The following is a 71,312-nucleotide window of genomic DNA, read 5'->3' on the forward strand; positions in this document are numbered from 1 at the left end:
AAAAAAAAATAAGTCAAAAAAGAAATGAAAATGAAAAAATAAGTCAAAAAAGAAATAAGTAAATAAATTAATCTTTAAAAAGGATCTAGATTAAAAAATAAAAACAAGTGAAATGTCAGCTGGGTGGCTCAGTGGATTGAGAGCCAGGCCTAGAGACTGGGTTCAAATCTGGCCTCAGACATTTTCTAGCTGTGTGACCCTGGCAAGTCACTTCACCCCCATTGCCTCAACAGTCTTCTGTCTAGGAACCGACACACAGTATTGATTCTAAGCCAGAAGGTAAGGGTTTAAAAAAAAAAAAGGACCTCGATTAATTGATCAGCACCCAGAGGCTGACAAGCATGTTTATTCCCCCCCCTTTACCCCAAAAAAAGACCTGGGGGAGGAGGAGGGTGGTTATTGGCAGGGCAGTCATGTGGAAGAAGGATTCAGTGTGATCTATTTGTCCTCAGAAAGCAGAACCAGGAGTAATGAGTGCAAGTTATAAGAGAGGAAACTGCAGGGTTGATTTCTGGGAAAACCTCTCAACCTGTCCAAAGAACTGTCTGAAAGGGGAATGGGCTCCCCTCAGGAAGGGGTGGGATTCCTCACCTCAACAATCTCCCAACAAACTCCTGGGATCACTTCCTGGGGACATTCTAGTCAGCATTTCTTTCAGTTATGGGCCCAACAAGGTGGTCCTTGAAGTCTTTTCCAGATCTAAGATTTGGTGATGCTGTGTGCGTTTCTGGTCTTGGTTTCTTTGGGGAATTGGTTCGGAGCTGGTGCCCTTTTCCTCTCCCATTGGGCCCTGTCCCTAAGCTCTTCCACATGCCCATGGTTCCCAGGGCTGTGGAAGCTTGGTGATAGGGGAGAAAGGAGAGGGTTACTCTAGACTGGGAAACGTGCTCTTACGCTCTCTTTTCTGCCTTACTCATCTCCCATTCCAGGGTAGCCAGTTCCTCCTACCCTCTCCATTGCCTAGCCAGCTCCCCAAACCGGTGAGACGGAGTCCCGTCCCAGCGTGGGCCCTCGGGGTGGCTCCTGGTCTGTCTCTCAATCTTGCCCAGCCCTGGACTCTCTCACCTTATTCATTCCTCCCTGCCCACACTTCCCTCCCTGTTCTTTGCCACATCTTTCTTTGGCCAACCCCCAGGATACTTCCACCCATCTTTCAGAGCTTCAATCTGTCCACCTGGAGCACGAGGGGAAAGCCAGAGAGATGATTCAAAAGCACCTGGAGACAGAAACCCCTCTGGGGCTCTGCTGGAACAAGAGGGAGCTCCCAAGGAGGAGGGAGTGGTGGAGGAGAGGGAGAGAAAACCAGGAGGTTTCAGGCATTCTTTCTTTTCAGTTTATGGCACCATCTGGGAATGTTGGGTTTTCTTCTGGGGAAGGAGCCGGGGCCAGAGAGAGGATACTAGGTGGAAGGACAGGATGTGGAGACAAAGTCCCCTTTGTAACCAGAGGCAAGGAATTTAGGAAGGAAGGAAGGAAGGAAGGAAGGAAAGAAGGGGAGTGGGGGCCTCAATCCCTGGCTGTTTCCTCAGCTCTCCTGCACAGGGACCCAAGGCCAGACAATACTTTGCCACAGGAGGGGAAATTTGTGGAACCTTAGAGTGAGGGATTAAAAAGTCATAGTGAGGGGACAGCTGGATAGCTCAGTGGATTGAGAGTCAGGCCTAGAGACGGGAGGTCCTAGGTTCAAATCTGACCTCAGCCACTTCCTAGCTGTGTGACCCTGGGCAAGTCACTTGACCCCCATTACCTAGCCCTTACCACTCTTCTGCCTTGGAGCCAATACACAGTATTGACTCCAAGACAGAAGGTAAGGGTTTAAAAAAAAAAAAAAGTCATAGTGAGAGGCAGCTAGTTGGCTCAGTGGATCCTGGAGATGGGAAGTCCTGACATGGCATAACTATGTGACCCTGGGAAAGTCACTTACTTAACCCTGATTGCCTAGCTCTTGCTGCTCTTTTGTCTTGGAACCAATACATAGTACTGATTCCAAAATGGAGATAAAAGTTAAAAAAAAAAAAAAGAAAAAAGAAAAAGAAGTCATAGGGATTCTGAATAGCAAAGGGAAACTTGTGTCTTCCAGGTCTAAAACTCTATGAATTATATGCCCAAAGTCCCTTGGTGGAACCCATTTTGGGGTATTCTGTTCATCTGCCTAGTCAGAATGATTCCTCTTGAAGTGACATAGAGGATAGAGTGCTGGACTAGGAGTTGGAAAAACTGAGTTCAAATCCTGCCTCATTTGCTTCCTAGATCTGTGACCCTGGACAAGTCACTTCACAATTTTGTTCAGTCGTTTAAGTAACATCCAACTTTTGACTCCGTTTGAGGTTTGTTTGTTTGTTTTTTGCAAAGATACTAGATACTAGATTCTAGAAATTGCCTCTTTGTCCAGCTCATTTCTCAGATGAGGAAACTGAGTCAAACAGAGTTAAGTGTCTGAGGCTAGATTTGAACTCTTCCTGACTCTAGGCCTGGTGCTATCTGCACTATGACACCTACCTGACCCACTTCATTGCTATTTACCTCAATTTCCTCCTTTGTAAGATGGAAAATAACATCTACCTCCAAGAGTTGTTGTGAAGAGCAAATGAAATAATATTTATAAAGTTCTTTGCAAAACTTAAAGTGCTATATAAATGTTAGATGTTATTATTGTTATTATCTCTAATAGATTTTGGAAGGGGGAATCAATATTTAGAGGTAGAAAAGGGCATTGAAGATAACCACATTCAGTCCTTTTTTGCACTCTAATTTCAGTCCTTCCCATTGCTAACAGGTTAGAAACTCTTCCCAGAGGGCATTGGGACATGTGCCCCAGGGGCAGGGCAAGGTAGAGTTGCATTGGTTGCCTCTTTCTAATGGCCAGTAGTCTGGCATCTTGGGAGTATAGGCTAGCTTTGGGGAAGATATCTTTGTTTCTGATAAAGGGGTAGAGCAGGAAACAACTTGACTTCCCTAATTGATGCTTCAAAAGGTGGAGGTAGAAGAGGAACCAATGGAGGGAAATTCGATTCTGGATTTGATTTTTACTAAAGAGGAGGAACTGATTGCTGGGGTGAAAATAATGGGAACCCTGGAGGAAAGTGACCATGGCCTTCTGGAGTTGGTGAGAGATGAGCAGAGGAAAGTCACACATTTTAGCTTTTTGGGAAAGCAGATTTCAAAGAGTTCAGGGGAAAGAAGGCTAGGATCCCAGCTATCCAAAATGCTACAGGAGGAATCCGTCCAAGAGGGATGAGAGATGCTCAGAAATGGAATTCCGAAGATACCAAAGGAAACAAATTCCAGGGTGGAGGAAAAATGAGATTTGTCTGAAGGGATTGATGTGGATGCATAGAGAACTCCACCAACCAAATAGATGTTTAAAAGAAATAGATGAAATATGGAAAAAAGATCAGTTAACAGGGGCGATGAAGTGGCTTAGTGGGTAGAGTGCCAGGCCTGGAAATGGGATGTCCCAGGTTCAAATCTAACCTCAGATATTTCCTAACTGTGCAACTGGGCAAGTTACTTATTCCCAACTTCCTAGCCCTTTCTGCCCTTCTGCCTTGGAACCAATAATTAGTATTGATTCTAGGATAGAAAGTAAGGGTTAAAAAAATTAATTAATGTGCAAAGTGAAAGGAGCAGAACCAGGAGAACATTATACGCAGAGACTGATACACTGTGGTACAATACAATGAAATGGACTTCTCTACTAGCAGCAATGCAAGAATCCAGGACAATTCTGAGGGACTTATGAGAAAGAACGCTATTCACATTCAGAGAAAGAACTGTGGGAGCAGAAACACAGAAGAAAAACAACTGTTTGATCACATGGGTTGAGGGGGATATGATTGGGGATATTGACTTTAAACGATCACCCTAGTGCAAATATCAATAATATGGAAATAGGTCTGGATCAGTGACTCATGTAAAACCCAGTGGAATTGCTTGTTGGCTATGGGAGGGGGTTGGAGGAGGGGAGGAGAAAAACAGGAATCTTGTAACCATGGAAAAATATTCTAAATTAATCAATTAAATAAAATTTTCAATAAATAAATATTTTCATTAATATCCCTTATGGAAAAAAAAATTAGTTGATGGAAGATAAATTTGAGTGTGTCCTGGTCCAGTAAAAATTGTGTCAGGAACCCTAAGCTCTGAATGAGTAGAGGTTGGTGAAGGAAGCTAAGGGCAACAAAAAGGGGGTTTTAAGCTACAGGAGAAAAAGGAGGGTCCTAGAGAGAAAAGGACCTTTGCTAGGGTGGATGGGTTACTTGCTGATAACCAACAGGCTTCTTCATTTTTATTTTGCTTCTCTTTCCTTCTCTAAAATGAATAGAAATGATGAGAGGACCGAGAGGGAACTGATACTCTGAATAACTAGAGATAATAAGGGAACCTCTAGCTGCCCTTGAGGATTTTGAGTCTCCCAGGACAGATTGAACAACTATCTTAAGATACCAAAAGGACTAGTTTTGTGACCCTGAGCAAGTCTTTTGAATTTTGTTTATGTCAGTTTCTTCATCTGTAAAATGGAGGTCAAAATAGTACCTACCTCCCAAGTGGAATTGCTTGTTGGCTATGGGAGGGTGTTGGGGAGGGGAGGAGAAAAACAGGAATCTTGTAACCATGGAAAAATATTCTAGGAAAAAATGAGATTGTATTTGTAAAATGTCTTCTCCTCCTCTTCTTCTTTCTTCTTTCCCAGGATGATTGCTGAGGGCCCTGGGCTAGAAGCATTGCCTTTCTCAAGGGTCTCAGGTTCAAGTCCTAACCTGTTTCCATCAGGGTCTGAGGGAGATGACCGTTACTGTGGGGGTGGTGACTTCTCTGTCCTAACTGATATCTCCTGTTTTTCTCCCAGGGAAATGGAGGTAGGGATGGATTAGGTATGACTAAGCAGCAAAGTTCTGAGAAAGAACTAGTGTGTTTAGTACAATGCAAGCTTAATTTGTGTTGTTCAATCTTTGTTTTTGAAGAAGACCAAAGACATCAGAATGTGGGGGACAGCTGTGGCTGACCAGTCCAATACGAGTTCAGGAGACTCTATCACAGGTTGGACACAAGTAATCTGTTACAACATATGGGATGGAGGTATCTGATTTATGCAGCTCATGTCTCCTACGTGCTACTATGCTGCTGCTTTGCTCATGGAGTAGACCCTCTTCTGTGCCAGTGCCTTCCATGTCTCACAGATGATGCTAAAATTCTTCAGAGAGACCTTGAGAGTGCCCTTGTGCCTCTTCTTCTGACTACCCTGTGAGTGCTTGCCTCCTTTGAGTTCTCCATAAAATAGTCTTTTAATCAAGCATGCAGTTGACATTTGGGCTACATTGCTGGTCCATTAGAGTGATACTTTCTGCCAAAGAGTTTGGATGCTTGGCATTTTAGCCAGAGAGGACATCAATGTTCAGAACTTTAACTTTCCAGGTAATCTTCAAAGCCTTCCCAAGATAAGGCAGCTGGATAGCTCAGTGGATTGAGAGCCAGGCCTAGAGACAAAAGGTCCGTCCTGGGTTCAAACCTGGCCTCAGACACCTCCTCATTGTGTGGCCTTGGGTAAGTCACTTTACCCCAGTTGCTTAACTTTTACCATTCTTCTGCCTTGGAAACAACATTTGGTATTAATTCTAAGATGAAAGGTAAGGGTTTAAGAAAAAAAAGCTTCCCAAGACAATTCAAGTAGAAACAGTTAGTAGTATGAAATACAAGCCAAATTCAATCTTGGGTTGCATTTAGAGGTATAATTTCCAGAAATAGGGAGGTGATAATCCTACTGTACTCTGCCCAGATCAGATTTTCTCTGAAGTATTGTGTTCAATTCTGAATGTCACACTATAATGGAAATAATATCAGCTAGCATTTATATAGTACTTTGTAAACATGGTCTCATTTTATCCTCACAACAGCCCTGAGAAGAATAAATGCTATTATTATCCCCATTTTACATATAAGGAAACTGAGGCAGACATCAGCTAAGTGGTTTGCTGGGTCACACAAAGAGTAAGTCTCTGAAGTTAAACTTGAACTCAGGTCTTCTTGACTGTAGGTCCAGCCCTCTAACCATTGTATTACTTAGTCTGGAGTGTCCAGAAGAAGATAACCTGGATGGCATAAAGGGTCTTGAGTCCATGTCTTCTGAAGATCGATTGAAGGAAATGGTCATCTGTAGCCTGAGAAGATAATGACTGCCCTGTAGCAGAGGGATTAAATTTGTTCTATTTGACCATACATGGCAGAACCTGGAGCTGTGAGTGGAAGTTGCAAAGAAGACAATTTAGAGTTGGTGCCTGACTTCCCAACAATTTGTGCTGTCTAAAAGTGAAAAAGGATGCCTTGAGAGGTTGTGGGTTCCCTCTCTTTAGAAGCCAGGTGACCACTTGTTGGGCATATTAAAGTAGAGACTCCTTTTCATGGGGGTTAGATTAGATTTGGTAGTAAGCTCAGTGGCTATCTATTAGCCACTGAGCTTACTACCAAATAATTCTAAATTCTATGATTTCTGTTCTAGCAGATCTAGAGTACAAGTTTATTGGGTCCCTTACCTTTTATGCAGCTCTTTGCTGTACTTCCCACTTCCTTCATAGTCATTTTTCTCTAGAGCCATATCTGGCTCTTTTGAGGGCCAGATATGGCTCTTTCTGCAGGAGCCATAAAGTCAATTTTTTTTCAGGCGCTGTTACAGGAGCTCGCACTGTGAGCACTGTACGGCTCTCACGAAATTACATTTTAAAAAATTTAGTGTTTATGGCTCTCACGGCCAAAAAGATTGCTGACCCCTGGCCTAGAGAAACATGGAACAGCACGATCTCATCAACATCCCTAGAAAACCCCTGAGGACCAAAGAAGAAGTGATTGGTCCCATTTTAGGAACATAGAAATGTGAAGACCAGAGAAGGGATGGGAATAGGCCCATTGAAACAGGTTCCCATCAGGCATCCATCCCAGACAGCTCCACCCTACCCAGTGATCAGGCTCCTTGATGGCACAGGGATTGGTATGTCTTGAGTGCCAGGGAAAAATCTGGGCATTGACCCCATCCCTAACATGAACCCCTGGCTCTGCTTGCTGGTTAAGTCATCCCATAATCACTGCCTTGACTGGATTACAGCTGGCGCCTCAGTACCCATATCTTATCTTCTCTGATCCACAAGTAGCCCCAAGGATTGAAGATGGCCTCTAATTCCCATTACTCAGGTATAGAAATTGAGGTAGGGGGCAAATACATTTTCTTAATCACTTCTTTCCCAGCTCTTTTTGTCCCCTAACACATACTTTCTTTTCTTTTTCTTCTTGGGCCTATGTCCAGAACAGAAATCATTATTTTTTCCATCCAAATTCTTTTCTTTTTTTCCTACTTCAGTTGAGGGCATCTTCATACTTTCAGTTACTCAGATTCACAACTTTAAAATCATCTTCCATTCTTCTCTTTCCATCACTACTCAGATCCAATCAATTGCCAAGTCTTCTTGATTCTACCACCACAATATATTTAAATCTGTTCCCTTCTCTCCATTCCTGTGTTCAGACTTTCATCACTTTTTGCCTGGACTTGCAACATTCTTCTAGTTGACCTCCTTGCCAGTCTCCACACAGCTGTGTGATCTCTCTAAAAGAGGAATCTGACCATGTTCCCCTCCTGCTCAAGAAAATCTTTTTCTTTCTTTAGAATAAAAATACAACTTTTTGCCTTTTAAAACTTCTTTCAAGCTGGCTCCAGCCTGCCTTTTCAGGGTTAGTGGACATTACTCTTCTTCATGTATTCTATGTTCTAGCCAAATTGGTCTGCTTGCTATTTCACCTCCCATCTTCATGTCTTTGCAAAGAAGTTCCCCATCCCTGGAATGTCTTCCCTTCTTACTTACCTCTGTCTTTTAGAATTCCTGGCTTCCTTCAAAGCTCAGTTCAAGTGCCACCTCCCCCAAGAAACCCATCTCAATCCCTTCAGTTGTGAGTGCCCTCTGCCCAGAATTTACTTTGGATATATTTTGTATGTAATTTTCTTTGTACATGTTGTTTTCCCTCCCAATAAAACGTCAGCTGCTTGAAGGGGAGGGACTCTGTGTGTGTGTGTGTGTGTGTGTGTTTATTGTTGTCTTTTCATCCCCAGCATCTAGCATGATGCCTTGCTCATAGAAGGTACATACTAATGAATCCATGTTAAATTAAGTTAGTTTAATCAGTATGTGTTTGCAGCACTCAGTTCATCCCTCACAGAGTTGGCTAGCTAAGAAGATGAAGTTATATGTAGGCATCTTTCTTTTACTCATTTAGTAAAAATATAAGGTGCTGTGTTGTGGGAGCAGGTAACAAGATTTTGGGGAACACATTTCCATTGATTCATGGAGGCCTTCCTAGAGGAGGTGATTGGGAAGGAACTAGTTAGGGAAAAGAAAAGAAGTGATGCTGGTCGTGGTATCCAGCCTATTCTCCAGTCTCTGGACTATTCCTGGTACCCCAGTCCTCCTCTACCAAACCCCCACCTTATTTCTCTCTCTAACATTCACACTAATCAAATCCCCTATTCCTTCCTGACCCTTCTCTATTTCCTCTCCCTTCACACACTCGAGTTACTAGTAGTCAGCAGGGATGATAAATTATCTATGAGTTGTAGGCTGTTCTTTTAACTGGAGGCTAATGTGCTGATGAAATATTCAGGGAGCTTAGTTCCTGATTCCCACTGCTCCCAGATGAAGGTTGGGGGGGAGGGAGGCATTGCTTTTCAAGGCTAAGAACAACCAAGTTCCCAAACTGGAGTCCTTGCCCTAGGGGATTATCTACAGGAAGATCATTTGTACCAAGAAGAAAAGAAGGCAGAGGTCCTGGGGATAAGGCTGAGGCTACAGGAGAATAAAGTGGGGAGGGGGGTGACTGGGGTCTTGTTGCTTCATTGCACCCTCCAGCCTGGGGTAGAGTCATCTGTGCTGATTGCAGAGAACATGGGATGGAAATGGTTATTGATTTATAGTAGAGTCTCTAGAGGAAGCCAAGACATGAAAAGTCTCCATTGCCTCTCCATTGCCCCCCTTCCCCGCACCCCCCCAATCTCTATTTTTTTTTCTAGGAGCAAGGTTCTCCAGATGTCTCAACTAAGTCACCTCACTGCAATGATAATAGCAGCTTAAATTGATTTTGTACTTTATAGTTTGCAAAGTAATCTTCTCACAACAATACAGCCTCTGTTTTACACACAAGGAAACTGAGGCTGTGTGTAACCTATAATCATGGAGTAGGGTTTTGGCTTCGGGTCTAAAAGTCTTTGCATTTTGCCACATGGACTTTTTTAGATCTCATTTCAGCACTGTAATCATCTCTCCTACCTTAACCTGAATCCTGTTGCTCTTCTAATATGGCATCTTGTCCAGACCACTGGGAGAGAAGGCCATCAGCCCTGAGTTCTAATCTTTGCTGTGTGGCTATAAAGAGATCTCATCTTCTCTCAAGACTGTGATTTTCCTGTCTTACATTTTTTTTTTTGTATCCCTAGCACTTAGCACAGTATATAGTAGGTGATTAATAAATGTTTAATGACTGTAAAAGGAAGAGAATTAGCTGAGGCTAGGAGTCTTTCTTTCCTGAGAGTCTTTGGAAACCCCTGGAAAATTGCTTTGGGATTGGGGGACAGGGATGGAATTCTGAATCTTCTCCCCTCTTAGAACACAATGTATACACAGAGGGGTGGGAGAGTGGTGGCGGGGAGGCAAACGAATGGATGTCAACTGGTGACATAGGTGCATGTCAGGACAGGCCTTTTCTCCAGCCTGGCCCAGCTTTGGGTTCTGGTGGGAAGGTGGGGCAGGTGGGATGGGTGGGGCAAGTGCTGTGTCAGCTAGAGGAGTCAGACTCAGAGAGGGAGGGAGAAAGAACCAATTCAGGTTGAAGGAGCTTGTGTTCTCCCTCCTCCCTACACTTCCCCTCTTCCCCATCCCCCCACTAGGAGAATCACCTAGGTGTGTCCAAGGATCTTCCGAAACTGGAGGGAAATCCTAGGATAAGAAGCCATTACCTATCCATCCAGCCTTGGGGGAGAGAACGTTGGTCCTGAGCTCCCGGGGGAGGTTTCCCCAACTAGAGACCGCTAGGGATTTTGTCTTAATGGTTAATGGTTAAAGGAGGACAGCTCGGGTACCTGGGATGTGTACGGAGCATAATCGTTCTCTGGGATTTTATAACCATATCTAGGAGGAACCTTCCTCTGCCGGCCCTTCCCCCTTCTACTCCCCCTTCCTTCTCTGTCTCTGTTTCTCAGTCTTTCTGTTTTCCCTCTGACATTCCATTTCCACCCACATTATTCACAGTGGAGTGTTTCTAGGAGCACATCTGTAATTAAGCACCCTCCCCACTATGGGTCAGGCACATCTCTCTCTCTCCCCTTCAGGGTTAGGCCACCGGGCAGTGAGTCCTAGAGCTTGGCCACAGGTCCTTTTTCTTCCACCCTTCCCCCTACCCCAACCCAACCCCTCAGGCTCCAGAGCCCAAACCTCTTCTTGTTCTAAATCTGCCAGTCCTCACTTCTGCATCTCACATATCCTCTTGCCCAGCCCATAATGGTGTCTCTGCAGAGGTTTAAACCATTAAAGAAGCTTTGGACCCTTGTTCTAGTGTCTTTCCCCACTGACCATTAGAGAAGTCTTGAGTTATCTAATTCCATTTCTTCTGATAGGCATTTACCATGTGCTTAATCAGGAAACAGCCTGATTCACCAACCTAAGGTTGGGCTTCACCAGACTGAACTCCCCCTAGGTACTTTTTAAATTTTAATCACTTGTTAAGCCTGAGCTGAGCTGGAGGGAAAAGTGTGTGTGTGTGTGTGTGTGTGTGTGTGTGTGTGTGTGTGTGTGTGTTTGCATGTCTGTAAATTTCTGTCCCTGAGTTTGGGGTATATGGAACTTTATATGTATGCAGTTGTGGGGTTGGCCATGTATCTCCCAAGGTGGGTCTTGGTTGGCAATTTCTGTGTGGATACCAGTGTGGGCATAACTGTGTATCCGTGTATGGGTCCCTGTTTCTGTGAGTGTGCAAGGTATGTGTATATTTAAGTGTATGTGGGTGGAGTGGAGAGGGGTTCAAATAGCAAGCAGAAGCTTTAGTACCTTATATGGCCAGAGGCCTCAGATGAAGAGGAGGGGAAGGAAAGGGGGAAGATAAGGATGAGAAGGGGAGCCCATTTCTTCTCTGATCTGTAGCCCTCTAGGTAGATAGGGTGAAAAGGAGATCATCTCTCATAGAAATTCACTATCTCTAAACAGTAACCCTACCTGTTCTCTTTCTCCCATGCCACCCCTTACTCTTTGGGCACCTCTATTTTACAGTTATTTTTGTTCCCTGGGAGGATGGTTGGCCCCTTTTTATGAGTCAGGGTGAGATGGGACACCCCTTCTCCCACACTCAGTGTTGTAGCCCTAGAAAGCTGAAGTAAAGGGAAGTGAATTAATCCTCTGAAGGCTAATGTCTTAGCAGCCACAGATGTCTGGACAGGAGGAAATGGATTCAAACCACAAGAAGGAAATTTAGGTACAAAACAAAACAAAAACTTTCCACATGTCAGTAGCACAATTACACTTTTCCCTAAGGGAATTGAGGGAATTTTTTTTCCCCAAAGGAGAATTCCCTGCCTGTCTTAGTTTAGAAACAGAAATGGATAACTTGGTGGCTGTCTCATCTTCCCCAGGGAAGATCTGTTTGTGGAAGAGAAAAAAATTTCACTCTTCAAAATCAGGTTAAATTTACCATATTGAAAGAAAGATGATGATCTCTAAGCCTCCAACAACAAAAATCTGATTTGGGGTTGTAGAAGAGAGGCAAGTTTTGAGAAACCGGGGAAGAAAGCCCTTTTTATTCCAACTTCTGGATCTTCTCTTTGCAATTATTACTTCTACTTCTACCCAAAGTAACACCCTATGCTTTTTAGTTAGGAACTGACAAGTTGAGACATGATGTGGGGTGAGACACCCTTGGGTTTATTGTTGGGGAAAAAGGTATACATACCAAGTTCTATTCACTATATTCAAAGGCTTTATGTTTTTATCTCTGGTTCCAGATACTTTCTACCTCCAACCCCCAGGCCAGTCCAATTCTTTCTTTATTGGGTGGGTCATGTGAATGAGAAATGGAAATAAAGCAAGACCTGAGCCAGAGTAAGGGTGTGGGTGAGAACCAGGACATAGAATGGGTGTTGGTCTTCAGGAAGGGAAACCCAAACAGCAATGGGGGAAAAGGCTCTTGTCCCTAGCCTGAAAAACTTAATAAGCTTGCTGAAACAGGGGGAGGCTGGGTGGGTGGAAGCAATGTAGAGATGAAAATATCCAGAGAGGAAGCCAGACAGGCTGAGGGGGAAGAGTCCTGGAGAGCAGGGCAAAGAGCATTTGGAATGCTGATCTTTTTGGCATTGCTGCAAAGCCTTTCCTGCCTCCACTCACCTATTATCTCCTCCAGGAAGACCTCCTAGATTGAGGTGGGATATATGGGTTATCAACTGTGGGCTGGATTGGAAGGGACCACTGTGTCTGTCATAGGATGTAGAACCCTTCTAAAAGCATCCAGTCAATAAATGCTCAGAAAAGGAAAGGGCATAGTTTTCTCTCGCCTGTGGTTCCTTTTTGTTTTCCCCCTTTTCCCCCCGCGGCCTGGTTGTCTTTAGCTGTGCAGGCTTGCTTCTTCTAAACCTTCTTTTCATTATCCATACATGACTTTTCTAGGGCCATCGACTTTATAGTGAAATCCTCTTCTCACTCAATCCCAGGTCTTTGCCACTTGATGCCTACTTTTTTTGGCCGAGGTGAATAATCCCCTTAAGGGAATTATTGCCTGATGCTGAGTCGGTTAGGCGTCTACATAGACACGCGGCTTTCCTCCCCTAGATCCCCCGCCTGACTCACCTGTAGGACAGGTATGGGGGGGGGTGGACGTGAGAGTGGGTTCTACCTGGTGGAGAGAGCCTGGGTGGGACAAGACACACCCCAACCACTCCATTGGTTCCTCCTCGAGGCTTACTGACAGAAATTCACCCATTCACGAGTCAGTATTCCTTCTGCATCCAATAGATGCAGAATTGGGATCGGACCTCGGGCTGGGGTCGGGCCCTAGAGCCGACTGGCAGGGCACGAGGCCAATAGAGAGGCGGTAAACACAAGCTGCTGGGAGGACGGACTTGTAGCTAGGCCCCGCCCCCCAACGAGACGGGCAGACCACAAGGCCAATGAGAGTTCGGCGGCGGGTGGGCGTCGCCCATGGGGCGTGGCTCCAAGGGGGAGCCCGAGGCGTGGCTTGGCTGTCAGGTCCCTTCGCCTTTTGTTCGTTTAGGGAGTTGCAGCCGCGGCCAGAGTCCGTAGCAGCCGCCGCCCGAACAGAGCCGTTCCTCCGATTCGAGCCCAACACAGCCCCAGCCCGGCCCGCTGCCCCGAGCCCCAGCCTCAGCCCGGATCCCAGCCACGAGCGCAGGTGAGGGACGCAGCGCTGGGGCGCGCGTGGCTGGGGTGGAGGGCGATCGTGAGTCCGCGTGTGCTCGGGTTTGTGGGGTAGGGGCGCTTGGAGGGGCGGGCAGGTCGAGGTGACATTTAGAGGAAAAGAGAAAGGGGGCGCCAATGGGTTTGGGGGTGGTGGTGGATGAGGCAGCTCTGTCCAGCGGGGCTGTGGGAGCCAGCGCCTACTTATAGGGAGGGACGCAGGCTTTTAGAGTGCTGAGGTTCGAGGTTTGGGGTGGGTGGGGGCTCAGAAAAACAGGGCATCTGGGTTTCGAGATTTTGCTTAGGGAGGGGGTACACTGGACAGTGCGAGTGGTCAGGCTGGCCACTCCCATGGGAAGTGGGTTAATAGAGGTCTGAACTGGGTGGGGCTGGAGATATGGAGCTAGAGGTTGAGAGGAGGCTGAGTTTGGGGGTGTGGGTCTCTGGTCCTTTTGAAGGTGAGGGGTTGGGCAGTGGTGGTTTGGAAAGGGCTTTGACTCTGTCCTGAGAAAGTCTGCGGTGGAGTGAGGTGGGAAATTGGAGGAGGGGTACGTCGGAGTGGAGGATCGAGTCTGGCTAGAGCTTTGCTCTCCCTGGCAGTGGCCTTAGTGGACTAGGGTTGAAGTGAAGACTTTGACCTCATTTCGCGTGGTGAGCACATAGAGCATTCTCTCTCTGTCCAGCTGGGAATTTACAGTTAAGGAAACTTGCTGCTGGGCCGAACTCAATGTCCCCTCTCATCAACCCCCCCCCCCCCAAGTCGTCATCCTTGTCCTCCTCTTCCTCCCCCACCTCCCCAGACCTGGGTGGGGCCCTATTGTCTGGGTCCTATTTTCAAGCCCAAGGGTCAGTGCTCTTGCTTTGACTTTGGGGACCTCAGTACCTGGTTTGCTGAGCAGGTGAATTTGTTGTTAGCCATAAATTTGGCATTGGGCATTTAGTGGATCCCAGGTCCCTTAGAGTTCTAACATCCAAGCCCTCGGTTTTTTTTCTCAGTGTTTGGATTTCCAAAGGTAGGGAGAAGTGGGTAGCTTGTTTTGTTTTAGGGCTGATGACTTATTGTTGAGACTTGGGGAGGGTTTCCGGGAGAAGGGGGTTTATGGAGGGTCAGGAAGCAGTAGGAGTAGTGGATAGAGGTAGGACACCAGAAAGTTAGCTGGCCTTGCTAGTGGTGTCTTCTTCCTGTGCTGTCTTTTGACATGTATTACTAAGAGATCATAAAACTTAAGAGTTATCAGGGTCCTTTAGGGAACACTTAGTCCAAATACCTCATTTCAAAGACCCTTTGTTAACTGACTATAAAAGGTTTATGTGGACATTTCTTTGCCTCAGTTTCTTCGACTGTAAAATGATAATAATACCACCTGCCTCAAAAGGTTGTTGTGAGAACTAAATGAGATAAAATTCACCAAGTGATTAGCCCAATGGCTGGCACATAGTAGATGCTATATACATGCCTTTCCCACCTCTGGTCCTTCCTTTTTTCCCCTCTGTCCTCCCCCCCCCCTTCCTAATACTCTTCCCACCTTTCATTTCTTATTGTGGAAAATTCGCCTGGCAATTAACCTTTTTTTGGGGGGGGGCATCAGGATCATAGATCTAGAACTGAAAGGACTTTAAGGGTGGGGTCCATCAAGTTCAGCTCCCTCTTTCTTTAAGACCTTAACTCTAGCTAGATCTCAGAATGATATCTCAAAGTTGATTCTTTCCGATTCTCTTCTTTCTCCTCTTCATCCTGTTTACTAATCCCTTGGTGACAGTGGAGCCCACTCATTGCTCACTTGCTTTCTATATCCACAGGCATCCCACATCATTTGCTTCCCTCTCTTCCCCCAATTCACCAAAAGTCTTTGAAAACTTTTCCGGCACCACTGTTCCCAGCCCAGAGCAGGGAAAAGAATCTGTGTAGTCCACAATTATCTTATATTCTTGCCTTGTCTTCTACCCTTTCCCATTCCTTGGTTTAATTAGCTACTTAATTGAGGAAGAAGCTAACTGCAAGCAATAGGGCTTGATTTCCACTTGATTACCAAAATTATGAAGTTTGCTGAAGCATGACTACTGCAGACCTGGTTGCTTTCAGCAAAGCAAGCTACCTTTTGTTGTTCAGTCTTGTCCAACTCTTTATGACCGAATTTGGGGTTTTCTTGGCAAAGATACTGGAATGGTTTGCTATTTCCTTCTTCAAATCATTTGACAGATGAGGAAACTGAGGCAAACAGGGTGAAGTGATTTGCCCAGAGTCACACAGCTAGTGTCTGTGGCCAGATTTGAACTCAGGAAGACAAGTCCTCCTGACTTCAGGTCAGTTCTACCTAGTTGTCTCCACTAACATTCCTACTCCCTGCTTTTTTGAGACACTCTTTGAACAAATTGCAAGGTCATAGGATTTACAGTTGGGAGGGTCTTCATAGACTTTAGCTGCTTCTTTTTTTTTTCTAATCCTTACCTTCTGTCTTAGAATCAATATTAAAGTATCAGTTTCAAGCTGGAAGAGGGATAAGGGCAAGGCGATTGGGGTTAAGTGACATGCCCAGGGTCACCCAGCTAAAAGTATGTAAGACAAGATTTGAACCCTGATCCTCCTGTCTTTAGGTCTGGCTCTCAATCCATTGAGCCACCTAGCTGCCCCTAGCCTAGGTTCTTGTTGAGACCTGGGTTGGGTTATTAGTCTCTGGTCCACACTGGGGAAGTGGAAGAAAGCTTCACGACTGTTTGGGTCTTGACCAAGAAATAATAACAGCTCACATTTATATAGTGTTTTAAGGTGTACAAAGCACTCTTCTCAAGATGACCCTGTGAGGCAGGTAATTAATGCCATTTGTTCCCATTTTAGAGATGAAAAAACCGAGAAAGATCAAAGTGACAGCTAGAAGGCAGTGTGGAGCAGGAGAAAGATCTTTGGATTTGGAATGGTGCACCTGAGTCTAAATCCCAGCTCTGGTGTCTACTACAAGCTGGGACACTCTTTGACAAACCACTTCACTTCCCCTAGACTCAGTTCTCTCATCTAGAAAAAAAGTGAGAGGGGGTTGGACTAGAAGACCTCTAGGATCCTTTCCAGCCCTAAATCTATACTCATGTGTGAGAGATGACATTTGAACTGAGGTCTCCTGATTCCACCCATTTCAGCACTCTGCCCATCATGTCGCCCCTGAAATCCATTTCCTCATTCCCCTTCCCTCTTTCTCCCTAGTGGGTTGAGTTTAGAACATATTTTTCTCCTATTAGTCAGGTCTTGCCAAGGCTTGCCTCATCAAGGGTTCCAGCTTAGTCCTGGGGTTGAAGAGACAGAGGGAGAGCTTGCAAGGGTAGTAAAAATCCCCTGAATCGAATTCTTCTTCTGCCTTTGCTGCTGTGAAGGTGGGGGGCAGGGGAGGAATGGTACTTATCGTATGGTTTGTACCAGAGCCTAGGAGGAAGGGAAAAGGCATGGTAATTGCATTAACTCAATGATTAGTTTAGCTAATCTGGTTTGTGGCTGAGTTGAAAAGATTGCAGTGAGGAAGAATTGCTATGTACTTGTCTGAGAAAACTAGTTTTTGCTGGAAGAGGAAGGTGAGTATATTAAAGAAAGAAGGAAAAAATTTGATCTGCTCATTCTGCCTGAGATCTGCTCCAGAATAGGGGAAAGGAAGTCCTTCTCTCTACCCTACTGAGTGCTCAGCCCCAAACTACCCCTCAAGCTCAATCTTTGGCATCCCTGCCTTAGATTCTGAGGAGGAAAGGGAGATCCAGGCCTGAAGAAGGCCAGTGTTAAGAGACCCATCTTTGCCTCAGGACTGGGAGATGGAAGGTTAGGGGCCAGATAGGACTTTGGCAGAGCTCTGAGAAGAGTTCTGGGAGGTCAATCTTCACTGTGGGGCTTTTTTTTTTTAACCTCCCCCCCCAAAACTTCCAGCCACCCTCCATCTGTATAGATGAGGAAAGGGAAAGTTAAAAGGGGGAGGGGGCTGGCAGGTGGGAGCTGGGCCTCTTTGAAGCCTGGAGTGACTCACTTTCACATTCTCTTCTCTCTGGAGAAAAGGAGCTGACCCTTGCGGCTTAGTATTCTGTTTGTGGGGGTGGGGCGGAATGGGTCTCTCCAGGACCTGGAGATTGTGGAATATAATGGGGAGAAGGTCAGGGCTCCTGATAGGGAGGCTGCTGGGAGGAGGGGGGCTGTGGGCAAAGCTACTACATACAAGGAATGCCTGGCTCCAGCTGCTTGGAGCTTCTGGATTGATCTAGTCTTACTTAAGGCTGGTACAGAAAAGTGAAATGCTTTGTCTAGTGATAAGACCAAACTGGAAGGAAGGAGGTACATGAAAACAACAGAAAAAAGAAGCTGCTAAAAGTTCCTCCTGTCTTAGACCTTTGGATCTTCAAAGAGGGTTGGGGGGAGTTCCTCATTGGAGGGAGACTTAAATTAGCTGTGTCCAGCACTTGATTGGCGTAACTAGGGGGCCCAGTGGATGCAGTGCTGGACTGTAATCAGAAAGACTCCTCTGCCCGAGTTCAAATCTGGTCTCAGACACTAGTTCTGTGACCGGGGACGAGTCGCTTCACCCTATTTGCTTCAATTTTCTCATCTGTAAAAATGAATTGGAAAAGGAAATGACAAACCCCTGGAGTATCTTTGCAAAGAAAACCCCAAATGGGGTCACGAAGTCAGCATGACTGAGCAACAATAAACTTTGGATTGGAGAAGTTTAGACGTTAAACCTATTCATTTCCCTGCCATTGGGAGGTCTAGCCCCTCTTCCAGATCAGTGGAAAAGATTTCCTTGGACCTTTTTGTCCAAGGTGGGAGAACTGAGTCAGCCAAGAGGAACAGGGATTCAAGAATTATAGTGGTGCTCTTGGAGATCAGAGTTACATTCTACTGGTGACACCAGAGGGGTACCCAGCTCTGAAACTGCTAGGTGTTAGACAATTCAGGGGTTCCTAGCCATGACAAGGCTAGACTTTCCACAAATCACTTAACCACCTCATCAGTTAATCTAACTAGGCTGGACTAGATGACCTCTGAGATGCCTTCTAGTCCCTAAACTGATTTAGAGGGTTTAGGAGTGGAGGAAGGAATGCAAAAGTCTGCTCTAGCTGATTTTCTATGGTTTGTAAGAAAGTAGGGAAAGGTCAGTTGGACTTCTGGTCACTAAGGAAGCTGGAGTCAAATGTGCCTTTTGTCTTCCTTCCTCTAATTCCTCAATAGCCCAGACCCTTATAAAAAATTGGACCCTTGGTGTTGGGATGGGAAATGCAACCTAGGGACCTTTGACCTTTGACTAAGTAGGTTTCTGTCTAACTTTGTTTAGTCTTTTGTGGTTTGGGAGAAACTACCAGGAGTCATCCTTTCCTTTAAACCTGACTTATCTTTTTTTATTTTTAAACCCTTACCTTCTGTCAGAATCAATACTGTGTACTGGTTCCAAGACAGAAGAGCAGTGAGGGCTAGACAATGGGGGTGAAGTGACTTGCCCAGGGTCACACAGCTGGGAAGTGTCTGAGGTCAGATTTGAACCTAGGACCTCCCATCTCTAGGCCTGGCTCTCCATCCACTGAGCCTCCCAGCTGCCCCGAATCCTTTTATTTTTGAAAGAGGCTATTATTTCTTCCTGACTCATTCCAGTGCTAAGATAAACTGGTGATGTTAGGGTGATCCTAATACCTAATTCTGGGGAAGAGAGACTTGACTAGATAGGAAGAAAATGGGATTGGAATTTAGATCTCCAAGCATATGAAGGATTATCATACAGAGGCTCTATATTTTATTTCTATTGAGCTGGGAAGGAGAGGGAAATAGGCTGGAACCCTTAAAAGAGGAATAACCTCTATCTAATACGTTAGATAGCAAGAAAGACTATTTAGTCTGGATCTTGGTAAGGCGAGATCCAGATCCCTTCCTCAGACGCTTATTGCCTTCCCCGGCTTCCATTAAGTCCCAACTAAAATCTCATTTTTTTTCTACAGGAAGTCTTTTGTAACCTCTCTTAATTCTTCTGCCTTCCCTCTCTTATTTCCTTTTTATTCCGAACATAGTTTGTATGTACATATTTGTTTGCTCTTTGTCTCCCCCATTAGAATGTGAATTTCTTGAGGGCAGGACTTCTCTTCAGCCTTTTTGTAACCCTAGAGTTTAGCACATAGTAGGAGCTTAATAAATGTCTATTGATTGACTCTGAGACCCTGGATTGGTATATGTATGTGTACTGAAGGACATCAGTGGCAGTAAATAAAGAAGTATAGGACTGACTCCTGAACAGAATATTGGGCACTCTGTGTCAGTGCAGGAAGGTTCCCCTTGTTTAGGGTTGGGGTGTGGGGGAAAAGACAACCAAGACTCCTTCCCTAGAGGTGGTGTTTGAGGTTTGAACCATAGTGACTCTTGAGATCCTTCTGGTAACTTCAATCAACAAATATTTATTAATTGCTTACTGTGTGTTGGACATTTAGATCCTGGGTCCTGGGCATACAAAGATTTGTCCTAAAGAGGGGAGGATGTGGTGGCAGGATAAGGATGAGTTTTAGAGAGGGTTTGAGATCGAGCCATAGAGAGTGAGTGGCATTACTGTTTAATTGATTATAGGCAGGTATGACCTTATTAAGTGCCTGGAAAGATTCATCTCTACTGTTAAGAGAACTTTCCTTGGTTTTAGCCATTTAGCTGATGGTACCATTCTCAGGCAGTTCTCCAGGCAGGGTCTGATGAGTGACCATTAAATATAATTTTGCCCATTTGGAAAATCCCCAACTTTTGCCTCCTCGGTTTGGGATGGGAGAGGAATGTGACCCTAGATTTGTCTGTAGCTTAAATTAAACATCCTCCTGCTTCATAAGTCCAACTCTTGAATCTTCATAGTTAGCAGGGTCTGGGTAATTGAAAACAAACATGGAAAATCTACCAATATAATTTTAATTGTGACTTTTCCACTAATCCTTTCTCAGCTCAATCTTCCTGTCTAGTTTCAAGAAGTAAGATTAGCTGATTTTGTCCTACTTTTTCTGTTTATTTCTTCATCCTTCTTCCAAGGAATGAGCTCAAAGGGGTCACTAGACTAAGAGTGAACCAAAAGTCCTGAATCAACCACATTTCATAAAGAAACAAAGATGACATTTTGTGCACTTTATAAAGAGATATGTAAAATGATTTGATTTCTTCATACCAAATATAAATGGTTTGGGATCACCCATGTGGATCATCTCCAGTTAGTATGGAAAATTGGCAATGAATACCATTTCATCAGTGGGGTGTCTTCAGTGGAGTCGACAGATTTCCCAGGGGGATAGAGTAGTTTAGCAATGGGCATTCTGTCTCCCTTGAATCCCCTTCATTTTTTTTCCTTTCTGATTTATTTGCTTTGGGAGAGAGCCAAGAGGGAAAAAAAGCAAATAGGCAGCTGTGTCCGGCTTGGAACTGTGACCATCCCATGGACCTCAGCTGGTCTCTAGGCGCCAGCTTGGGCCAGACTTCTTCCATTATTGAAACTGGACACGAAGAAGGTTTTTCCTTTGAGGAGTCAAGATGGACCTTCATCCTATCCAAAAACTGGGAGCTCTCATTGTGCAGGAGGATGGAGAAACCAAGGAAGGAGAAGACAGTGTCTCCACCCTTTAGGGAGCTCCCAGACTGAACAGGAAGATAGGATATACAAAGGAAGTAGATATGTTTTGGCCTCAAAACATATGTGTTTGGGGCCCTGGATAAATACAGGAAGGACTAGAGACTAGATGCTGACTTTTTTTTTTTTTTAAACCTTTACCTTCCCTCTTAGAATCAATTCTTTTGGTTCCAAGGCTGACGGGCTAGGCAATGGGGATTAAGTGACTTGACCAGAGGCACCCAGCTGGGTCACGCTTGAACCCCAGACCTCCTGTCTCTAGGCCTGGCTCTGAATCCACCAAGCAGCCTAGCAGTCCCCTATGGGCTCCCTTTTAAGAGGAGGGGTTAGTTGGTGACCCTGTTGAATATGATCTCCCTTCAAGTGATAGGGGAGCTCTATGAGGAATGTCCAGTCCTCTATCTGGCCCTGGAATGACCTGGTTCCAGGAGGTAACCCCATAGCAACATGCATATGGGGAGAAGAAAAGACTAGATCCCAGATGCCTGGTGATGGGGACTGCCCCAGGCAAAGCCTGGACACTGAACACTAACCTAACCTGACAGTGACAGCTGCCCCTCCTGGCACCAAGGCAGCTCTTCAAGATGTGATCGATATGGACAAAGAAGTGAACTGAGGGCAATGGATAGAAATGCTAGAGGCAGCTATCTCTAGAATATCTAGGACCAGCCTCCCTATAAGAATAAAAGACTTCCTGGCAATTCCATACCGTCCCAAAGGGGCACTGCCTCCTCTTCCCCATCCCTGGGAGTCTTCAGCTAGGGAAATAGAGAAGAGATGATAGGGATATATATAATAGTTTAGTTTGGGTTAAATGACCTCCAAGATTTTGTGAAAAGTGTAGATAAAATATTTCTTCCCAGCCCAGACAGGATGAGACCTATTTTCCTATATTATCAGAAATAAATGAAAAGTTCTCCGTTGAATTCTCTGCCCCTTGAGTGTCTGGGCACAAAGAGAGTTATCATGTTGTTGTTTAGTCATTTTTTCGGTTATGTCTGACTTTTGTTGGCCCCATTTGGAGTTTTCTTGGCAAAGATCCTGGCATGGTTTGCTTCTCCAAGCCTATTTTTATAGATGAGGAAACTGAGGCCAACAGGGTTAAGTGACTTGTCTAGGATGATAGAACTGTCTGAGGCTGGATTTGAAGTCAAGTCTTCCTGACTCCAGGCCTGTGCTCTATCCACTGCACCACATAGCTGTTTAGCCATCAGTAAGTCAGTTAGCTTCCCTCAGTCTCCTTTTTTTTTTTTTAAGCAGGACCTGTCTTAAAGGGTTGAACAAAGTATATGTGTAAAGAGTTTTTCAAATTTTAAAGTGCTACATTTTTCTTGTCCACTTGTTTTGTGGCTCCATTTAGGGTGATTTTCTTGGCAAAGACACTGGAGTGATTTTGCCATTTCCTCCAGCTCGTAGGAAATGTCTGAAGTCAAATTTGAACACCTGTCTTCCTGATTCTAGGCACAGCATTCTTTTTTAATTTTAATTAAAAATTGTTTTAACCCTTACCTTCCATCTTAGAATTAATACAGTGTATTGTATTGGTTCCAAGATAGAAGATTAGTAAGGGCTTTAAGTGACTTGCCCAGGGTCACACAGCTAGGAAGTGTTTGAGGTTAGATTTGAACCCAGCACCTCCTGCCTCTGGGCCTGGCTCTCCATCCATTGAGCTACTCAGCTGCCCTCTAGGCTCAGCATTCTATCTACTACATTACCTAGCTCCCCTGAGAGTTAGTATGCTTTCATGAAATAGTAGAAAAAGAATGGGTCTTGGAATTAGAGAACCTGGAGTATTTTTTTTTTTTTTTGAGATCAAGTTTCAAGGAGCAGCTTCTGGACAAGTTGTTTTTAACCTTTCTCAGCCTCAGTTTCCTTATTTGTGAAGTATGGCCCATCTCCCTGGGTTGCTGCAAGAAAAGCGAATGCTCTATAAAAAATGAACTGCTATTTATTAATCATTCTACCAATGATTTTATTGTTCTTTTTAGTGGGTTTCCTAGCTCAAATGACAGTCCACAGTAAAGTCTTTAAAATTGGCTTCTTTTATTCACTAACTTACTAACTTCCTTTAGCCAAGAGAAAGAGAGGGTAACATGATTTTTTAAAATAGTCTACAAAGTGGACAGTGGATGAAAGTGCCAGGCCTGGAGTCAGGAAGACTCATCTTCCTGAGTTAAAATCTGGCTTCAGACACTCACTGGCCATGCAAGCCTGGACAAGTCACTTAACTGTCTGCCTCAGTTTCCTCATTTGTAGCATGAGCTAGAGAAGGAAATGGCAAACCACTCCAGTTTCTTTGTCAAGAAAACCCCAAATGGAATCACAAAGAGTCAGACAACAAAGCCTCCAACATGGGGGACATGTCTTTTTTTTTTTTTTTTTTTTTTAAATCTTTACCTTCTGTCTTGGAGTCAATACTGTGTATTGGTTCTAAGGCAGAAGAGTGGTAAGGGTAGGCAATGAGGGTTAAGTGACTTGCCCAGGGTCACACAGCTGGGAAGTGTCTGAGGCCAGATTTGAACCTAGGGCCTGCCATCTCTAGGGCTGGCTCTCTATCCACTGAGTCACTCAGCTGCCCCCATGGGGGACATATCTTGAGCAGGAAGATGTTGATCCAATCAAAGGATGAGTGATGGGTTGCATTTCACCCTCCTGGTAAATTTCCCTCCAGGCCTATTTCTTGCCTGTCTCTAACACAACCCACTTACCCAGCTACCTTTACATCCCCACTCCCCCATTCAGGCCCATACCTTTTGCTATACAAGATTCCTATTTCCTCCTACCTCAGAGGCATTGGTCCAACCTAAGGGTAATTATAACCCAAGTTCAAGGGTTTTTAGGAAACTTTCCTTCACCTTCTTTCCTCAAAGCCTACTCACTCCTTGTCTTCTACATTAATTAGTGGCTGGAGCTGGGACCTGAGGGGGAGCCCCCATGACTCAGCTCAGGGACAATGATCCTCTAAATAAGAGATACATCTGCCCCCCTTCTTTTCCAATGCAATGGAGTGAGTTCCTGGCATTGAAATGGCAAATATGAACTGGAATCCTTTTTTTTTTTAATTTGAAAAATTTTGTTTAATTGATTAATTTAGAACTTTTTTCCATGGTTACATGATTCATGTTCTTTCCCTTCCCTCCTCTCACCCCACTCCCATAGCCAATGAATAATTACACTGGGTTTTACATGTTGAACTGGAATCCTTATGGAGACCTACATTATATTGCCCTTCCCTGACTACAAGCCTGCCTATATTCATCTCTTTAAAAAAATAAAATCCTTACCTTCCATCTTTGAATCAATACTGTGTATATTCATTCTAAGGCAGAAATGCTGTAAGGGTCACAGCTGGTAAGTGTCTGAGGCTAGATTTGAACCCAGAACTGCCCTTCTCTAGGCCTGGCTCTCAATCCATTGAGCTAGCAAGCCCCCTGCTAGACTGATCTTGCTAAAGCTACTCATTCCCCTACTCAGTGGACTCCAGTGGCTCCCTATCTTCTCCTTTCTAAATTTCTATTCTTGTTTAAGTTTTAGAAGACATACAATTATTAGTATATAGTTTGTAAGTAAGTAAAATAAACTTCGAGCAGCTAGGTGGCAAATGGATAGTGAATGCCAGGCCTGGAATTAGGAAGATGACCTGAATTCAAATCTAGCTCCAGACACACACACACACACACACACACACACACACACACAGTGTGATCCTGGATTAGTCACTTAACCCTGTTGGCCTCAGTTTATTTATCCGTAAAATGAGCTGGACAAGGAAATGGCAAACCACTCTGGGATCTTGGCCAAGAAGACCCCAATATAGGGTCACCAAGAGTGAGACATGACTGAAATGAAAAAATGACAAATTTTGACAAAATGAGAAAAAATAAACACTGGAGCCTGCTCAAAAAGTTTTTACCCAATAGACTGTGGGATCAACAAAATCTGGAGACAAGTGGCATCTCAGAAATAAAAGGCAGCACTCCCAAAGTAAGCACACTGAAGGGACCCAGCCCTTTCCCCTCACCCTAGCTCTTTATCTTTGCGTGTAAGGACAGGGCAAACTTGGTCCCAGCTGGGAGCCTGGCTTGTGTCGCTGTGCCCCGGGCTATTTTTAATTCCCCTCCCCTGCCCTCCTCTCCTCCCACCTTGGGTCACCCTGTTTGCTGGGCAGCCGAGGGCCCTCCCTCCTCGGTCTGGCTGCACTCCGCTTTAGGATGCATGGGTAATATCCGGCTGGAATTACTGCTGTGGCTGCAGAGAGGCATCTGAAGCCGAGGAGCAGGGGAGGGAGCAAGGGGAAGAGTCGCTCTGGGGAATGGGATGGCCCACGTGATCATGGGAACACGCAGATCCCCTCACACATATCTCTGGTGCACATACCGCTGTACAGTGAGCCAGAAGATACCCCAGGAGGGAAGGCTCCTTCTGCTCTTAGTGCCAACAATAGAACTTGGACTAAACAAAGACTTCCCTATTCAGTGTTTAAAAGCCTTTTTTCTTTCTCTTCCTTTCGGGGCTTAGAGTTATAGGTAGGGCTCGGTTTCTTCACAGGAAGTGAGGAAGGGCTGACCCGGGGATAAGTCCAAACCCAGTGGCCCCTAAAAAGGGTTCCCTTCTCTATGCCCATGCAGCCTAAAGCTCTCCGAGGCTGGGCATGTCAGTGGCAAGGCAACTGATTACCCCTTGAAATGAACTGCCTGAAAATCCCATCAGGTGAGAGTGATGATGATGATGATAAGAATAATATTAACAGCTAAAATGTATACAAAATATACAACCTGGAGTAGTAGATTAGGTGTTGGATTTGGCATCAAGAAAAGTTGAGGGGGCAAGCTAGGTGGCTCAGTGGATAGAGAGCCAAGCCTGGGCTTCAAATGTGACCTCAAGTACTTCTTAGCTGTGTGACCCACTTAAACCCAACCCCTTACTGCCCTTCTGCCTTGGAATCAATTCTAAGTATCCATTCTGAGACAAACAAAAGGTTATTTATTTATTTTTAATTCAAAGATATTTTATTTTCCCAATTGTATGTAGTAACAATTTTCAACATATGTTTTCTGAAATTATAAGATCCAAATTGTTTCCCTCCTTTTCTTCCTTCCCCCTTCTTGGGAGATGGTAGGCAATTTGATCTGGGTTATACATGTATTATCATGCAAAACATACTTCTATATTGGTCATTGCTGTAAGAGAATACTCATAGGATCCAAATCTCCAGACGAAACCATAAATAGATTAATGCAAAAGAGTATTCTTTGATCTGCATCTGATGGCAACACTTTTTTTCTGGCTGTTAGAAGTAGGTAAGGGTTGTTTAAAAAAAAAAAAAAAGTTGAGATCTGATTCTACTTAGGATACTAGCTATTTGCCCATGCACAAGTCTATTAGTTTCCCTTAGCCTCAATTTCCTTATCTGGACCTACCTTAAAAAGTTAAACCAAGTAATATATATAAAGGGCTTTGCAAACTATATTTTTATTGTTGTTCAATCCTACCCCACTCTTCATGACTCCATTTAGGTTTTCTTGGCAAAGATACTGTAGTGGTATGCCATTTCCTTCTTCAGCTCATTGTACAGATAAGGAAACTGAGGCAACCAGGAATAAATTACTTGTTTAGGGTCACACAACTTGGAAGTGTTTGAGACTAGATTTGAATTCAGGTCTTCCTGACTCTAGGTCCAACACTCTATCTACTGGGCCACCTAGAAACCCCTGTAAAGCGCTATCCAAAGGTTGGTTACTGTGTAAAATTCTATAGCAACAAGTCTGTGAAATAGAAATGTTATCATTATTCCTGTTTCATAGAGAAGGAAACAGTGCTTTGCTCAAGATCACACAATCAGTGGCAGAACTAGGATTGAGACTCAGACCTCCTGATTCAAAGTCATCCTATGCTCTTTTCACAGTGTATTCTCCCTCTCTCCTCCATAAAACCTCCTTGCTATAGACTTAGTCTTATCCTTTGAACCTGTCCTCAGAACTGAGAAGCATTGGTTCCCCTTCTACCAAATAATTTTAAGGCACTTATTTTGCTACCCTTTAAATCTTATCCCTACCCACACCTTCTCACTGAGAAGCTGGCAATACCTCTGAGATGGCGCTCTCTCAGCAAATGTTTTGGCTGTCCAGTCACACTTGGAAAGAGTCACAGAATAACTCTTTTCTCACTAGGTGGGACAAGGTCTAAACTTGGGGTGGTCCTCAGGAGCTAGATCCTTTCCTTCTGGGGTCGCTGCCCTTAACCCAGCAACCTAAGCTGGATGGATGGAAAAGTAGGGCCAATGCTCACTTCCCTCTAGCCCAGTGATGGCAAACCTTTTAGAGCCTGAGTGCCCATACTGCACCCTCATATCACATGTAAGCCCCCTCCTTACCCCAGACTGGGGAGGGAGGAAGTGCTCCGATTGGGCTTCTGGGCAGAGGAGCCGAAGATAGAGAAACATCCTCAGGCCTGTATGGGGAGGGGAAAGAGAGCAGCCTTTCTAGCACTTGTGCCATAGGTTTGCCAACACGGCTCCAGTTTAACTGCCATCGTTCTCTGTCCTCCCCTCCTAAGCTTGCCTACCTGCTAGCCAGTGATGAAAGCCACCCATGCCACCATATTCACCCCCTCTGGGGCATCCAGGCCGGGGAGGTCCTATTGGAGATCAGAGGAGAACATCCAGTGGGAATATCCTTAACAATGAACTCTGACCCTTAGGTTTAATTGATCTTCAGCTGGTAATAGAATAAAGAATTAGGACCCTTTCTGTTGCTGCTTCCAGACTTCTGCTCTCCCTTGGCTCGAAGCCTTGGGGATGGGGGCTATCCTCTAACCCACTGCTTCTGTTGCTGACTTTGACCCTCTTGTGTTTTTTGATAATGGAAGCACAGCAAATTGCTTTGGATGGAGTAGGGGACTGGAGAGGCTTAGAATCCTCTTCTGGCCTAACTGGTGAGGTGGCCTGGCTGGATGGAAGAGAAAGAGCTTTCCTGTCTTTGTTTACCTGGAGGATTAACTTTAGGAGGCTGCTCCTTGCCCAGACCTAGCTGAGTACTATTGACAGGGTGAAGGTGACCTTATTTACTGACACATGTTTGCTGTTCCTGCCTCTTCCTACGCAAGTTTTCTTCCACACTGTGGGAGGATATGAAAACCAGATCTCAGGCATGTGACAGGCTGGCACCGTGTAGGATGGGCACACGGTATTCCCTTCACCTCTCCACCTGGAACCTTAAGGTCTCCCTCTGGGCTCCGGGATGGAGGGAGAGTCTTCAGGGAGCTGTATCACTGGCTCCAAAGGTTCCAGCTGGGCCTCCTGTGGCCTCCCTTCCACCCCCAATCTCTCTTTTTGCCTCACAGGGGCCCTGGGGAAGAGCCTGGGGACAAGGGTGGGAACTGAGGGCCTGCTCCTGAAATAGCCAGAGACAGCCTTGTCTTTCCTGTGGCAAATGCCAGGAAAGCAGCTGGGCGCATCTGGCTGGAGCCTGGGCCTGGCGTCTCTGTCTTTCTGGGCCTCTCTAGCACATTCCATTTATCAGCCCTGAAACTGTGAGTCATTCTGGGAAGGAGGGAAGAAGCTGATCTCTCTCCTGGCCCCGCCTGTCTCAGGTGGAGTGCTGGGCAGGGAGCTGGGCGGAGCTGCCCTTATCTGGCCGTGTAGGGCCCCAAGAATAGAAAGAAATGAGAGCTTCCTGGATGGGGATGACCGGCTAATTGACCCACTATCTGTGGGATGGGCCTTCTGAATAGTTTGTTCTGGTGGGAATGAGCTGCTCTGCGCCATCTCTGTGTCACTCACTGTCTCTCCTTTGTAACAAAAAGCGTGTGTTCTGGCTGGAGCGGAGCCTGCAATCTGCTGGGAAAAAAAGAGTTTTTCCTTTGTGTATGGAGCTAACTGGTCCTGAGGGGGATTGAATCTGTGACGCTGGCTTCTTTAACTCTAGATAACTGAACTCACCCTTTCTGGAGGCGGAAAAAGGAAGCATCCTCTCTTAGTGCATGAAGTCAAGTCTTTAGTCCTTAAGGTTTAAGGAAAAGGGAAAAAAAGCTCTTGTCTCGGCCATCCCTAGAGTCTTATCCCACCTCCCAGCTAGGGAGGCTCTTGTGGGATTAGAGGCTATTTCTATTAGGAAGTCAGGGTTTAGGATCTGGTCCCCTGTGAGTTACTCCATGTTAGCTTAGCTCTTGCCTCACCTAGGAAGGGAGAGTGGCGGGATGACTGTCCTAAAGTATGACTGTGACAAAGTGTTCATCACATTTTCCCTGTTTTCTGGGGAGCCGGTCCCTGGAGAAACCAGTCTGGCCTGTTCCCTGGGCCCTGCCCATCCCTCCCCGCTGCTCTCCATGTTTTCCAAGGGATCCTTCCTGGGGGTGGAGTGATCAGAGTCACCGTGGTGGGGTGGGATGGGATGGGACGGGATGGGATGGCTGCACCCCAGAGCCCTTTCCTTCCGATTCGGGGGGAGTGGTAGAGACAAGGAAGGGGCTGAGTGAGTCTAGTCTTGCCCAGGTATCTCTTTGCTGCCTCTACCCAGTCACATACCCATGATGTCATGTACCCCTCCCCGCCAACTCCTTTCACTGGAGTGGACAGTTCAGTGATGGTAAGTGGAGTGTCTATACACCCTGGTGTCCACCCACCCAACTCCCAGTGGCTCGTAACTCCACCTTCCCCTTGAGACTGTGCGTCATTTCTCTGCCGCTCCCTCTGTGTGCTCATTCCTCTCCCTACCTGTTCAGACAACACTGGGACACTGAACAGAGAGCTCCCTGCCCCTTCTGGGTAAGCTCCCTGGCTCTTCCCCTTGATTCCTAGGGCCCAGCCTGGTGGGAAGGGTGGGTGAAGGAGGCGGGGGATGCCGCCTCTACGGGCTGGGGCGGTCTGCCTTGGGGAGGCCCAGTAAAAAAGCTTGTCTTCATTTTCACAGGGGGAGGAAATCCGGGTTTGGGTTAGGAGGGATGGAGAGAAAAGTGGAGGAGAAGTGGAAGAGAAGAATAAAGGCCCTGCGAGAGACTGGCAGAGGCAGCCAAAACGGGGAAAGGGTTTGGAAGAAAGTTGATGGTGATAGGAGCTAGCCGCCCAGGGAGTGGTGTGGGCGTCCTGGTCCGGTCCTGGCTCTCGCTGACCCTCTTGTCCCTTCCATGTATCAGCAGCAACTGCCATGGAGGTGATCAACCTGGTTGAGCAGCCCATCAAGGTGACGGAGTGGCAGCAGACATACACCTACGACTCGGGCATCCACTCTGGGGCCAACACCTGTGTGCCGTCGGTCAGCGGCAAAGGCATTGTCGAGGACGATGAGGCCTGTGGCCGCCAGTACACCCTCAAGAAAACCACCACCTACTCCCAGGGGGCTCCCCAGAGCCAAGGTTAGTCCAGTCACACGACTGCCCTGTGTTTATAGAACCTTTTTGTGAGTACTGGAGAAGGGGCTAATCTGATGGAAAAGACCCATGCCCATCCAAAACGCCCGGGCCCAAAGTGGGTACAATGCTAAGGGGTCCTGGGGTGGTGGAAAGACAGTGGAAGAGGTGAAGGAGCATCATGCAAAGGGAAGCCTACGTGTGTGGTATTTTTTTTTAAGAGTTAAGAATATTCATATTTTCTAATTTTTACACTTTTTATTAACACACTTACAAAAAATAACATTCAAACACTGGAAAAATGAAGTAACTTTGGAAACAGAGTTCAAAGCTTTCTGCTTACATATAAGTGTAATGTCTAGGTTTATCCCAGGATCATTACCAACCCATCGATTATTTTGCAAGTAACCGTTTGTCAGTTCCTTGAGTTCTTTGACCTTCCTTGGGGACCTGGACCAGGTCTTGGTTAAATTTGTCTCTCTCTCATCACCTAACACAGTGCTCTATACATAGAGCGCTTTAAAGAAATGATTCCTTTATTTCTTTTCTCTGGATTGTGGATTATATGTGTCCTTTGACTGTTGTAAATGAGTAACAACTCTCATTCATGGATGGGTAAGAGTGCAGTTGTTTGTCTGAGCTGGTAATAGTAAAGAGGAGGTGGGCAAAAGGGCTATGGGGGTACTATCTGTAGGCAGCCAGCCCTTGTATTTATTTTTATTTGTTTATTTAAAGCCCTCACCTTCCATCTTAGAATCAATACTGTGTATTGGTTCCAAGGCAGTAGAGTGCTCAGGGCTAGGCAATAGGGGGTAAGTGACTTGCCTAGGGTCACCCAGCTAGGCAGCCTTTGTGTTGAGCATTGGCAGGTATTGCTTTGATAGCTGAAAGCCTGGAATCACTGCAGGCAGGCAGGGAGGGAACAGAGACTGTCTCCTCCTTCCTGTCTAATTAGAGGGTGGGGCTGTTCCAACTCCCTACGCCTAGGGGCATTTGGGTAGTTGCCAGGGTGGAGCTGCTCTGGGAAGCCTCTGGATCTACCACTCCCAGACTGGGGGAGGTGCTTGTCCAGGGGTTGGGGGATAGACTTATGGGTCCAAGGTCTACTCTATCCCCTGGGGGGATTGCTTTAGACTGGAAACAGGGCCTCTTCTTCTCAGTTTCCAGAATGGGCAGAAAGTGCCAACTTCATTACCAAGATAAGGTGATGGAGTTCTAGTGTCTCATCTGATGAATCTCTGGCCTGAAAGGCAAGAGCCTTGATTTCCAGTCTTAGCTCTTTTCCCTGACAGGATGGTGCTGGGGACCTTGCTGTTTTTGGTTTCTCTGTTAAGTCTAGCCATCATACACTTGGGTATTTATGGTTCTCTCGTCCATGTCTAATCAGTCATCAACTCCTGCCTTATCTCTTGGATCTGTTCCCTCCTTTACACTCCCACTGCCACCACCCTCATGAAGACCATTATTACCTCTCACCTGGGTGATTACAATAGCCTCCTAACTGGTCTTCCTGACTCCAATATCTCCTATGCCATGCTGCCAGATTCATCTAATTTACACGTATAGTGTTCTTGTTTGGGTGTTTCAGTTGTGTCCAACTCTTTGTGAACCCATTTGGGATTTTCCTGACAAATATACTAGGGATTCACGATTCCCTTCTCCAGTTCATTTGACAGATGTGAAAACTGAGGCAAGAAAAGTTAAGGGACTTACCCAGGGTCACATAGCTAGTAAGTGTCTAAGGCTGGTTTTGAATGATGAGTCTTCCAGGTTTTAGGCCCAGAATTCTATTCACTCTGCCATCTAATTGCTTATGTTATATACTCTGTTCAAAACTTTTTTGAATTTCTAGAGGATAGTCCTAGATCCTTAGCCTGATAGTCGTGCCTTTCACAATATGGCTTTAGCCTTATCTCCTTTACTCCTCTTCAGATTTTCTATGCTTTAGTCAAATTGTCCTGCTCATTTACACGTCCCACAGTTTCCCAATGATGTTCCTTGCTCATGGGATTCCCTAAGCCTGGAGTGTTTCCATTTTTGTTTTTAAAATTTTTATGAATAATATTGATATAGATGGATATATTCAATAATATTAATAGTTTATTATAATCCATATTGGTAATTAAGCCATGTGCCTGCTAAGATCTAATTCAAATCGCCCGCCATTACCTTCTGCCCACCTAGCTGCTTCCCTATGAGAGCGTCTCAATCAAGTTCTGAGACTTTATACCTTTGTCTATGTAATCACACTTCCTGCCTACTTGTATTACAAGAGGAATCATGGGAAATGTAGTTTCCAAGTCCCCTAAACATCCACAGGAAGTTTATATCATATATCTAAATATTAAAGCTTAATGAACCCCAAATTCCAATAACACAAAATTCTATCCATGCTTCAAGACCCTACTCAAATATTAACCTCTTTATAAATCCTCAAATATATAAACCTCAAATACCTCTTTATAAATCCTCCTCTGGCCCTAGTCAGAAATGATTTTTCCTTCCCCTGAGCCTTTGCCTAAATCCCTAGTAAGCATTTATAAAGTTTCATTTTGAAATGAATTTATCTTTGTAGGGATCTTATTTCCCTTACTAGATTGTCAGCATTTTGAGGGCAGGGACTCATGTTTTGTGCCTCTCAGTGCCACAGTGCCTTACATATAATGCCTACTTAAGAAATCTTTGGAGTTTCATGGGGAAATTATAGTCTTACAATTGAAGCACTTGTGTGATAGGTAGGTTGGTTTTATATAGGGAGAAACACCAAGGCCTGAGAAAGTTAAACAACTTCCCTATGATCTTTTGGCAATTTACTCTTAGAGTTGAGACCAGAATTCATATCTCCTGACAAATTAGCCTCCCGCTCTTTCCATTAAAACACATTGTCACTTCAAGAGAGACAGGAAGTCAAGGAAGGGAGCTGAGGAAGTCCTGGAGGGATCTGGAGAGGGAACAAGACTATGAGTTAGGTCCTTTCCAAATTCACATTTCACTATTCTTCTCTTCCCCTCCTCCCCTCCATCTCTTTCAGATATGACTTTTTTTTTTTGTCTTCAGGTGATCTGGAATGCCAAATGGCAATGACGAGGGCCCAGCGGGTGAGGGCAGCCATGTACCCAGAGACGACTGAGGATCGTTCTCTTCTGCTGACCACCCAGATCGAAGGGCAGGCCACCAACGTGCAGCGGCTAGCGGAGCCCTCCCAGCTGTTAAAGTCAGCCATCGTTCACCTCATCAACTACCAGGATGATGCTGAATTGGCAACTAGAGCCCTGCCTGAACTCACCAAACTGCTCAATGATGAGGACCCGGTTAGTGGCAGGGGTTGAAGGGAAACAGGAAAATCGGAATATAAGGGATTTATATTACTTTTTAAATTAATAAGTGCTAAGAAATGAATGTCGGGGCGGGGGGGGTCATTGGTTGTAAGATTATGATGGGAGGATCCAGTATCGCTGCTCCCAGGGGAGGGCAAGTCCTTGGCAAACCTCTTTAAGTTCCCCTTCTCCCCCTCTTTCCTGCAGGTGGTGGTAAGTAAGGCAGCCATGATCGTGAACCAGCTGTCAAAGAAGGAGGCATCCCGACGGGCCCTGATGGGCTCACCCCAGCTTGTGGCTGCCGTCGTGCGCACGATGCAGAACACCAGTGACTTGGACACCGCCCGCTGTACCACCAGCATCCTGCACAATCTCTCTCACCACCGTGAGGGGTTGCTTGCCATCTTCAAGTCAGGGGGCATCCCTGCGCTGGTCCGCATGCTCAGGTATCAGTAGACTGGCCAGTATTCGTGCCCAAGGCAGGATCCCCGTCCTGGAGAAGCTTATAGTCAACTCAAAATGATCTTAGAACACTGGGAACAATGAGGAAGCGATAAATGATAGGAAAGGGGATACAGCACAGAATGTAAAGTCTAATAGATCAAAAAGAGAGAGAACTGTGAAGGGACTGGAGTAGTCTAAGAAAGCTTCCTGGAGGAGATGGTCCCTGACGATGAACGGTCAGATATCCCAGTGCCTGGACTCCCCTCCTTCCCCTACGCTGCTGTAGCTTGAACTAATCCTTCCCCTCGTTTCCCCTTGCTGGGTTACCCCTAGTTTCCATCTTTCCTTTCCCAGCTTGGAGTTCTTTGAATCTCATTTCCTAATGACATGGGGTATGAGGCTCTGGGTGTATTGAATGGGGTGCATCTCTGATGGCTCTCTCTTCCCTTCACAGTTCTCCAGTGGAATCAGTCCTGTTCTATGCCATCACGACATTGCATAACCTGCTGCTTTATCAAGAGGGTGCCAAGATGGCCGTCCGTCTGGCAGATGGGCTGCAGAAAATGGTGCCCCTCCTCAACAAGAACAATCCCAAATTCTTGGCCATTACCACTGACTGCCTGCAGCTTCTTGCCTATGGCAACCAGGAGAGCAAGGTGAGGCCATCTTCCCAGTGCCTTGAGCCTCTTCCTATGCCAGCCTCATCTCCTACCTAGCTACTGAAATGATTTCCCTAAAGTATTCATCTTTTTTTTTTTTTAAATCCTTACCTTCTGTCTTAGAAATAGTACAAAAGATCACTTCCGAGGCAGAAGAGCGGTAAGGGCTAGGCATTGGGGGTTAAGTGCCTTGCTTGAGATCACCCAACTAGGAAATGTCTGAGACCAGGTTTGAATCCAGGATGTCCCATGTCCAGACTTGATTCTCTATCTACTGAGCTATTAGCTGCCCCCTAAAGCATATATCTTGATTTTGTCACTCCCCAGCAGCTCAACAAATTCTGATAGCTCCCTATTGTCCCTGGGATCAAATATGAATCTTCTGCTTCATATTTACACATTGCCTTATTTCTACCTTTCCAATCTCTTCTTTAAAAAAAAAATACTTACCTTTTGTCTTAGTATGTATGAATTCTAAGACAGAAGAGAGTGGCAAAGACTAGGCAATTGGGGTTATGTGACTTGCTCAGGGTCACACAGATAGGAAATATCTGTGCTTTCCAGGCTCATCCTGCTTGACCCTCCTCAACATACTATAACTCTGGATAACTTTGGCTTCCTTGCTGTTCCTTGAACCCAACCGCCCACCTTCCAACATGGTGCCTTTTCTTTCACTGGTCCTCCCCTATATGTGGAAAGCTCTCCTTTCTCATTACTGTCTCCTTCCTTTCCTGGCTGTCTTCTGTAGGAGACCTTACTTGGGCTGTTCTTCACCCCTTGCTGTTCCTTTGAGAACTGAGATTACTTTCCATCTATTCTGTATATGTCTTTGTATGTACATGGTTGTTTGTTGTCACCCCAACTAAACTGTGAGCTCTGTGAGTTTCAAAATTAACATCCAATATTCTAAGTATTATATTTTATAAAGTTTATGAATAATAACTTAAGTAAAAAGATAGAGTAGAAAGGCCACTATCCAAGCGGTGGTCGCAGGTAAAAGAGAGAGTGGGAGGAGTTACTGAACTATATACAAACATGACCATGCAACATGATGGAGAGAGGAGAGGAATTCTGGGAAATACTAAGGGAATTTGGGGGAACATAGTTCAAAGGTACAAATTTCCACTTATACAGCTCTTTGAGAACAGAGATTGTGCTTTTTGGCTTTTCCCTATATCACCAGCACTTAGTACAATACCTGGCACATAGTTAAACACATAATAAGTGTTTGTGAACTTGTAACTGACTGACTGTCAAGAAGTCACTTCTGCTTGCTGACCTCTGTCTTGCTGAGGCCTCCATCTCTGGCCCCTTTATAGAAACCATTTAGACCCAAGATCCCTGCTAACGTCTCCCTACCAAATCTCCTATGCTCAGCCTCCCTCTCCCTTTGCTCTCTCTGTAGCTCATCATCCTGGCCAATGGGGGCCCCCAGGCTCTGGTGCAGATCATGCGTAACTATAGTTACGAGAAGCTGCTCTGGACCACAAGCCGAGTGCTCAAGGTGCTGTCTGTGTGTCCCAGCAACAAGCCTGCCATTGTGGAAGCTGGTGAGGCACCATTTCTGGAGATCTTTGGATGGGACTTGGGTGATAGAGGGGGAAGGTGGCAGTCATCGGGGAGTTGGGGCTCTTCATGTATCATGGGGTTTTGTGTATCCCTCATAATGCTATTCCCTCTCCACATCTAGGTGGTATGCAGGCCCTGGGCAAACACTTGACAAGCAACAGCCCTCGCCTTGTGCAGAATTGTCTGTGGACCCTGCGCAACCTCTCCGATGTAGCCACTAAGCAGGTAAGGGCCTCCTTAGCCCCTCATATCCTCCCTTTCCTCTCCTAAGGTGGCCTCCTTAACCCCATCCCCCTCAACATCCACTCCCAGCTTTCTGCCTAGGGATCTAATACCCCTTTCTTTATGTGGTATGATTGCAGCAGTCAGGAATGCCAGATATTCTGAAATCTCTCCTACCTGGGAGTCAGTTCCTGAAATTCCATCTTCAGAGCTTCATCCCTTTAATTTAAAGCTTTAATCCTTTTAATCCTTGGAAGGGATCCTTTACATATTCATATGAAGGAAAGAAGGATACAAGATTAGGTTTTATTAGGAGAAATATATGGAATAAAGACTCTGTAGGTACTGAGATTCATAGAGGGTGCCGGGAAATGAGGAAGAGATGGAAGGACAGCTTACTTCAAAATTTTGCCTAGCGTGGGCATCTCCATCTCCCTCCATAATGCCAATATCTTCCCTAGCCTTAAGGGCAATACTTCTATCCTAACACACTATTCAGGTGTTGGGGACAGAATTGGAATGAAAGATTAATGGAGCCAGACACTGGCTTCCTTCCACTCAGTCTGGAGGATTAGTTGGATTTCAGAGAATGTTGTTGGAGTGGGGTGAAAGGGGAGATGGAAGGTCCTAACAAATCAGTTCAAATGATGGCATGCCATAAGGTCAAGAATACTGGCAAGTTGGAAGGAAGAAGGATTCAGAAGCCTTGCTCAATCAGTCAATACGCATTTACTGTGGGCTAGATGCCGTCCTAAATACTGGAAGTGCACAGAAAAGGCAGAGAGAGCCATATTCTCAAGGAACTCGTATTCTCTTTTCCTTCTCCAGGAGGGCCTGGATAGCGTGCTGAAGATCTTAGTGAACCAACTGAGTGTGGATGATGTGAATGTGCTCACCTGTGCCACAGGCACCCTTTCCAATCTGACCTGCAACAACAGTAAGAACAAGACACTTGTGACTCAGAACAGCGGCGTGGAGGCACTGATCCATGCCATTCTGCGTGCGGGCGACAAAGACGACATTACTGAGCCTGCTGTCTGTGCACTGCGACATCTCACCAGCCGCCACCCAGAGGCTGAGATGGCACAGAATTCCGTGCGCCTCAACTACGGCATTCCCGCCATTGTCAAGCTGCTCAACCAGCCCAACCAATGGCCTTTGGTTAAGGTATTGCCTACTAGAGGAGCTGAGGGATGTTTGGGGAAGACGAGGGCACTACACAAGGGGGCCTGGTGGAGCAGCCCAAGTGGCAGTTTTTTTTGGGTGCAATTTGGCCAAGAATAAAGCTAAAAATACCCGAGTTAGACTAGAGTAAGTCTGGCTTCTCAATGACCTTGGTTAAGAGAGAGGATGACAAAGAATTACCCCTTCCCTGAAGGCCTCTTCATGCAGCAAACATTTATTGAGCATCTGCTAGATGTAAGGCACTGTTTTAAGCACTGTGAGGATGTAAAATTGAAGAAGATAGATGCTTTAGCCTAGGACTTTCCATTCTCACATCGCCAGCTGTCTACTGAACATCTCCAACTGGATATCCCATAAACAAAGATGTTCTAAATGGAACTCATCTCCTTTCTCCCCAAAAGTTATCCTTTTCCTAACTTCTATTTCCAATATTCTATAAGCCTCTGTTCCTAACTATTTCCATTGAGGACACCACCATCCTTTTAGTATCCAGTTTTCTAACCTCAAAGTCATCTTCCATTCTTTGTTCTCCCAAACCACTCACATCCAATCAGTTTTCAAGTCTTGTTCATTCTGCTTCCATAATGTGTCATGAATCCTTCCCCTTCTGTCCACTCACATGGCCACCACCCTGGTTCAGGCCTTTATCACTTTTTTTTTATTTTTTAAACTCTTACCTTCCATCTTAGAATTGATACTAAATATCAGTTCCAAGGCAGAAAAACAGTAAGGGCCAGGCAATTGAGGTTCAATGACTTGCCCAGGATCATGCAGCCAGGAAGTATCTGAGACTAGATTTGAATCCAGTCTCTCCTGTGTTTAGGCCTGGCTCTCCATCCATTGGGTCACCTAGCTGCCCTTCCTTATCACGTTTTGTCTGGATGATTGTGGCCGTTTCTTGACTGGTCTTCATGTTTCCAATCCCTCCCCTCTCTAATCCATTGCTCACACGGTTGCTGAAGTCGGTCTGACCATGTTACTCCTCTAATCTAGAAACTCTAGCAGCACCTTTTGCCTCTAGGATAAAAATGCACTATCTTCACAATCTGGCTCCAGCCTGCCTTCTAGGCTGTTGCTCATCACTATTCTGCATGCATCCTGTGTTTTTCCTTACTGGTCAATAAGATCCTTGAGGGCAGGGACTGTTTCATTTTTGTTCTCACATCTTCTGTGCCTACCACAGTACCTGGCCTGGGGGAGGAGGACATTCAGAAAACATTAATTGGATTAAATAACAGAGGGAATAAGGCAAGTACATAAATATAACCACAGCACAATATAGTGAGGTGTACAAGAGAGGCCCAGAGAAAGGTGCATGCCTCAGCATGGGAAGGATGTCTTGGGTTGACATGGGGCTACAGATGCCAGAATGAGAAAGGACCCAGGACCATGATGCTGGGGGTCAGGGCACGGTGGGGGCTGACGGTTGCAGGACCTTTCCAAGCAGTCCAATTGGCAGCATTAGCATAAGAGCAAAACACTGAGCCAGGAGTTGGGAAACCTGACTAACTTGTCTTCTTAGCTTTGCCACAAACTAGATTGGTGACCTCAGCTTCAACTCCCTCATCTGTCAAAAGTAGGAATTATTATAAATGTTCTTTGGTATCAGAGCCCTGGTGAAGGCTCCGTGAAAGAAGGCATATGAAAGTGTTTTGGAAAGTAAAAAATGCTGGGTAAGGCAGTGGCGATGGGTATTTATAGGGAGTTGTTTTACAGGTAGGCGAGAAGGATGAGAGAACTGTCTGGCATTTGGCACTTGCTCATAGGTGGAGCCTCGTCAAATGTTGAGTAAATGAGTGGAATAGCAAGTTAGGGAGGCGAGGTTGTACCGCTGATAGGATGCTTCATTAGAGAAGAGATCCATTTCTGTGATGGTCAGGGGAAGGGAGAGGTTAAAACATGAATCAGGGATGAGGGAAGATGGGCAGCCTCATAGAGCAACCCAGTTTTTAGCTCATGACAAGATGAGAATCACTGAAGGAAGAAGCTTCCTGATGTGCCCAAACCAATATAGAGTATTGGTTCAAAGTTGGAAGGTTGGAGGTTTTTTTTCTTTTGTTTTGTTTTTTTTAAATAGAAACCTGAACAAAAGACCCTCTCAAAAATGAGGAATATCCAGAACCTGGAGAAACCAAGGATAATGTATATGGGTATTCTTGTACATGTCCTGCCTCTCTGCTCCAGAATTCTGAAATTCCCCTCTTTGACCAGAGTTTCCCGACCTTCAGTTTCTCCTGCCTCATCCCTCCTAGATTAGATCTATTTGTTCTCCTTGACCTTCAGCCCTTCTCTTTATCTCTTTTTCTCAGACTGTCACCCTGCTCCCTTCCCTCCTCCCTTCACAGGCTTGCCTCATTCAGCTAGATACACTCAGCAACCCTTGGATCCCTTGCCTCCTGGCTCTGTTGCTAGTCATTCCTGACCTTGTTACTGCCTCCATCATTTATCTGTCTTCTCTGTTCTGACTTATGCTACTAAATACTCACATGTCAGTGCCAGCTATGTTAACTGTAGAATCTACAAAAAAACTTATTAAACTCTTACTATGTGCCAGGCACTGTGCACCAAGATTACAAAGGCAAAAACCTGGTACCTATTTTTAAAGCCCACCTTCTAGAGGAGAGGTGGTTATCCTTGGCCAGGTTAGCCTTTTCACCAACCCTTCTGTCTCCTCCAGAAGATTGTCCCTTTGCTCATTCCTGATTTTTCTCTCATTTCTCCTTATCCACAGATTCCTTCCCTACTGTCTACCCTGCTGAACCATCTCTTCCTTCTGGATACTTTTCCTCCCTAGGATTCTTTTTAAAAAAACCCCAAACCCCTTACTTTCTGCCTTAGAATTGATACTAAATAATGGCTTCAAACAGAAGAGTGGCAAGGGCAAGGCAATTGGGATCAAGTGACTTGCCCTAGGTCATACAACTAGGAAGTGTCTGTGGCCACATTTGCCTTCCTAGATTTTTTTTTTTTAGATACAGCTGTATTTTGATTTTCTTCATATCTTGTCTGATCAAGCTTTTTCAGTACCTTTTTCAAGGTCTTCCTATGGTTAGGTATACCCTAGGTCTTTGTCCTGAGCCCTCTTTCTTTCTCTTTCTACATGCCTGTTTTTAGTGATTTTCATCAGCCCTCATCAATTAAACAAGCATTTGTTTGTTTGTTTGTTTTTTTAAACCCTTAACTTCTGTTTATTGGCTCTTTGGTGGAAGAGTGGTAAGGGTGGGCAATGGGGGTCAAGTGACTTGCCCAGGGTCACACAGCTGGGCAGTGTCTGAGGCCATATTTGAACCTAGGACCTGTGGTCTCTAGGCCTGACTCTCAATGCACTGAGCTACCCAGCTGACCCTAAGCAAGCATTTATTAAACAATTATGTGTTAGACGTTGGGGGTACAAAGACAAAAATAAATCTGTTCTTACCATCAACTAGCTTACACTGTAGAGACAATTAAGTGGTGTGATGAAAATAGCACTGGGCCTAGAGTCAGGAAGTCCTGAGTTCAAATCTACTCTCAAACATTTATTAGCTGTATAACCTTGAGCAATTCACTTAATCTTAGTTTCTTCAACTGTTCAATGGGGAATCATAATAATGCTTACTTCCCAGGGTTATTGTATCAAATGAGATCATATTTTTAAAGCTCTTTGCAAACCTTAAAGAGATATATAAATGCTGGTTATTATTATTATTATTACCAGGACAGTTAGTTAGCACAGTGCTTAGAATGTCAGACTTGGAGTCCAGAAGACTCATCTTCAAGAGATCAAATCCGATCTGGCACTTACTAGCTGTGTGAATCTGAGCAAGTTACTTAATTCTGTTTAATAGTCTCAGTTTCCCCACCTCTATCTTATGCATTCTTGATATTCATTTTGTGTATACTTTTTGTGGCTCGATGTACCTGTTGCCCACCAATAGAGTGTGAGTTCCTTAAGGGCAAGGAATACTTCATTCTTGTCTTGTTATCCCCAGCATCTGACATGTACTAAGTGTATGTAGATACATTCTTGTTGATTGGATTGAATTACAAGCATGCCTGGGTTTTCTCCATTCTTGAAAACCCATCAGTTGACCTTTCTATCCCTTCTAACCCTCATCCTGTATATCTTCTCCCTTTCACAGTCAGACTTTTAGAAAAGCTCATTTATACTGCTTGCCTCTATTGCCTTACCTCTGACCCACTTCTCTATCCCTTCCAGTTGGCCTTTCAACCCCAACACTTGATTGAAACCACTTTCTCCAAAATTACCAGTGATCTCTTAACTGCTAAATACTCTGGAATCTTCTCTGTCCATATATGACTTGATCTCTCTGTAGTTTTTGACACTTTCAACTATTCCCTCCTAACTTCTACCTGCCCCAAGACATGTTCTTCTTCATTGGCTTCTGGAAAGCTCCTGTTTTGATTGCCCTTCTCCTGTTCTGACCAGTCCTTTTTTGTTTCCTTTGCTACATCAATCATTATCTTATTCCTGTCCACAGAATGTGGAAATCCTCCAAGGCTCTGTTCTGGGCCCTGTTCTTCACTTTCTACACTCTTCTTCTTGTTGATCTCATCTCCTCCCATGGGTTTAATTATCAGATGACTCATACATACATACATACATACATACGTGAGTTTGTGTGTGTATAGCCATAATTTCTTCTGAACTCTAATTCTGCTTTTCTTTTTCCTGTTGGACAGTTCTGCTCAGATGTCCCATAGGTATAGGGATCTTGGATTCAACATGTCCAAAATAAAACTCCATTATATTTCCCCCCAAAAAAAAACCTCCATTATTTCCAAAATCCTTCTATGCCCCATATTTTTTTTTAATACTTTTATTTTTTTTTAAACCCTTAACTTCTGTGTATTGGCTCCTTGGTGGAAGAGTGGTAAGGGTGGGCAATGGGGGTCAAGTGACTTGCCCAGGGTCACACAGCTGGGAAGTGTCTGAGGCCAGATTTGAACCTAGGACCTCCCATCTCTAGGCCTGACTCTCAATCCTCTGAGCTACCCAGATGTCCCATGCTAACATCTTTTAAAGCACAGCTGGGGTGCCACCTCCTATACAAGACCTTTCCTGATATCTCCCCTCTCCACCAGCCCCACAGTTTTTACTATTCTTTCCTTCTTCAATTTACTTTGTATGTATTTATCTTAATTTAGAGCAAAGACTGCTTTATATTTGTTTGCTATCTTTAATTCCTAGCACCATACAAGGGTATGTAGTATATATTTCATTTTTGTTGAAATGAATCGACTCTTTGTGGCTGACAGGCAGAAGAGGGGAGAAAGAAATCTAGAGCAGAGGGTATCTGATTAGCTGCAAGTCTTTTATCATGTTCTTGTGTTGAAGTTAAGGGCTTTGATGCCCTGGTGCTGGGAAGCTGCCCAGCTCTCTAGGTGTTCAGAAAGGGCTCATATTCATGGTCCTTCCTCTTTCCTCCTTTTTTATCAGGCAACTATTGGATTAATCAGGAACTTGGCCTTGTGTCCTGCCAATCATGCTCCCTTACAGGAGGCAGCGGTCATTCCCCGCCTTGTCCAGTTGTTGGTCAAGGCCCATCAGGATGCCCAGCGCCATGTGGCTGCAGGCACACAGCAGCCCTACACGGTATGTGGACTTGGATGAAGCTCTCCACACACCTCCTTCCCACAGCTCTGCTGCTTGGAGGAGAGAGACCCGTACACCCCGAGGACAGAGAAAGGATTCGGTGGCACCCCACGGATGGGGGGGGTGCCTGCTCTGTGGACCAGGGGAATACAAACAGGGTGCCTGCTCTCCACTGAGGAACACTCTGTTGTCTCTCTTTCCTAATGCCAATTCCTATTTTCAGGATGGTGTAAAGATGGAGGAAATTGTGGAAGGCTGTACTGGTGCCCTGCACATTCTGGCCCGCGATCCCATGAACCGTATGGAGATTTTCCGGCTGAACACCATCCCTCTGTTTGTCCAGGTGCGCTCAGGAGGGCAGCAGGATGCACACATACGAGCTTTCTTTTTCTACTCTACCCATCTGAGGGGAGTCTTTCGCTGTGCTGATGGGAAATATGGAGAAAGGGGGGGTCCAGTGTATTTAGTCTCTGACCTCAAAAGCCCCCGTCAAGGCCCCTTTCTTAACTGCCTACCCACCTGTGGAGCCGAAGGCTCCTCTGTAGGCAGCCCGAGATGTCTGTGCTGGGGATTTGGGCCCCTTCAGAAAGGTTCCCTCCATCACTCCCAGTGTGGCTTAAGCGGCAAAAATAGAAAGCTGATAATATTGGGGAGGGGGAGGTAGACGAGCCCTTCGGAAAGCAGGAAGGCAAGGGGCAGGGGTACGAGGCGGAGCCCATGTCACATTCTTGCCCCTGTCCCTGCGTTCCCAGCTCCTGTACTCCTCAGTGGAGAACATTCAACGAGTGGCGGCTGGAGTGCTGTGTGAGCTGGCCCAGGACAAAGAGGCGGCCGACTGCATCGATGCCGAGGGAGCCTCAGCCCCGCTCATGGAGCTCTTGCATTGCCGCAATGAGGGCACTGGTGAGAGGGGGGCTGAGCGGGCGGGGAGGAGGGCCGAGAAGCTGCCCATGTCCCGTGGCCAAGACGGCAAGGAGACGCTTTGTCCTAACTCGGCCCCGTCCCTTTCTCTGCTAACTCCGCGTTCCCTCCTCTCTGCCACCAGCCACCTATGCCGCCGCTGTTTTGTTCCGTATCTCTGAGGACAAGAACCCAGATTATCGCAAACGTGTTTCTGTGGAGCTCACAAATTCTCTCTTCAAACATGATCCGGCTGCCTGGGAGGCTGTGAGTGTCAAGGGCCGGAGCCCAGCATCCCCTTCCCAGCCACTCTCCTGCCATTGGCTCTCTTGGCTTTTTAGCGGCGCCCCAGGGCATCAGGAGGGGTCCACGTGAATGTGTTGTGGCACGAGCTGCACGAGCTTGTCCTTGCCACGGTTCCCCACCTTCCCCTGAGATCTCTCCTCGCCCCAGTCCGTCTTCCCGGAGGCAGCCGTGTTTGGCTGTTTTCTCATTCCCACTCCCAGCCCCGTCCCTCATGCTTCCTTTCTTCTCTTTCTCCAGGCCCAGAGCATGATCCCCATTAGTGAACCTTACCAAGAGGGTGAGTATATGGCACACAGCAAGAAGAGAATGTTTCCATGTATGTGTGTCTTATCTCCAGAGCTAGCTGATAATGAACTATAAAAATCCCCAGCTGGCTAAGTGGCCGTTCTCTGGGGCCCCTGATATCTCAGTAGTAACCATGGGGCACTGAAGAGGATGGGGAGCAGGGGGCTGGAGGAGAAGGGCGGAGGCTCCTAAACGGAACCCTTCTTTCCTCAGACCTGGATGCCACATACCGTTCCATGTACCCCGCTGATGGGCCCATGGACCCTATGGAGATGCACATGGACATGGAAGGGGAGTACCCCATTGACACCTACAGTGATGGTCTCCGGCCCACTTACCCTACTGCTGATCATATGCTGGCTTAGCCCAGCCCCTCACTCATGGTATGGCCCCCCATCCCCCAAGTCTTCTCATTCTATCTCTGCATGCTGTTCCAGCCTAGCCCTGTGCCTTTGTCTGTCTTCTGAGGTTCCCTTCCTCTTCTCCCTAGAGATTGTTCCTTTTTCTTATTGCTATAGCAGCTTGGATTTGGTAGAAAAGAGTTCCTTCTATGTAGAATTATCACAAGAAAATAATACTCTGGGGTCCCCTTATTCCTATGATTAAAAAGAAAAACACTTTTTAAAAAATATTTTTTTAATTAAGAACATTTTTCCATGGCTACATGATTCATGTTCTTTCCCTCCCTTCCTCCTATCCCCCTCCTGTAGCCAACAAGCAATTCCACTGGGTTTTACATGTGTCATTGATCAAGACCTATTTCCATATTATTAATATTTGCACTAGAGTAATCACTTAGTGTCTACATCTCCAATCATGTCCCCATTAACCCATGTGATCAAGCAGCTGTTTTTCTTTTGTGTTTCCGCTTCTACAATTCTTCCTCTGAATGTGGGTAGCGTTCTTTTCCATAAATCCCTCAGAGCTGTCCTGGGTCATTGCATTGCTGCTAGTACAGAAGTTCATTACATTCGATTTTACCACAGTGTATCAGTCTCTGTGTACAATGTTCTGGTTCTGCTCCTTTCACTCTGCAGCAGTTTCTGGAGGTCTTTCCAGTTCACATGGAATTCCTCCAGTTCATTATTCCTTTGAGCACAATAGTATTCCATCACCAACAGATACCACAGTTTGTTCAGTCATTCCCCAATCATTTTGGGGACACCCCCTCATTTTCCAATTTTTTGCCATCACAAAGAGTGTAGCTATAAATATTTTTGTACAAGTTTTTTCCCCTATGATCTCTTTGGGGTACAAACCCAGCAGTGGTGTGGTTGGATAAAAAAGGCAGACAGTCTAAAAAAAAAACCAAAACACTTTTAAAGAATACATTGAAAGAATACAAGGTGGTTCAGGAGATAGTAAGCCAGGACCTGGATTCAAACTTGGCCTCGGACGGACACTTCTTGCTATGCCTTACTGCTCTTCTGCCTAGAAACCAATACTCAGTATTGATCCTAAGATGGAAGGTAAAGGTTTGTGCTATGATATGTACATTACCACAGTCACTTTGGGAGCAACAAAGAGATTTCTATTTCCCAGTGCTGGAATGTTTTTTCCGAGATCTAATCTCATTTATTTTTCCTTCATGGACCTGGTACAAAGAGAAGTACCTGCCCAGGTCTTTGGAAAAGGGGTGTGGGAGGGTGATACAGTGGAAAAGAAATAGTCTCTTCAGTGATCGTTTCACTTTTTTCTTTTTCCCCAGGTATCATTCTTGATCCCAGGTAAAGGGACTGAGACAGAAAGTGCCTGAGCGGAGGACCAAGCTGGGTGGCTGGGACTTCACTCGCCCACGCCCATAAGAGGTTCTCCTCTTTGGGGTTTTTATTAATTTTGAGTTCTCTTTCCATGTATGTGTGTGTGTGTGTGTGTGTGTGTGTGTGTGTGTGTGCATGTGTATGTGTGTGTATGAGTATGAGTGTGTGAGTGTGTGTGTGTGTGTGTATGTGTGTATGTGTGTGTGTGTGTGTGTATGTTGTGGGGTTTAGGGCCTGACACTTCCCTCTCCCCCAACCCTTTGCCATGGGGGCCTCATCTCCTTCCCCTGGCTCCTGAAGCTTTAATATATATATAAATATATGTCACATGTCCATTACTCCACCTCAATGACCTGCCCCTGGTTCGATCACTCAGGCACCTTTTCCCTTTTCTAAACTCTCAGTGCAGGTAGTCTGGAGCCTGGGGAAGCTTTGGTTTGTGCTGATTTCTGAATTTGCTTTTTCCAGCCCCCTCCTGATCCCCCAGCCCAGAGTTTCTGCCTCAAACTTCAGAAAAACTCAAAGTTTCTCTAGTCCAAAGAATTCAGAAAACTAAAGGGGCAGACCACATGAAATGGGCCCAGGGAGAGAACGAGAGTCCTCTCACTCTGGGAAGCTTTGGCTTCTCTTTCCAGAATGCTGAATTGGCTTTTTACCTAATGAGGAGAACTCAGTGCACATCCCCTTCTCTCCTCCAACCGCACCATGTAACCTCTCTGACCCTGGAGAAGCAACTCGTACCCTTGACTGACCCTCTCTGGTGTGTGGTGTGGGTTTCTTCCCTTTTACTGTTTCATTCTTCCCATTGTCCTTCCTGGGAGTGTAGGGGAAGCGAGGGGAGCAAGAACTGAGAGCTTTATTATAATCTCTGCAAATTTTTGGTTATTGGTTTTTTTGTATAGACCAAAGCAAAGAATAAAAATAACAAACATTATAAAAGTCGGTCTGCAGTTGCTTTGGAGAGCTGGGGTTGGGGTTAGGGGTGGGGATGGAACAAAGGAGTATCAGGGTTCCATAACTCCCTCATTTACCTTCAAAAAACCAGCTTACCTGTGGTATAGGGATGGGAGAAGATCACAAATGAAAAGAAAAAAAATTCTAGGATGTTTATTTTATCCTTTAATTAGTGAATTCCTGGTATAGAATACTTGGGGCTCAGGGAATATATTCCAGAAGATGGAGGAAAAAGTGTTTTTCCTCTGAAGGTTCGTTCCCTTGGCAAAGTGAGTTTGACTAACTCTTGGTAAGCCTTTAGTTTAATGGAAGAGAGAGGACATACACAATGATGCAAAAATATGGAGAAGAGATAACTAGTAGATATTGGATTTATTTATAGGACTTATTTGTTTTATTTATTTATTAAGAACCTATTGTGTTTAGATCAGACACAATCCCTGCATATTCTAGTAATTCGGGGGATACTTTCCCCACTGAAACTGGTCTGAAGCCCTTGGTAATTGGTCTTTGAGGACTGTAGCAAACTCGCCCCCTCCCCACTACCTTGCTGCCAGATTGCCTCTTCAAACTTAGCCAGGCTGGTTCTCGGATGAGAAGACAGTCATCACTCTACCTGGAGCTCCTGCCAGAGCTTATGCCCATTCCACTGGCATAGTCTTTAAGAATTCAGAGTCTCTGAAATACCATAATAGGGATTGGAGTAGGGCTTCAGTGTGAGCTAATAACAACACTATTTCATAAGAGCATTAGTCTTTTTTTTTTTTTTTTAACCTTTACTTTCTACCTTAGAATCAATACTGGGTATTGGTTCCAAGGCAGAAGAGTGGTAAGGGCTAGGCAATGAGGGTTAAGTGACTTGCCCAGGGTCACACAGCTAGGATGTATCTGAGGCTAGATTTGAACCCAGGACTTCCCATCTCTAGGCCTGGTTCTCAATGTACTGAGCCCTGGAGCATTAGTCTTCTTAAGTGTGCTGAAGACTTTCAGTGTTGCGGGGCAATCAGGTTGGAAGACTTCATGGAAGCGGTGACATTTGAATTATGATTTCGAGGTTGAATAATGAATAAAATTCAATAGGCAAAGAAGGGAGGGAAGGTCCAGCAGGCCCAGGGAGCTACATGAACCAAATCACAGAGGCTTAAAAGTACAGCCCAATCACATAGTGCATTGTGAGGATCGATGTGAGATAAAACTGGAAAAGTAGAGGTAGTGCCACATTGTGAAGGCAGAGGAAAGGCAGGAAAAGGGCCATGGAAGATTCTGGGTCAGGGAGTAACAAGACCAGATCTGTGCATAAAGAAAAGAATTCTAATGGCAGAATGATGGGTGCTGTTATAAGGAATTTATTTAATTTTTGCTCTGTCTTCTTAGGAGCAAAATTTCTAGGTTAGAGGAAGTTAAGTAATAGCACTGTGTCTCTTTAATAGCAGAAGTCTTTTCAATCTCATGCTGTCTCTTTAAGAGGCAGTAGCAGACAGATTTTGACCTCCGTCTCTTTAAGAGAAAACTAGAAAACAGAGATTGTCAATTACGCTTGGCTCCATTTTTTCTGTCTTCTGAGGAAGCAGGGTGTTTGGGGTTTCTGTGGAGTGTGCTCTCTGTCACGAATATCTGGCAGTTGGCTGTTGAGAGTTGGAATTTATATACGAAGTTAAGAGAGAAGTCTATCTCTGAGGGTTTTCTTCTTAGCATGGTGAGGGAGAAGGGCCACCACTGACAGACTGAATTTCTGATACTTGGTTAAGGAGGTTGAGGAAGAATTTATTAATTAGCATAGTTTAGTTAGATAGAGAATATTATTTTAGATTAGTGAGAGTAAGTTTAAGGAGGTCTACTCTGTAAGACAAGAAGAAACTGAAAAGAAAGCAGTTGGATTTTAGGGGGTTTTATTTAGATATTTTTAGTATAGGATTAGGATTTAATACATAATATAAGAATTTCAAGATATGCTTTCCTATTTTCCTACCTCCTATTCCTATCCAAACTTATCCTCTGTAATAAATAGATCTCCTGGTTTACCAGAAAGATCTTCACAATGTTTATCAATTTCCTATCAATATCTAATAACCCCGGACAATTTAATCAATCTCCTATACAATATTATTGACCCATTTCAGCTTGGCTATAAATATTTATTAGCCATAACAGCTATTTATTAGCTATAACAGCACATTGGAAGTGGAAAAAATAAGAGGAAAACTCAAGTTAGGGGGAAGGGATTGTAGTGGTGTGGGTTGGTGGCAAAGGCTATATTATGGTGCCAGCAGTGCAATTAAAGCAGAGAGTTTGGTCTTGAGAGTAGAGGTGGAGCCAATAGGATCTGGTAATTGCTTGTGAGGGAAAGGAAAGAGTCAAAACTGAAGGTATGAATATGGAAATATTACAGGGACAAATAGTGAGATCAGAAGGAATAAGTTCAAAGGAGAAAGATAAGGACATGATGCGTTTGAGATGGTTTAGGACAGCCAGTTAAAACTGCCCTTCAGGCATTTGGACATGAGAACCTGGAATTCCAAAGATAAATTAGGACCACAGATGTAGGAGACTACCTAGAGGTGTTAACTGAAGCCATGAGAGCAAATGAAATTTGTGAAAAACCTCATTTTGGGGGGGGGGAATATTAGTTTTTTGAAAACTCAGGAATTTTGAGAATGTTGTTCCATCATCTCTGACTGTTGGTGACCCTATTTGGGGTTTTCTTGACAAAGATACTGTAATTTTTTGCCATTTCCTTCTCCAGTTCATTTTACAGATGAGGAAACTGAGGCAAACAGAATTAAATGACTTGCCTAGGCACACAATTTGAACTCAGGTCTTTCTGACTTCCAGTCCCAGCCTGAAGCCATTGTACTACAAGCCGCCTATGGGAATGTTTGTAGGTAGATGGGAAAAAGTCACTGAATGATAAGTTAGAGATTGAAGAGAGATGAAAGGGAAGGGATGATTGTTGCCTTAGGTTTCTGGAGAAGGTAGGAGGGAATGGAATCTTTATCTTTTTTTTTTTTAAACCCTTTCCTTCAACCTTAGAATCAATATTATGTATTGGTTCCAAGGCAGAAGAGTGGTAAAGGCTAGGTAATGGGGGTTAAGTAACTTGTCCAGGGTCATAGAGCTAGGAAGTGTCTGAGGCCAAATTTGAACCTAGGACCTCCTGTCTCTAGGCCTGGCTCTCAATCCACTGAGCTACCCAGCTGCCCCTGAGATCTCTATCTTAAGTGATGTATAGGGATATCAATTCTCTAGTCAAATGGAAGGCAAGAATGGATGATGATGCTGAGGAGTTTTAAAGTTGAATGTTCGCTATTTTCTCAGCGAAGGAGGTTAGATTATCTTGTTCTAAGTATGATAACCAAGATGTAATTGGGGGTAAGAGAAAGTTTGGAATAATCTTTTGGAGGAATAAGATAGGAAGAAAATAAACATAGACAGTAGGATTGTTGAGTAGCTTCTGGAAGAGACGGGCTGGAATTTTGTACTGGGTTTGTAATGAGTGAATTGTTGATTCTGCAAACTGCTCTGAGCCCAAGAGTGAAGGAATCCGTTGTAAGGATTGCCCTGGGCTGAAGATTCATTGTTGGGTATTGTAGAATGTCAATGGGACAAGACATTTTTGAGTAATAGCTAGTAAAATGTTAAGGTGCTGCATCATCTATAAAATCAGGGGTCAGCAACCTTTTTGGCCCTGAGAGCCATAAAGGCCACATTTTTTAAAACGTAATTTCGTGAGAGCCGTACAGTGCTCACAGTGCGCGCTCCTGTAATAGCGCCTGAAAAAAAAATTGACTTTATGGCTCCTGCAGAAAGAGCCATATCTGGCCCTCAAAAAAAAAATTCTGTTTTTAGGTCAGGAAGGCCGAGTATACTAACAAAGGAAGTGAGGAAAAATAAAGATGGCTCAAGGGGCTGATGATGGAGGCAATGAGAAGATTTTTACATAGAATTGGAGGGATAGACAATTGTGGTCGAAAAGGGGGAATTTCAAATTTTTAAATCTTGGCAGTGGTACTTAATGAGGACCTAGTTTCTTATCCTCAAAAAATTTCCAATCTGGTAAACAGGACAATATGAGAACACAAATACCATAGTGTCTTAAAGGTTGAGTCCCATGAGAAAAGTACAACGTGATTTGGGAGTCCTGTCTAGAGGAATCAGGAAAAACTACAGAGGAATTTAAATTTGGCTTTGAAGAATAAAGAGTCTTCCAACAGGCAAAGACTGAGGATGGAAAGGGCATTCAAGGTGGATGAAACCTGAGCAAAGGTAAGAATTTAGGAAAGTACAAAGTATGCTGGGTAAACTGTAAATAATTCAGGTTGGGAGGACCACGGTATATAGTTTGGAAATATGGACAGAATGATAGATTGAGATTAAGTCAAGGACAGCCTTGAATATCAAAGCTGATGAAAGAAGAAAAAAATCATAGGTAAGTAACTGACAAAACATGGAGGGTAAAAGAGAAGGAGCAAAAGGTTTGGTGCCTGAGTAACTTTGAGAATTGAATTTGGTAACTAGGCGGTCATTGGTGACCTTTGAAAGAGTAATTTCAATAGAGAATGTGTTTATTGTTCAATGAGTGAGTCATGGGAAAGAAAGTCAGATAATCAGGAAATCAGATTGTAAGTGGGTGATGAATCAGAGCCATTGAGTATAAAGCCTTCTTTTGAGAAGGTAAAAGAAAAGAGAGAAAAGATAGTATTGGCAGGATGTAGGGGAGGTTTTTGTTTTCTAGAGTAATGGATAGAAAGTGCCTCAAAATCGGGAAGACCCAGGTTCAAGACCTGCCTCTGACACATACAGGGCATATGACCTTAAGCCAATCATTTAATCTCTCAGTCTTCTAGCCCACTAAGATTAGAGATTGCTGACAATGTGCCAACCCACATTGGTTGAGGAAATTTGCTCATGGCCGGGGTGGAAGTTCTATACCAATGAAATCACAAGTTCATTCTACATGTCTATCCCTAACATAGGGGACACTTGGGCAGAGGGGAAGGGACCAGTAGGAAGGGAGGGATAAAAGGTTCGGTGAAGACAAGGGATCATTGATGGGACTAGATCCTGAAGGTTTCAGGAAAGGTTAGAATCCACTGTGCAGACGGAAGGTAAGGGTTTAAAAAAAAAAATACTTGAAAAGGGTCATGGAAAAACCAATGGTAAGAGAAAAAAAAAAAAAAAGGAAAAGAAGTGCACTAAAAGAAGATGGCCAGGGTCCTTGGGGAAGCCAATAGATATAGGTGTCTAGAGATGCCAGCCTGAGTACAGGAAAACACAAAAAGCCAAAGTAGCTAAGATGAGCTTGGGAAGCCAGTGAGAGCCAATGTAGCAAAGGGAGGGAATTCTTGCCTGAAGGCAAATGAGCAGGGGTGTTAGGAACCAGTGCCAACAACAATAATAAACCGTCACCTGAAGCCAGATTCTGATCCCAACCTGTCAGAACACAAGTGGGAGATGGAACCCGACCACCCAGGAAGGAAGGCATAGCAGACCACAGCCAATTCAGTCTGTAGGTGTCAGCTCCAGAACAGCTACCCTCTGTATGCCAACCTGCCTTACTTTTATTTTGTGATTCATAAAATAAGGAAATGTAAACTTTATTGTGGAAAATGACCTATAACATAATTTTCTGGGATCAAGATACCACCATCATCCTCTTCATAATTAACATTTACGTAGCCCTTTGAGCTTTGCAAAACACTTTACATACATCTCACTTGGTCCTCACAACATTTCTGGGAGGTAGGTGCAATTATCCTCATTTTAAAGATAAACAAGACTGAAGCAGATGATGGTAAAGTGACTTGCCCAGAATCACACAACCAGGAGGGTCTGAGGGAAATTTGAACTCGGGTCATTCTAACTCCAGGTCTAGTGTTCTTTCTATCCCTTGTACCATCTAAGCTTCTGGGAAATGTATGACTGGAAAAGAAGGGCCAATCATGTAGTAAGAATGGTATCCTGAGTACTTCATTTATAATGTTAAAAGGCTTGGAGAGGGGGCAGCTGGGTAGCTCAGCGCATTGAGAGTTAGGCCTAGAGATGGGAGGTCCTAGGTTCAAATCCGGCCTCAGACACTTCCCAGCTGTGTGACCCTGGGCAAGTCACTTGACCCCCATTGCCCACCCTTACCACTCTTCCACCAAGGAGCCAATACACAGAAGTTAAGGGTTTAAAAAAAAAAAAAAAAGACTTGGAGGAAGACCTTCAGCATATTGGATAGATGTCCTCTTGGCAGATTTGTGGGAAAATACATACAAGTCAGGGCAGGTAGGTGACAGTGGATAGAGCACTGGGCTTGGAATCAGGAAGATTTCATCTTCCTGAATTCAAATCTGGCCTCAGACACTAGCTGTGTGACCCTGAGCAAGTCACTTAACCCCTTTTGCCTCAGTTTCCTCATCTATCAAATGAGCTGGAGAAATAAATGGTAAACTACCTCAGTAACTTACCTCGAAAACCCAAAATGGGGTCATGAAGAGTTGGACATGACTGAACAAAATATACATGAGTCAAACAAGATAAGAAGACATGGATGGGTTGTAATCTGCACTGTTAAAAGGAGCCACCTGATCAGTGTGATCATACTCACTGAAATCCTTCATTCTCAAAGCTTGGGTCCTGCTCCTTCCATATGACATTTTTAGCTCTCCCTCCAAGCTTTGTACCATCTGAAAATTTGCTAAGCATGGTCATTTCTGCCTCTACCCAAGTCACTGAGAAACATGTTGAATGGCATACATCCAAGGACAAAGCCCCCGAGACACTTCACTAGAGACATCCCTGATGGTTGACACAGATACATTAATCAATACTCTGGCTTTTGTTATTCAATTCCAGGCTACCTAGTTGTGCACTATCATTTCTTCCACATTTCTCCATCTTGTTCACAATGATATTAGGAGAGGCTTTGTCAAATGCCTTGCCGAATGATGATCTCAAAGATTCCTTTTGTAACGAATGGAATTCTCTGGAGGCTGCATATATTAAGTTCAAGTTAATTTATTAGTTGGCCTCTCAAGAAAATCTAACCAGCTAGTGGCCTCCCTCTGGTCCAGACAGATGCCAAAGAACTCAGAGGGGTAGAAGATGGGGTGTGGGTGGGGGTCAAGAGAGAGCAATCTCCATAAAGTGGCAAGACTGGGCAAGAGAGACTAGTTACTTCCTGTCATGGAAGTATATTCCTTCAGATGTCATCATCCAGTCCCTCCCCTGGACATCTCTGCTTGGAAAACAGGGACACAAGAAGTGGCCTCAGAGACCTCAATTCCTCCCTCATCACAGGATGAGGAGAATCTTGGTAGAGTCACATCCTTTCCTCCTCCTCACTATGTGGCTGGACCACCAAGGCAGCTAGGACTGACTGACTTCTTTACCTAAGTGAGTTTTTATTTACAGATAAATAAAGAGCAGGTCTCCACTCCAGCTGGAACAAAAGTTACCCTGTTATCCTTATCAAAGACAAAAAAAAATCTAAACAAAAAATGGGAGGACTTGACCCAGTTTCATAGTCTTGGGGAGAGACTAAACTTTAAAATCCAAAGGTTTGAGAGCCAGCCTTAGAGCCTGGGAGATCCTGGCTTCAAAGGTGGCCTTAGATAATTCCTATCTGTGTGACCTTAGACAAGTCACTTAACTCCATTGTCTTAAAAAATAAAATAAAAAGATTTTGAGGGGCTAGAGGGTGAACAATTTCTCAAAACAACAACAACAATAAACCACCCCAATTCAATATCAATTTTCCATACTTTTAGCTCTAAATGAATTATCCCTATGATCCCAAGGATAGGACCTTCCTCCACCTTTAATACTACAACTAGCTGGATATTCAGGAAGCCGGCTGGATACTCTCAGGTACTGAAGTTAGTTTGACAGTAGATTGCCAGGGACATTTCTCTGAAGTCTCATAATCAGCTCTTCTTTGCTGCCAAAAAATCTTATTCCTTGAAGCTCCTTCCTGCCTAACTGTGTCAGGGTCTGCCTAAGGGGGGAAAAAAAGGAACATCTTTGCTTCTGCATGGATTTGGTGTTTCCTATTGGTAAAGTATCTCTACTTCAAAACTCCATAGCCAATGGAGGTGAAGAAATAGAAAAAGTGGGAGGGACAGCTGGGTGACTCAGTAGATTGAGAGTCAGATGCAGAGACCTAAGCTCCAGGGAGGTCCTGGGTTCATATCTGACCTCAGACACTTCCCAGCTGTGTGACCCTAGGCAAGTCACTTAACCCCCCATTGCCTAGTCCTTACTCCTCTTCTGCCTTGGAACCAATACACAGTATTGATTTTAAGACAGAAAGGAAGGGTTTAAAATAATAACAATAATTGGAGCTTCCCTTGCTATTTATATTTACTTTTTTGAAAAATTTAATTTAAATTTTCCTCTAGTTACATGTAAAAACAGTTTCTAACACTTTAAAAAGAATTTTGAATCTCAAATTCTCTCCCTTCTTCTCCCCTGCCTCCTGATGAGATGGTAAAACAATCTGATGTAGATTTTACATGTGCAATTATATAAAACATTTTTCCATATTAATCCTTTTTTGGAAAGAAACAGACAAAAATAAAAATGAAGAAATTGAAAAAGATAGATTTAGACTATCAGTTCTTTCTCTGGAAGCAGATGGCATTTTTTGTCATGAGTCCTTTGGTATTGTTTTGGATTAATTGTATTACTGAGAACAGCTAAATTATTGATAATTGCTCATCATTCAGTTTTGTTGTCACTGTGTACAACCTTCTGGTTCTTCTTACTTCACTCTACATCAGTTTATGTAAGTCTTCAAGTTTTTCTGAGCTCTCTCTGCTCAGTGTTTCTTATAGCACAATGGTATTTCATTACAACCATATACTAGAACTTGCTCATCCATCCATTTAGATATTTTTGTACATATAGGTCTTTCCTCTTTTTGTTTGTTTGTTTTTGTTTGTATTTACTTACAGTAGTTTACATTCTAGGTGAAGTCACAGATCACATTCTCTCTATGGCTGTTACCATACACTCTTACCCCTTCCTCCTTCCTCTTCCAGAGATGAAAAGTGATTTCCTCTTCCCTGTTTTGTGATTTGAAGTAGTAAAACCTGACTTGGAATCCAACCTCAGACACTAATTATGTGATGCTGGGCAAGTCACTTCACCTCTCTTTGCCTCAGTTTCCTCATTTATAAAGTGAGGGTAATAATAATAGCATTTACCTCCCAGGGTTGTTGTGAGGGTAAAACAAGATCGTATTTGTAATGCACTTTGCGAATTTTAAAGTTTTGTATAAATGTTACTATTACAAGCTGTTAGGTTCTTACTAACACCATTTTCCTGTTTGGACTGACCCAAGAAGTAAAGGATTGAGCCTTCCTAAAGATCATCAGACTCATGGCTAAGCTCTCTTTCTAACTCTCTCAAGGAAAACGGTTCCATACTTGAATTAAGGCTTACAGAATGTAGACAAATCTTTACATTTAGTTTAACACCTCATTACTACCCCTTACTTTCTATTTTTATATCTTCAGCTGAAGAGCTGGCTAGAAACCAATTCCACTAAATGCATCTATTGTAATAGTTCTCAGACCTTCTGGTCTTGATACCTTTTTTTTAAACTCTCTTCTTCTTTCTTAAAATCGATTCAAGAATGGATTCTAAGGCAGAAGAGCAGCAAGGGCTAGGCAATTGGGGTTAAGTGACTTGCTCAGGGTCACACAGCTAGGAAATGTCTGAGGCCATATTTGAAAATGGTTCCTTCTGACTCCAGGCATGGCACTCTCACTGGGCTACCTCCCTGTCCCAGCCTTGATATTCTTAAAAATTATTGAGGAGCTCTCTAAGACCTTTTTTTCCCCCCTGGTTAATAATAATTGATATTTGTTATACTAGAAACTAAAACATCTAATTATTATAATGAGAATACTTTTGCAAGAACCTGAGAAAAAAGCATCTTGGACAGAGGTGTTCTAGAACCAGGTTGATTGTTAAATTTTCATTGTAAGCATTTACATCTTGGGAATTGGCAAATGCTACAAATCATAGCACGATTTGTTGCTCTGTTGAATATCTTCTAGACCTAAGAAAGTGATGGAGAAAATGTTAACAATGTAGATTAAAATTAAAAGTGTATCATGCATTCATTATTGTGGGGCGGAGCTGGTCTCTGGTGTTAAGGAGCTCAGGGGTTCCAGGACTACACTTTGAGAATTGCTGGCCTATGGCATTCTTCCAAACTAGAAATCCTCTAAAAAAAAGGAAATCGAATTAGTATGATCTACTTTTTTGTATCAACGCATTCTAGCTCCTAGTGATCACCCTTTCCTTTTTCTAAGAACCACCCCTGAATGATCTCTTTTAAGATCTTGCCAAATATCCATGTCAGGTTCACTGTGAAGAATTTATCCTCTGGCATGTTTTCAAAAATTATGACAATTGGTTATCTCTAGTCCCAAAAAACTCCTGTTCTTTACAGTTCCACAGTGGTGATCAACAACAGTTCAGCAATCATATCTGGCAGCTTTTTCAGTCCCCTCCCTCGCTCTTCCAGATATCATTCATCTAGGTCTGGAGACTCGAACTCTTTAAGAGCAACTATGTCTATCTCCAAAGAGAAATCCAAAGACATGTCCATATCCAAAGAGCAACTCTTTATCTCTTCATTTACCTTGAACTTCACTTTCTTGTTAATCATTTGTGTTCTACCTTTTCAATCTGAAAATCATTTAGATTTGACTTCTTTATTGTCATTCTTTGATCCACTCTAATCCAGTGGCTAAATTCCTTCCTTCCTTTCATCTCTTTTTTCTTTTCTTATCTTCCCTCCTTTTTTTCTTTTTTCCAACATAGTTTCTCCCAGCCACACAAACCTCAGTTAGTTCTGACACAATTCTGATAGGACTGTACCATATTTATATGTTCTTGTAGTTATTAACTTTTTTTTCCATATTCTGTATACTTATTTGGAGTAGCTAGGTGGTGCAGTGCATAGAGTGCCAGGCCTGGAGTCAGGAAGACTCACCTTCTTGAGTTCAAATCATATCAGCGCCTTCTGAGTTATCAGTCCTTCTGGCATCATAGCCAACCAAACCTTCAGTCTCTCGTGGCCAGAAAAGGGCTTTCTAAGTCTCCATGTATTGGATTGGAATTAGGCAGGGAATGTTGCATATGTTCTGTATGTGCTTTCAGGAAGGACAAGTCCAAGAGGGCATCAAAGAACTGGGCTCTCATTGGCCAGCCCCCTCTATCACATATAAAGGAAGTGATCTCTCCTCCTTAGTTGATGTACTCTAAGAATCTAATCACAGATGATGAAGTGCTCATGTATTGACAAATGTTAACTTCTTGTTATTCCTTCCTTTTTAAAAAACCCTTGGGGGCAGTTGGGTGGCTCTGTGGATGGAGAGTCAGGTCTAGAGATGGGAGGTCCTAGTTTCAAATCTGGCCTCAGACACTTCCTGGCTGTGTGACCCTGGGCAAGTCACTTGACCCCCATTGCCTAGCCCTTATCACTCTTCTGCCTAGGAGGCAATACACAGTATTGACTCCAAGACGGAAGGTAAGGGTTTAAACAAACAAACAAACAAATAAATAATAAAATTAAAAAAACCCTTATCTTCTGTCTTAGAATTGATACTAAGTGGGGGCAGCTATGTGACTCAGAGACTGAGAGCCAGGCCTAGAAATGGGAGGTCTTGGGTTCCAATCTAACTGTGAGAACCTGAGCAAGTCACTTCTCATTGCCTACCCCATACCTCTCTTCTGTCTTGGAACCAAAACACAGCATTGATTCTAAGATGGAAGGTAAGGGTTTTTTTTTTTTGTTTGTTTGTTTGTTTGTTTTTTAATGATGCTAAGTATCCCATTCCAAGGTAGGCAGCTGCAGAGAAGGTACAGGGACCCATCTGATTTCTACCATATGGCCTTCCAAAATGCAATGATATAATGCCTCAAAACAAATTCTGGAGGAGCATAACCCATGAAAAGACAAAGTGATATAATTTTTCAGCCTCCAAATCTTAGAAGGCTGGTATGAGGAATCTAACGCACTGGGGTGAAGATGAAATACAGCATGCCAGGGCAAGCCCCACTGAGGCAACAGGCCTTGGGTGGAGCTGAATCAGCAGTAAAGGCTTCAGGAATGCTCACCCATAGATGGTAGAGGGGGTTAGACAACTGCATGGAAGGAGATTACAGAAGTCCCTTTGCTGGCTCTGGGTGTATTGTCCATACACAGAATGAGGTTGCGGTCCTGAAGTGCAGTCTTAGGGTGAAGAAGAGCACCAGCATCCACTAACTCTTACAGGGGAGCAGGAGGTCCTGGTCAGAGTTCCACGGGGGTAAAAGAATGCTTGTGATTACTCATGGAGCTGGGAGAGAGCATTAAACACACCTCACCTTACATCATACTACTCTGGAAGAACTGAAAGCAGATAGATCTCTAGAGCCAGTTCTGAAGGCAGCTGCACAAAGAAGCTGAAACTTGGAATAGTGCTCCCTTCACCACAGTTACAGAGCCCAACTTTAACAGTTTTTTAAACTAAAAGAAAATAAAAAGGTAGGAAAATTAGCAAATGACAAAAAAAAAAAAGAAAAAAGAAAAAACATAAAAAGTTATTTTGGTGACAGGGAAGATCAAAATGCAAACTCAGGAGAAGACAACAAGTTAATATTGCTGTATCCAAAGCCTCCAAGAAAAATATCAATTACTCTAAATCCCAAAAGGAATTAGTGGAAGAGCTGAAAAAGGATTTAAAAAAATCAAATAAGTGAAGTAGAAGAAAAATTGGGGAAAGAAATGAGAGTGATGTAGGAAAATCATGATAAAAGAGGTAATAGCTTGGTAAAGGAGGCACAAAAATCCAAAAAAGAGAAGAGCTTTTTCTTTTTTTTAAATTTAAATTTTGAATATTTCCCCATAGTTACATGTTTCATGTTCTTTCCCTCTCCCCCAAATCCCCTTAACCCCCCTTAGCCAAAGCGCAATTCCACTGGGTTTTACATGTATCATTGATTAAGACCCAATTCCATACTATTGAGAATTGGACTAGAGTTATCATTTAGTGCAGTGATTCCCAAAGTGGGCACTACTGCCCCCTGGTGGGTGCTGCAATGATCCAGGGAGGCGGTGATGGCCATACTTTTTTTTTGTATTACATTCTATTCTGAGTTCAATAAATACTTTCATAATTTCCAGGGGGTGCTAAGTAATATTTTTTTCTGGAAAGGGGGCGGTAGGCCAAAAAAGTTTGGGAACCACTGGTTTAGTGTCTACATCCCCAATATTATCCCCATCAGCCCATGTGTTCAAGTAGTTGTTTTTCTTCTGTGTTTCTCCTCCCACAGTTTTTCCTCTGAATGTGGCTAGCTTTCTTCCTCATAAGTCCTTCAGCCTTGCTCTGGATTCTTGCATTGCTGCTAGTAAAGAAGTCTGTTATGTTCAATTGTACCATAGAGTATCAGTCTCTGTGTACAATGTTCTCCTGGATCTGCTCCTTTCACTCTGCATCAATTCCTGGAGGTTATTCCACTTCACATGGAATTCCTCCAGTTCTTTATTCCTTTGAGCACAATAGTATTCCATCACCAACAGATACCACAATTTGTTCAGCCATTTCTCAATCAAAGAACATTCTCTCATTTTCCAATTTTTTTGCCACCACAAAGAGCACGGCTATAAATATTTTTGTACAAGTCTTTTTCCTTATTGTCTCTTTGGAGTATAAACCAAGTAGTGCTATGGCTTGATCAAAAGGCAGATAGTCTTTTAAAGCCCTTTGAGCATAGTTCCAAATTGCCATCTAGAATGGTTGGATCAGTTTACAACTCCACCAGCAATGCATTAATGTTCCAATTTTGCCACATCCACTCCAACATTCATTATTCTCCCCTGCTGTCATTTTAGCCAATCTTCTAGGTGTGAGGTGATACCTCAGAGTTATTTTTATTTGCATTTCTCTAATTATTAGAGATTTAGAATGCTTTCTCATGTGCTTATTGATAGTTTTGACTTCTTTATCTGAAAATTGCCTGTTCATGTCCCTTGCCCATTTATCGATTGGGGGATGGCTTGATTTTTTGTACAACTGATTTAGCTCCTTGTATATTTGAGTAATTAGACCTTTGTCTGAGTTTTTTGTTATAAAGATTTTTTCCCAATTTGTTGCTTCCCTTCTAATTTTGGTAGCATTGGTTTTGTCTGTACAAAACCTTTTTAGTTTAATGTAGTCAAAATTATTTGTTTTACATTTTGTAATTTTTTTAAATTCTTGGTTGGTTTTAAAATCTTTCTTTTCTCAGAGATCTGACAAGTATACTATTCTGTGCTCACCTAATTTACTTATAGTTTTCTTCTTTATATTCAAGTCATTTACCCATTCTGAGTTTATCTTGTTATAGGGTGTGAGATGTTGATCTAGAACCAATCTCTCCCATATTATTTTCAAATTTTCCCAGAAGTTTATGTCAAATAGTGGGTTTTTGTCCCAAAAGCTGGGTTCTTTGGGTTTATCGTAGACTGTCTTGCTGAGGATGCTTACCCCTACTCTATTCCACTGATCCTCCCTTCTGTCACTTCGCCAGTACCATATTGTTTTGATGACTACTGCTTTATAGTACAGTTAAAGATCTGGTACTGCTAGGCCACCTTCCTTCATATTTTTTTTCATTATTTCCCTTGATATTCTTGGCCTTTTGTTCTTCCAAATGAACTTTGTTATAGTCTTTTCTAATTCAGTAAAAAATTTTTTTTGGTAGTTTTAGGTACAGCACTAAATAAGTAAATTAATTTGGGTAGGATGGTCATTTTTATTATGTTAGCTCATCCTACCCTGAGCACTCAATGTTTTTCCAATTGTTTAGATCTAGTTTTAATTGTGTGGAAAGGGTTTTGTGGTTGTGTTTGTATAATTCCTGTGTTTGTCTTGGCAGAAAGATTCCTAAGAATTTTATATTGTCTAGGGTGATTTTAAATGGAATTTCTCTTTCTAACTCTTCCTGCTGCGATGTATTGGAAATATATAGAAATGCTGATGATTTATGTGTGTTTATTTTGTATACTGAAACTTTGAGAAGAGCTTTTAAAAAAGCAGAATTAGCCAAATTTTAAAGGATATATAAAAATATACTGAAGAGAAAAACTCCTTGAAAAACAGAGTTAGCCCTTTGAAAAAAGAGGTACAAAAATACACTGAGGAAAAAAACTCTTTAGCAAAGTAAAATTGGCCAAATGGAAAATAAGCTACAAAAGCTCACTCAAGAAAATCATGTCTTAACAATTAAAATTGGGCAAGTAGTAGCTAATGATTCCATGAGAAATTAAGAAACAATCAAACAAAGTCAGAAGAATGAAAAAAATAGAAGAAAACATGAACTATCTCATAGGAAAAACAACTGACCTAGAAAATAAATCCAGGAGAGATAGTTTAAGAATTATTGGACTACTTGAAAACTATGATCAAAAGAAGAGCATAGATATCAGCTTTCTAGAAATCATCAATGAAAACTGCCCTTATATTCTGAAACCAGAGGACAAAATAGAGATTGTAAGAATCTATTGATCACCTCCTGAAAGAGATTCCAAAAGTATAACTCCGAGGAATATTATAGCCAAATTACCAAATTCCCAGGTCAAGAAGAAAGTATATTACAAGCAGCCAAAAAGAAACAATCCAAATATTATGGAGTCACAGTCAGGATACCACAAGACTTAGCAGCTACTAAATTAAAGGATCAGAGGGCCTGAAATATGATATTCCAGAGGGCAAAGGAAGTAGGACTTCAGCTGTTTGATTTTGGTCTCCAATTTGCTTATCAATTCTTTTGATTTGGGGGCATCTTTTTTGAATTGCTCAATTCTAGCTTTTAGAGACTGGTTTTCCTTTTCAATCTGTTCATTTCTGGTCTTCAATTTACTTGCCTCACTTTCCAATTGTGAAATTCTGCCTTTTAAACTGTTATTTTCTTGCCAGATTTCTTCCATCTTTCTCATAATCTCAGATTTGAACTCTTCAAGACCTTGTGACCAGTTTTCATTTTTGGGGGGAAGGTTTGAATATGGTTACTTGTTTGTTCTCCTCTGCTGTTTGCTCTGTTGTCTGAATTTTTTCTGTGTAAAAGTTGTCGAGTGTTAAAGGTTTCTTCTTGATCTTTCTCTTCTGGGGTTCCTGTGTCTGGCTTGCCATTTTTAGCCCAGTCCCCTCTCAGCTTTATCCTCATGCCCAGGGTCTGTCTGTGCTCTTTAGGCTCCTAAGGTCTCAGGTCTAGTTGTTCTCAGGGTCAAGCCTCCTGGTGGTCCCCTTGCTTGTTCTTCTGCCTGAAGCTCCTTTAACAATCTCAGGGCACTGCTTCCACAGTCATGCACCTCTCTGCACTGGGTCCCCACTCAAGGTTCCACGCCTTTGCTCAGGATCCACGTCCACTCCTGCACTCAGGGTTTGTGTTCAAAGTCCGTGAGTTCTTTAGCCTCTTGGGGTCTTAAGTCTTGGTGCTCTCAGGAGCAGGCCCTGGTGATGCCAGGTAGCTGCCAATGACTTAATGTGTGCCCCAAACTTGCTCTAACTCTTTTGTGCTGGCTTTGGCATTGTAGGTGGTGTGTGTGTGGGGAGGGTGTTGCTCAGCTCACATTTTAGTGAGAGCTGTTTGACCCCTTTATAGCATGAAAATGTCCCTATTCCACGTACCTTCAATGCTGCGCCATGTTGTGGGGGTCCCTTCGTTCATCTGGATTTGTTTTTATGTCTTCTTGAGGAGTCCTATATGCGTGGGTTAGGAGAGGTCAAGCAGCTGCTTTTTACTCTGCCACCATCTTAACCCAGAAGCCTCGGAGGTAGGACTTCAACCAAGAATCGCTTACCCAGCAAAACTGAGCATAATTCTTCAGATAAAAAAAAATGAGTATTCCATAAAATATAGGGGTTTTGAACATTCCTGATAAAAAGATCAGAGCTGAATGGAAAATTTGACTCTCAAATATGACTCAAGAAAATCATAAAAAGGTAATTAGGAAAGGGAAATAAAATGACATTCAATAAGATTAAACTGTGTACATCCTTATATGGGGAGATAATTCTTGTAATGCCAAAGAACTTTACCATAATTAGGGCAGTTAGAAAGAGTGTACATAGACAGAGGGTAAGGGTATGAGTTGAATCTGATGGGATACTATAAAAAACAAAATAAAATTAAGGCATGATAAAGAAGAATGCATTGGAAGAAAGAGGAATGGAAAAATAGAATGAGGTAAATTATTGCACATAAAAAAGCATTCGCAGTGGAGAAGAAGATGGGGAGGTAGGAAGGGAACATATGAACCTTACTCTCATCAGAATTAGCTCAATGAGGGAAAAACATGCACCATCAATTGGGTGTAGAGAGCTACCTTATAGGAAAGTAGGAGGGGAAGGGAATAAGAGAAGGGGCAGGGCTCATAGAAAAGAGGGGAAATTAAGGAAGGTGGAGGTCAGAAACTAAACAGGGGTTAATAGGATGGAAAGTAATATGTAATCATCAGTACAAAAATGTTTTACAAATGTCTCAAGGCCTCATTCCTCAAATACATAGAGAAATGAGTCGAGTATATCAGAATACAAGTCATTCCCCAGGTGATAAATGGTCAAAGGATATGAATAGGCAGTTCTCAGACAAAATAATCACAGGTCTCTATAGTCATGCAAAAAAAATACCCTAAATCTAAATTAATTAAAGAAATGCAAATTAAAACAACTCTGAGGCACCACCCCACACCTATCAGATTGGCCGTTCTGACAGAAAGGGAAAATGACAAAATTTAGAGGGAATGTGGGAAAGCTGGGACACAAATGCAATGTTCTGGTACTTATGAACTGATTCAGTCATTCAGGAAAGCAATTTGTACCTGTGCCCAAAAGGCTATAAAACAGTACATGCTCTTTGACCCAGCAATATCATTACTAGGTTTGTATGCAAAACAGATAATAAAACAAAAACAAAAGGGGAAGGACCTATATGTATAAAAAAATTTATAGCAGCTCTTTTTAGGGGGTAAAGATTTGGAAAGTGAGGGGATACCCATCAATTGGGGGATGGCTGAATTAGTTATAGTATATGATTGTATTGGAAGACTATTGTGCTATAAGAAATGACAAGCAGAAAGAGCTCAGAAAAACTTGGGAAAATATATGTAAACTGAAGCAGAGTGAAATAAGCGGAACCAAGAAACCATTGTACATTGATGGAAATATTTTACAATGAACAACTTCGAATAACAGCTCTTCTCAGCAATATAACAATCAAAAACTATCTCCAACACTAATGCATTGTTGGTGACATTGTGAATTAATCCAGCCATTCTGGAAGGCAATTTGGAATTATGTGTAAAGAGCTTTAAAAAAAATGCATACCCTTTGATCCAGCAATACCATTGCTGGGTTTGTACCCCAAAGAGACAATAAGGAAAAAGACTTGTACAAAAATATTTATAGCCACACTCTTTATGGTGGCAAAAAATTTGGAAAATGAAGGGATTCCCTTCAACTGGGGAATGGCTGAAGAAATTGTGGTATCTGATGGTGAATGGAATACTATTGTGCTGTAAGGATTGATGATTTGGAGGATTTCTATATGAACTGGGAGAACCTCAGTGAACTGATGCAGAGTGAAATGAGCAGAACCAGGAGAACATTTTACACAGAAAGTGAAACATTGCGGTAAAATCCAATGTAATGGACTTTGCTACTAGTAGCAATGCAATAAGCCAGGACACTCCTGAAGGACTGATGAGAAAGAACTATGGGAGTAGAAATGCAAAAGCAAAACATATGACATCACTTATCACATGTATATATGGGTGGGTGATTTGGGGTTTAGGCTTTAAAAAATCACTCTATAGCAAAAATGAATAATAATACCAAGTGACAACATTTCTACAAGCCAGTAGAATTGCTTATGGGCTCTGGGAGGGAGGAAGGAAGAGGAAAGGGAAAGAAAATGAATCATGTAAACATGGAAAAATATTTCAAAATAAATAAATAAATAAGAAAGCTTTAAAAAAACAAGAGTTGGAATTTAAAAAATAAAAAAAAAAGTGCCATCTGCTTCCAGAGAAAAAGAACTGAGTCTGAATCCAGACCAAAATTTTTTTCACTTTCTTAATTTTTCCTATTTGAGTTTCCTTCCACAAAAGGATTACTATGAAAATAAATGTTTTATGTGATTCCACATGTAAAATCCCTTTGAGATTGCTTACCATTTTATGGGGGAAGTAGTTGCATGGGGAGGGAGAGAATTCAAGATTCGATATTCTTTGAAAAATGTTGGAAACTTTTTAATTGGGGGAAAAAATTAAATTAAAAAAAAAAAAAAGAACTTGGATTTGAACTGAGGTCCTCTGACTCCCAATTCTGTACTCTTTCTATTAACCTGAGGTTCTTGCTTGCCCTAGGGTCCATGAATTAAAAAAAAATGGATATTTGCAATTCATTCTTATTGATTTCCTTTGTAATCGTATGTAATTGTCTTTGTCCATTTAAAAACATTGTTCTTAGAAGAGGTCCATTACACACCAGAGGCTAAGAAGCTCTCCTCCATACCATGCTGTTTCAGGAAACAGAAATGATGAGGATAGAGGAAAGGATGCTATAAATGATCAGGATGATGGTGACTGGGGGGAATAAGTAATATGCTTCAAAGCAAAGCATGTTAGAGCTAGAAGGAAGCTTCTTGTTCAGTCATTTCCGAGTGGGACGGAGTCGTGAACTGTAGACCCCACCACAGCAATAAGTTCACAAACACGGCATTGAGAGGCCAAAGTATGAGACAGCAGTTTCTTTCGAGAAAGCAGAATTCCTGCTTTGGATGCTCGAGGAAGGTCAAAGTATTGAGTTCAAAGATCTGATTTATGGGGTCTTCTAATCACAGAAACACCCCCTCCCCACGTCCCTTCCTTTGTTCTGCCAGACACCCTTCATAATAGGAATCTTCTTTGACATCTTTTAAAGATAAGTGAGTTAACTATTGCACCCCTCAAGGCCTTTGAAATTTGAAGTAGACGGGCCAAGGATTTTGTTTTTAGAGAAGGGGGACGTGTTCTAAAGGGAAGGGAAAATACTGACTTCTATCTGGGTTCTTGAAAATATTGGCTTATGAGGACACAGATTATATCCCACTCATGTCCAATTCAAATGTGACCCCATTTGAGGTTTTCCTAGCAAAGATCCTGGAGTATTTTGCTATTTCTTCTTCCACTCATTTTTATAAATGAGGAAGCAAAGGCAAACAGGATTCAGTGACCTGCCCAGGGTCACACAGCTAATAAGTGTCTGAGGCCCGATTTGAACTCTGGTTCTTCTGAATTCAGGCCTGGCGCTCTACCCACTCTGCCAGCAATTCTTTCTGCTACACTTAATTCTGAGGTCTACCTGGAATGGAAGGAGTCCAAGGCCAGAAGTCTTAGTATATCCCCCCTCCTTTTTCTTTAAACCCTTACCTTCTGTTTTAGAATTGCTACTTAAGTATTGGTTCCATGGCAGAAGAGAGGTAAGGGCTAGGCAATGGGGGTTAAGTTACTCGCCCAACGTCACACAGCTAGGAAGTGTCTGAGGTCAGATTTGATGGAGAATGTAGTAGGAGAATAACAGGAGATAGACCTCAGCAGAGAGGCTGAAGCCAGATTGTTTTAGAGACTTCGGAGCTTCCCCTTCAGGCCCTTCCCTGTCCCCTCCTTGGCCACCCCCCAACCTCAATCTCTGGGAACCTCTGTATCCCTAGTGCCACCCTGTGCCTGCCTGGCATCATGGCACCCTGTGTGTGAGCTAGGAATAACAAACATTTATTAAGCCCCTACTATGTGCAGAACAGGATGCTAAGTATTGTGGGGGATAGGCACAGTTTCTGCCCTCTGGGAGCTTGTATATGGGTTCCTGTATATAACCAGGAAAAATAACAAACTTAAAAACACACACCCATGCAGAGCACAAGATGTCACCAGCAAGTCTGGTGCAAAGGTCTCCAAGGACAGCAAGTGCTATGAGGTCAGAAGAAGATAAGGTCAGGGGGAGCAGGAGGGTTCTGGGAAGGCTTCAGGGAAGAAAAGGAATTTGTGCCACATGTTAAGGAAGGTTTTCTATAAACAGAATAGAAAGAGCACAGATGTGGAATCTGAAAACCCAGGTTTTAATTTATGTCACTGTAGTTGTTTTTCTGGACTTGGAATCAGGAAGACCTGGGTTCAAGTCTTGCCTCTGACACTTAGCAGTGTGACCAGAGACAAATCATTGAATCTCTTTGACCCTCCATTTTCTCTTCAGTATAATAAGAGAATTGGACTAGAAACCCTTAGGACAAGTCCTTTCCTCCCTCAAGGCTTCAGTTGCCTCCTATCTAAAATGAGGTGGTTTGCTTCTAGCTTGAAATCCTAGGATCCTGTGGCCTGCCTTCTTTCCCTTCTTTCTTCTCCATGGATCTTTAGGGGGGCAGCTGGATGGCTCAATAGATTGAGAGCCAGGCCCAGAGATGGGAGGTCCTAGGTTCAAATTTGGCCTCAGACACTTCCTAACTGTGTGACCCTGGGCAAGTCACTTAACCCCCATTGCCTAGCTGCTCTTCTGCCTTAGAACCAATACATAGTATTGATTCTAAGATGGAAGGTAAGGGTTTAAAAAAAAAAAATCCTAGGATCCCACAGCCTGCCTCCTTTCCCTTCTTTCTTCCTCTCCATGGACCTTTAAAATATAAATACAACCTTACAAACAAATACTACCCGGGGCAAGAGACCAAGGTATTTCTCTCCTTGTTACTTCTTCACAGTCCTCACTGGCAAGATCCTCCCAGAGGGCAACGGAGCCCCAGGTCCTGGAGAGGGTAATCTACACACCCGCATGACCTTCTGGCCAGAGGGGACGGCAGTGGTCTGAGCCCCTGGCTACTTCTACGTGTACAGGAAGCTCTCTTGACAATATCCTAACCTGTGTCCCTCTTCCTTAACTTTCCCAACTGAGATGATCCCAGGGCCAACGCCCATTGAGATATTGGGTTGGGTTGGAACTAGAAGGTGTCTCAGGGGTCCCCACTTAGTCTGGCCTCATTAGGGAGATCTGGGTGCCCCCTCTAGAGCACGTGGGGGCAGGAGAGTCCTGTCTCTGCTTCCTTAAGGAAGGAGTATCTTCACCGGCTGTCATCACGTAGGTTCAGTGCCCTGGGGCTGGTTAATCATTGCCGAACGGAGTGAAAGGGAGGGGAGAGGAAGGCTGGACTGAGCTGGGCGAGGCTTTGGGGGAAGGCTGTATAGTGAGGATCTGCAGGCTAGAACAAGATCTGGGAGCAAGACTGGAGCCAGAGCGAGTGAGTGTCTGGAATGACCCCTCTACCTCCCCTCTTGACCCTCTGGACAGTCTTGGGAGTTCTTAGGAGCAGGGCTGGTGTCTGGGTTTCCCGCAAAGAGGGCTGCGACTCTGACCCAAGGAAAGGAGGTGTTTAGAGAAGGAGGAGAAAGAGATCTTGGGGAGAGTGGGAGTTGTTTCTCTCTTCAGGGCCTCAGGGCTCCCTCTCTGTCCAGCAACTCTTGGGGTAAGAAGTCTTGAAATTAGGGTGAATTTATGGTTTGGTTCCCGCCTGGTTTGTATTTGGGGTGAGGGAGCTCGTTCTGTTGTTTGACTTGGAGGTGGAGGATCCATTTCTCTCTGGGGACTCGAAAATCTCAGGGAGGTCAAATCTGTATGTCTTTGTCCCTTGTCGTAGCCCCTGTTCTGCAGAGGGGTCCTAAAGTGCCTTTCCAAAGTAGTCTAAGTGACTCGAGGGAACGGAGGGAACGACTGGGGAGATCTGTCTGGCTCTCTAGTCCCAAGTGCCTCAGAGAATGAATGGCTGTGGGGTAGCCTAGGGTAGAGGGCCTGGTCTGAGGAGCCAGTTGTCTTGGATTCTAGTCTTGCCTCTGTCATTGCCAGCTTAAATTTTATTTTAAATTTCAGGCAGTCACTTAACTTCTCAACCTCAGTTTCCCCTTTTGAAAAATGAGGATAATACTTGCCTTGCTGGCTACATGACAGCATTGTTAGGAAAGTAAATGAGATCTCTTTGGTGAAAGTGCTTTGACAAACTGAAAGTTGTGATCCATCATTTGAAGTTTTGACTCCCTAGTCCTTTGCCCTCATCTCTTACCAAACTCAACTCTAAATCTGACCTGGAGAGACTCGGGGTTCTATCTATTTTCTGGAGTAAGAACTCATTAACTCTCAGATAAGAAGTGAGGAAAAGTTTTGAGATTTTCCCCTCTCTGCCCAGAGATCCCAAGAAGGCATAAGGGCACACGAGGACAGATTAAATGTCCATTGTGCACAAACTTTGGAATTAACCCTTTCTTTGTCCACTGTCCCCCCGGCACCATTCATCCTGGGCACAACTGATTCCCTGGCTCCTCACTTTTCTCCTACCTCTCTAGGGTGGGCATAATATGGAGGTCTGCCCCAGGCACTTCTCCTACTCCCTTTTTTTCCCACACTCTTCTCCACCCCACCTCACCCCGTTGTCTCTGTGCCTACAATTCTGGCATATTGGTTTTCTGCTGATCTCAGGTAGAAGAACAGTATCCCCCAGGCAAAGGGCTTTGCTGCTCGTCTCAGCCTGTCTGGGCCCTTCTCCCTCTCTCCCTCCCTCCTTCTCTTCCTGCCTGAGGTTTCCTGAATGTCCTTTGTCAGAGGAAGTTGAGGAGGGCTGGCAGAAGGGGAGGAGGGAGGAGGGAGGGAGCAGTGAAAGTCTAGGATGATGTCCTGTTTGTCCTTTTTCAGGCTAGTAGGGAAC

The 71,312-nt window shown here is 43.8% G+C and overlaps 1 protein-coding gene across 2 annotated transcripts; it reads left to right on the forward strand.

The window, feature by feature from the left end:
• The first annotated feature begins 13,287 nt into the window (after positions 1–13,287).
• LOC123243693 (junction plakoglobin) lies at positions 13,288–46,730 on the forward strand. Of its 2 annotated transcripts, none has more exons than XM_044671736.1 (15): positions 13,288–13,425; positions 30,164–30,382; positions 33,434–33,687; positions 33,901–34,139; positions 34,592–34,793; positions 36,202–36,346; positions 36,487–36,590; positions 37,416–37,754; positions 43,213–43,368; positions 43,592–43,711; positions 44,121–44,271; positions 44,414–44,535; positions 44,812–44,851; positions 45,073–45,242; positions 46,568–46,730. In XM_044671736.1, exons 2-14 carry the CDS (start codon positions 30,175–30,177, stop codon positions 45,222–45,224), a joined length of 2,232 nt encoding a protein of 743 aa, XP_044527671.1. In that variant the 5' UTR covers positions 13,288–13,425; positions 30,164–30,174; the 3' UTR covers positions 45,225–45,242; positions 46,568–46,730. The 2 variants fall into 2 exon arrangements, with proteins under 2 accessions (XP_044527671.1, XP_044527672.1); XM_044671737.1 differs by having other exon boundaries at positions 30,167–30,382.
• Positions 46,731–71,312: the final 24,582 nt, after the last annotated feature.

The sequence above is a fragment of the Gracilinanus agilis genome, chromosome 4 (assembly GCF_016433145.1).
Source record: "Gracilinanus agilis isolate LMUSP501 chromosome 4, AgileGrace, whole genome shotgun sequence".
Classification (NCBI taxonomy): Eukaryota; Metazoa; Chordata; class Mammalia; order Didelphimorphia; family Didelphidae; genus Gracilinanus; species Gracilinanus agilis.

What these genes read in the sequence shown, in the direction of transcription:
- LOC123243693 (XM_044671736.1), top strand. Translation starts at nt 30,175, where the DNA reads ATGGAGGTGATCAACCTGGTTGAGCAGCCCATCAAGGTGACGGAGTGG. An exon ending in GGGGGCTCCCCAGAGCCAAG is followed by an intron (nt 30,383 to 33,433) that starts GTTAGTCCAGTC and finishes TTTTGTCTTCAG; the next exon opens with GTGATCTGGAATGCCAAATG. An exon ending in TAGTGAACCTTACCAAGAGG is followed by an intron (nt 44,852 to 45,072) that starts GTGAGTATATGG and finishes TTCTTTCCTCAG; the next exon opens with ACCTGGATGCCACATACCGT.